The sequence below is a fragment of the Neophocaena asiaeorientalis genome, unplaced genomic scaffold (assembly GCF_003031525.2).
Source record: "Neophocaena asiaeorientalis asiaeorientalis breed wild unplaced genomic scaffold, Neophocaena_asiaeorientalis_V1.1 scaffold644, whole genome shotgun sequence".
Lineage (NCBI taxonomy): Eukaryota > Metazoa > Chordata > Mammalia > Artiodactyla > Phocoenidae > Neophocaena > Neophocaena asiaeorientalis.
This window is the reverse complement of record NW_020174562.1, coordinates 262166-334254: the sequence shown is the minus strand read 5'-3', so window position 1 is coordinate 334254 and position 72089 is coordinate 262166. Positions and strand designations below refer to the sequence as shown.

Sequence of the window (72089 nt, the reverse complement as noted above, 5' to 3'; positions counted from 1 at the left end):
AGATATTTGTGGATATATATATATAAAGCATAAGAAATGTTGCTAAATATCAGGATGATTGGATCTTAGACTATTATTTCCAGTTTGACTTTGCTTATACAAGTTATTTCACATTCTGTGCCTTGAATCCAATGCTCTCACAATAAAGATTAGGACACAATAATTTCTCCTTATCCTTTACCTTATGATATCAATACTACAGTCCTCATTATTTACATCTCAAAACAATATTACACACAAACATATTTAATAAATGCTGAATAACAGAGGAATAAATGATGTGACCATGGGCTAAACTAAAATGATATAATTAAAATAATAAATCCTCAATAATCCTCAAAAAAATACATAGAAATACAGGAAAACAAAACTGAGCAAACTGGTTGCCAGGACATACACTCTGAAAGAAGTTTCCTATCTTCAAGCAGATGTAAAAATGATTCCTGTTGAAAGCATTGAAATGTAAGAAGAAAGAGGATTAAAACAAAGCATAAGTATGTGAGTAAATATTGATCAAACAAAACAATAGTTATGGTCTTAGGTGGCTTAAATTATGTGGAGAATTAAACATATGACAAAAATGGCACAGAACATTGAAATACAACTTTAAAAGAGAAAAATGGTGAGCCAAAGACAATGTATATGCAGTTTACATAATCTGACAAAAGGCTTTATGTAGGACACATACAGAACTCTTATAAATCAGTAAGAAAATGACCGTCAACCTGATTTTAAAATATGGGCAAAAAAGTATACAGGCACTTTAAATGAGGTAATTCAAATGGTCAGTAAGCATAGGAAATGTTCTCAACCTCATTGATCATCAGAGCAATGCAAATTAAAACCACACTAAGATAGTTGAGTTTATACCTCAGCTAAAAGAGCTCAAGTTTAAAGGACTAAAAATAAGTATTGGTAAAGATATAGGGCAACTGCAACTGCTGAAAACAGGATGAAGAGAAAATCACAACCAAAGCTAGAGAAAGCAGCTAGAGGCAAATAATGGTATAAATAAATGTAGGAATAATAAAGAAAAATAGATAATGAAACATGCGCTGAAAGAAAAAGTATATCCAGAATCCTATAACCTAAAAAAATGTTTTAGAATGAAATGTAGAATAAAACCTGAGTTTGTAGGAAGGAATAAAAGAACCTGAAATGTTATGCAGGTAGCTAAACATAAAATATTTTTCTTAATTTTGTTAAAATAAGAAATTTAAATCAAGAATTAATATTTATTGTAGGTTTTGTAATTTATGTAGTTGTGATATATGACAATAGCACAAAAGATGAAGGAAGATAAATCGTATTCAAAGTTCTTAGATGTTACATATAGTAATGTTAAAGCAGACAGTTAGCTAGATATGAGCAGAGAAAGTGGGGCATGGGCCAAATGGCAGGAAACCACACATCTTGTAAACAACCGGGCGTCCTTGAGCAAAGAAAAGCAGGAACTTCCAGGCTGACAGGAAACCACACATTCTGGGGTGATAAGTGTCCTGGAGGCAGACAAAGAAAATGGGACAAGGCAGGAATCTCCCATGTTTGAATGTAACCTTTTGCTCATTATGCTCTCATTACAATAAAATTAGCCTTGCAAATAAGAAGTTCCCATCATGCACTGATGCCATGACACTTCCAGTCAAGACTAAATAAGGACATAAATCTCTCCCCTTGGGAAGGTGGAGCTGGGATGAAAATTAGGGAATATGACCCCCAAACCCCTCCCTTCATAATGAATATTGCACTCCTTCATTTCTACACCCCACTAACCAGCTTGACAAAGAAACTCAGGGCAGCTACTCACCTGAGACTGCCCGCTCTCCCCTTGAGAGTGGACTATTGCTTAATAAATCCTCACTTTACTTTCTTTCCCCTGAATTCTTTTTGCAATGAGACAAGAACCTGCTCTCCAGTTATCAGTAATGCAATATTAAGCATGTATACTGTAATAACTATTGAAACCACAAAATATAATACAAAGGGTTATAGCTAAAAAACAAATAGAGAAATTAAAACATATAATAAAAGATACATAATTAAGTCCAAAAGACAGTAAAGAAGAAACAGAAAAAATAAGAAAAAGATGAGACAAATAACTTGTGAGATGAGACATAAATCTAAACATAATAATTGCATTAAACATAAATGGACAAAATCTCACAACATGCACAAAAATTACTTAAAGATGATCATACACTTAAAGCCAAAAATTTAAGGTGTAAGGAAGAAAATTGAAGGGTATCACTGTGATCTAGACAAAAGTTTTTATATGTGACATAGACAGCATTAGCCTTGAAATTAAAAAAATTAAAAATCAAACATCTTCAAAATTAAAACCTTCTGTTCAATAAAACACATCATTAAGAAAATAAATAGGCAAGCCCAAGATTGGGAGAAAATATTTAGAACACACATATATGGGAAAAGATTTAAGCAAAACATGTACTAAAAATTCCTACAACTCAATAATAAAAAGACAAACCAGTAAATTAGAAAAAGAAAACATATGTTTAAATTTTGTTTTTAAAAACACAAGAAGTGGCAGTGTAAAAATATGAGGTAATAAACACTGTGCCTATACTCTGAAAATGAACAATTCAAAAGGTGCCATACACTTTATACTTAAGTATGTTTTATTTGTTTTTAATGAATTTATACTAATGTGCCCATTAAATTATTGGCTAATCCAGAATGATGGGACAAATACTCTGGTGTCATTTTTTTTCAAACAAATATGAAGGAAGGAGAAAAGAAAGATGAGAAGGAAATCACAACGTATCAGTTAGCCAGGCTCAAAAACAGCTACAGTATATATTATAGTGTTCAAGCAGACTGAAAGTAGGAAATCAATAAACAACTTGATTGAAATGGAATGAATGACCACAATATAATGGCATAAATATGAATCTATTAGCTAACAGGTGAATTCCTGAGCTGGGTTTTCACAATCTTCTGTGACACTGAACAGGCCCCTCATACTTAGTCAACCTTAGTGACACACACAAATTCTCTGCTTCAGTCAAATCATTATCCTCCCTGCCTCTGCCACACACCATATCAGTTCCTACCACTGTACCCGTACTTACGTTGGCCTCCTACTAAAAAACTCTTTAACTTTTCCCCTAAGCCACATCTATCCTTTGATATTCACTTCCTCCTTGGAATTATCCTAAGCTATTATTTTATCAGGAAGATGATGATTTTTATTTCTACAGTAGGATGACACTGGAGAAAGTTCAGACCAAAGGGAAGGCTAGAGAATTCTAGAAATACCTTTTGTAGGCACTCAGCCATATCTTCAGCATATAGATTTATTTATTGAGGTTTTCAAATTACCAAACAGTATAGATATATTTTTCATCGAACCATGTGTTTATACCACATTTAGTCATTTTGTAGTGTCTTTATCAGTTTTCACTCCTGTCTCCCAACAATTAAATATGTAAGTAACATATAATCTCCTTAGAGCAGAAAGCATTTTGTATTCATTATACACTTAGCTTTGAGCTAGACACATTATCCTGATTGTATCTTGCCCTTCTATCCACTCTCATACTTAATTCATCATCTCTTGCCTGGACAATATCAGCAGCTTCCTAACTAATCTCTCTGCTTCCTGGCTTTCTACAGTAATCCACCCTTCATATACCTAGGGAATGGCATTTTTCTTTTCATTTTATTTTTCTTTTCATTTTATTTTTCTTTTCATTTTATTTTTCTTTTTAAAGACACATGTACCCTCTTTATTTTTTAATCTATCTTCTTAATATATTTATTTTTTATTTATTTACTTTTGGCTGCATTGGGTCTTCGTTACTACGCACGAGCTTTCACTATTTGCTGCGAGCAGGGGCTATTCTTCGTTGCGGTGTGCGGGCTTCTTATTGTGGTGGCTTCTCTTGTTGCGGAGCACGGGCTCTAGGTGCATGGACTTCACTATTTGTGGCACACAGGCTCAGTAGTTTTGACACGTGGGCTCAGTAGTTGTGGCGCATGGGCTCAGTTGCTCCGTGGCATGTGGGATTTTCCCAGACCAGGGATTGAACCTCGTGTCCCCTGCATTGGCAGGTGGATTCTTAACCACTGCACCACCAGGGAAGTCCCAGGAATGACATTTCTTAAACACACAAATTGCCTACTTAAAACCCTGCTGTGCTTTCTCATCTTCTGAAAGATAAAGTCCCGAGTCCTTTACACAGCCTATAAAGCCCTCTATTATATACCCATTCTCCCTGTTTCACTCGCTCTTCTCTCACTCTAAAATGTGAGCTATGTTCTTCTGCACCTCTCAAAGTTCCCACCTGTGTTTTTTCAAGCTTCCTTAGACTCTTCTTTCTCCTCCTAACACACACATATACACTCCTACCTGAAATCATTCCCTGATCTTCCTAGTAAGTATCTACTTTCTCTCAAATGCCTCCTCAAATATTTCCTCCTCTCCGAGGATTCCCCAGACCCTCCCAGTTCTATCTCCCTATGACATTAGCTTCTTATGTATCTACATTGCAAGAAAAAGAGCAGGAAAAGTCAGGGTATTTATGTGTGTGTTTCCAGGATCTGGTTCATGGTAGATGATGTATATAAGTTTGTTGACTCGACAAATGGAATTGCCCTCAATAAAAGGTTTTTGTGTGTTACAGACCAGACATATTTTCATTACAGGTATCTGTAACTCTAACATAAGCATAAAGAAAACTTTATGAGGTTATCTAGCCATGGAGAGCAAAGGGATCTGGTTGAGCTTGAAAAACAAATAAGACCAAATTATGTATTTCAATGTATAAATATATGCACCAAATTTGTAAAAGTGTCCTATAAATAAGTATAGAACACCCCAGAAATGTAATAACGGTACACAGCAGTCCTCACTCTTCAAGAGTTTCTCAATTCATCCAATCATTTCAAAGTTATTAAAATTTCAGTGTTAAGACTTAGCATCTCTACATCTCAGAAGGCAACACAGCCCTCTGTAATACATCAATCTGTGCCATCTTCTCTAACAAGGGAAAATCTTCCTACTTCACTTCACTACATGAACACAGGAATTATGTATCGAATTATACCCAAATAGTTAACCAACTAAATTCAGTGAGAGATTACATATATAATTTAGAAGAAGTCAATCATCTTTTTCTTCTAAGAAAGTACACAGTGGCCCTAAAATTTTCATACTTTTGAAAAAAAATCCTCTCACATAAATATAGGTAATGAAAAGAGTTCTTAGTTTTTGGTTAGCACTAACCAACACTTTTTGAGATAATGATGAGATATCTTTTTGGTCTACTTTGAGGAAAGTGCTGCTTAATCCTGTAGATAACCACAAAATATAAGATCATGTTAGAAAACGAAGCATGAGAATGAATCTAAACAGAGTTGCCAATCCTTTTAGGAGTTGCCCTTTGGAATACTTGTTGGAATTTGGAGGATACAATCAAGTACTTTGCACAAGTAGGAAATGCTGTGCTTACCCTTATTTTTCTCCCTAATCCCCCTGGATTCACTGCAAGCAGGATTTCATTGTAATTGACTAAGTAAGACACCCACATAAAATGCTTCTGAAAGCTGTCATAACCCTCACTAGGCAATATGGTCAGAAAACTATTTTCATAAACTCTTGACATAACAATAGTCTTTATTGAAAATCACTACAAAGGTAAGAGGGAAAAAGAGGCTTTCAATAAATGTATATTCATTTAGAATAGATTCACCATAAAAGGAAGATTTAATAACAAGACTAATATACTAAGACAGCTGGGATCCTTGGAGAACAAAATCTGCTGAGTTGTGAGCAAATTTCAACATTGCTATAATACAGTAGAAATGCCTTCAAGTAAAAACTTACAAAAATGTAATTTGAAAAAAACAACCTAATCAGCAATCTAACCTATCTTATTAAAAATGGCTCTTGCAATTATCCCTGAGATTTCTTACCAAAAAGGAAGTCCATGGGGATCTCATGCTTTCCAGAGTTAACAGTATCAGCAATTTTTCCAAGTAGAAAGTATTTTCCAGAGTGGAATCTTGAGAGCCCTTGTATATCTTGAGAATCTGAATCATTCTTAGGAAACCAGAATATCTGATGAACAATATCTCTGTGTATCCTATCTCTGAATAATAATAATTGGCAAAAAATTCTCCTGATTCTACTGGATGTTTACCATATTAATATCTATATCAATCATTTAAATTTTTCCAGTCAAATTATTCCTTTAATTATCCTAGGCAGATTGTTAATGAATTTATTTTTTTCTATTCAGTAATGTAATGGATGATTAAACATTCAATAACCCAACTTTCCAAATTATTTATGCTGGAGAAAAGATGGTAAACTGACTAACATAGTATATTTTACTTCAACTTATTCTATCCACATCAAGATTAAGCACAACAAAGCATTATATATGCTTTGTTCACTTACTAGTTCATTCAGCTCACATTTACTGAGTGTGGCTTGTGTCAGGTACGGTGCTAGGTGTTATAGAATGATTAATGCAAAACAGACTCCTTGCATACCAGAAATCCAGTGTATTTATGTCCATTATCCATGGGAGTTCTTATCAGTATAAAACTTCTAAACAAATAACCTCAAGGTCTCTTGATGAGCATAGAATCACAGCAAAGAATTCGACTGTCTTGAATGATATTTCATTCTGTCTACCGAGAAGCCTGATAAAATATTTCTGCCTCACAACAGAATAGATTTCCCTTGTGAATTAAATAACTGTGTCTGCCAGATTCATTTTCTCTTTCCTTTGGAATGTGTTCACTAATACAATTTCTTTTTATCTACTTTTCTATTATCTATTAGTGTTTACCACATCTTTATTTCTGAAAATAAGATTATAACATAATTGAATGAGTTCCATTTTTCCCTAGTCTGTGGATACATTCAGATCCTTTTGATTGGACATGATATCACTCAAGTCTCCAGTGACAGCACTTACCAAGACATCTTCTCTTAAGTTAAAGTATTTCTGACACCCCTAAGTTGTCCATTTTATGAGGGTTTGTGGTTGCTTTTTACTACTATTATTCTAAGTGTATAACCTTATCTCCAAATCCTGAGGCTAGATTTATGATTTCTACATACTGATTGAGGTTTCTGAAGTTCTATCATGCATCTTGGCTTTTATCAGAAAAGCTAATTCTGATAAAATGAAATATAATATGAAATACTGGTATATATTACATGCATAAACTTCAAAACATTATGTTAAGTGAAAGAAGCTGTTTCATATTTATATGAAATATCCAGAATAAATCTATATAGACAGAAAGCAGTTTAGTGGTGAGTTGCCAGGGGCTTGGGGAGGAGGGACTGGGGAGTAACTGCTTAATAGGTACAAGGTTTTATTTTGAAGTGATGAACATATTTTGAATTAGAGGTGATAGTTGTACAACATTGTTAATGTAGTAAATGCCACAGAAATTTTCACTTTAAAAGGGTTTATTTTTATTATATGAATTTCACTTCAATAAAAAGTGTTTAAAAAATAAAAGCATGCTAGAGATTAAAGCAGAATAAATGATACACTGCATAAAAGTAGGATATCAATGAAACAAATAATACACAGACACACAAATCAGACTGTGTTACGCAGTTTTAACGTGAAAAAAATATGGTCATGATATGCTGCTGTGATACAATTGGCAAATCTACTCAGATGTTCTTTCTAGTAGAAGAGAAGTCTTTGCCATGAAGAAAGAGTGGAGATAGAGAACTGGATTTGTTTTGAGACATGTTGGTTTGAGTGGTTATTGCTATTTTTAGGCAAAGGAGCAAAGCACGTAATTGGAAATTCAAATTTGAAGTTTTTTTTTTTGAAATTTACAATAGTGACAAAAATTAGCAATATATATTTAAGGGTCCAAGAGCATATAGGTGACAGGTAAGTATATTTAAGTGAACAAGTACCCAGAAAGAAAGTATACAGACAATGAAAGCAGTACCCTAATGAATACACACTTTTGAAAGGGAAGTGTAGCAAATAGTGAAAGAAATATCAGCAAAATTAACTGAGAATATGAGGTCAGGGAACAGAACTACTTATAAAATTAAATCAGTAATCATTATATTCCTATTTGTCCCAAGCTCCAGAGATACAGCAAGGAACAGTTATGTGTGCTCAGTGAGAGCAAGTACTTTATCATCTGGTTCAATGTCTTACTCCAAGATTGTAAGCAAATATCTAGCAGATAGTAGCCTCTCTGGTGTGATATGTTGTTGTAATTAAAGTATATGAGGCAAACACACCTCACACAGAAGAGTATTTTAATAGTCTTTTTTAGATATTTGTGAGTGGTCTTCTTTAATACTACATTAAAACTCATCAAGTGGTAGTTTTCTACAGGTTCACTACAGTGTGGAATCTGAAACTATATCAATGAACTTTTAATACTCTTTTAATAATAAATTCATTCAGTCTATCTATACTTTAAATGGACTATTTTATCTATGTATGATGTTGTAACATTATGTTTGGTCATTTGAAAAACATTGGTTAATCATACAATATAAAAATATATATTCTCTAATATTATTATTAATTTACCAGAAAATATTTAAGTATTGGGAAGTCATCATTCTACAGTGGATGATATAAGTTGTCTAAACTCCTAATTTTCACTTGAAAGCTCACGTTTTCATTGGCAACAAATGTCAGTTGTTTCCCTGAAATAAAAGGTCCCCTGTATTTATTTTTGTGAAAATGTCTGCCAAAAACCCAAGTTGAAATAACCTCACTTTATAAGTTGTTCTTTCAAGTAAAAATGGTGCTTTGTTTAAAAAGTGGCTAGTTCAATTTATAACCCACACACACTCACAGAAGTTATTTTCCCCAAGAAAGATATCATACTTTGTATACATCAGAAGTGTTCTGTGTATATTTGCCATTGTCATCATTCAGGATATTTATAAAAACGTATATAATCAAGAGTTGAGATTTAGTATAATCAAAATGTTTCACTGCTTCATCAAGGACATTCTTAAATTAAACTAGCATTTTGTTTTCTCCAAGTGCAGGGCAGTGAAGAATAGAATGACTAGTATAACAGTTTTATACCTCTGCCATGATTTGTACTAAGGTACCATCAGTTCACCAACCATTGATTTTCCATCATCACTGCAAATATCAACACAGTGAAAAAGCAACATATATCTTAATATTATAAAAATAATTTTGACCTCAGTGACCCCTAGTTGTCCACCGACCACACTTTAAGGACTACCATGAAAGAGAAGGAGACAAAAAGTTAAGTATTGATAGATTTTTTCCCCCCTCAATTAAAGATCTTTCATCTGCTGAAAATAAATGGAGTGGGGGTGGGGTATCTAGGATAGTGGTAGATTTCCTGAAATAACTAAATAAGGGAGAGAGTTGAATAAGGTTAAAAAATTCAAATTGGTATACTACAGCACTAGTTGAAGTTGGAAATTATAAACTGATGAATTAGCATTTGAGGGTTTTATAATTAAAAAAAAATTCAGGCATGTGGATTACCAAAGGTAGGTTAAGGTAAGGAAGGGAAAATTGAAAATGTTATTTAAAAATCACAAATGGGGCTTCTCTGGTGGCGCAGTGGTTGAGAGTCTGCCTGCCGATGCAGGGGACACAGGTTCGTGCCCCGGTCCGGGAAGATCCCACATGCCACAGAGCGGCTGGGCCCGTGAGCCATGGCCGCTGAGCCTGCGTGTCCGGAGCCTGTGCTCCGCAACAGGAAACGTCACAACAGTGAGAGGCCCAGGTACCGCAAAAAAAAAAAACCAAAAAATAAACACAAATGCAACCATCTTATAATTTGATTTTGATGATATTCTTGGTGGTTACAGTTACTGATATAATGAGAAAATTATAAATTTCATGTTCTAAGAGTAAAGAAAGGATAAAATCATATTTTGTATCATTATTCTACATTTCACCATTACATTCAGTTTAAATCAGAAAACTGCCACATTCATTTGATGGGCTGTTGAATAGTACATGAATATTCAATCATTAGAAAGTTCCTACCTGAGGTGTGAAAAGTTTAATTTTCAAGGTTATTAGAATAGAAGGTGCAATCTCAGCAGTACAAATGTACTTTTTTTTTCTGTAAACCTTACTTTTCAAACTACATACCAGAGATGAATATTTTCTGATGTTTTGATGTACATAAAATAACCTCTAAGATTAATATAAAATATTAGCCAATTCCTGACAATTATAATCTAAATATCACTAATAAACATTAGCATTGGCAAAAGAAAAGTGAGAATCAGTATTCAGTGAGCTTTCCAATAAAGGAATTACTTTCTTCACACTTAAATACTAGGAACATTTCTTAGAGTTTGAGGCCAAAGTTGCATACAAAAATTGTATGAACATTATTTTCTTAGTATTTGAGCCAGTTATGTTCTACAAATATTTTATGTAAATTTTCTTAATTGAAGGGACATTTATTCAAAATTCTCAATGAGTTATAGCTAGTCATATTGTAATCCATATTAATAAATGCATTTTTACTTCCTGTGTTAAGGCAGGAAGATACCAACTATAAAAATGTTTACTCCACTTAAACTAAGAGTTTTAAACATATAATCAATATTCCATTATATGACATCAAACTCTACATAACATTGTTATATTTTAAAACTATATGACAATTTTACCTATTTTATTCTCTTCCCACATTTTGGCTATGATCTTTCGCCCCCCCTGATTAAGCAAACCCATATACAAACAATAGACTTTGTATGGATATGTTCTTATGAAACACCTTGGAAGTGTCTAGAGACCTTACTGAAACTGTAAATTCTTGCAGGGTTTATTTTTTGTAATATTTTGGTTAGCATATGTGTGTGTATATATGCACAATATAAACAAATAATGTATATACTATAATGACATAAGGATAAATATATGCCTATTTTCTAATTTTATATCTTACTTTTTCCTCTTATGTAATTGTATTGGCTGGTATCTCCATATTTGTCATAAATAATACCAGTAATAATGGACATCTTTATGTTATTAATGATTTGAATACCATTTTTCCTAGCCTTTTCTTCATTGTGCATTATAAAGAATTTAGGATTAAGATAAATATATACTTTTAAATGTTTAACCTAATTCATATATTTACAAATTTTTTATTAAGAATGTATATTTAATTTTATTGACTGTCTTTTGATCACTTTGGAGTTGCACATGTGATTTTTTTTTTTGATTTCTTAACATGATGAATTATATTATTAGCTTCACAGATATTGAACCATTTTAACATTTAGTGAACATGTCCCATTTAGGTAATTTTAATATGCTGTTTGATTTGGTTACCTAATGTTGTATTTAACATATATTTGCACATCCTGTTCATAAGTGAGGTTGGTCTATAATTTTCATCTTTTGTGCCCTTCTCTTTAGGTTTTGTTATCAGTGTCATGCTCACTTCATAAAATGACATTGGACATTGCCCCTTTTTTTCTTTCTCCTGAAACAGTTTAAGTAGCAGTGGTGTTACTGGTTCTTTAATAATTTTGTAGAATTTACCTTAAAGGATGATGGAATCTGGGCCTACTATTTTGTGGTGGGCAGATTTTTGACAATATTCCCTTTGTCTTCTTTGGTAATTTGTCTATTTAGATTTTCTCTTTCTTTTGGGGTAAATTTGATAGTTTAAACTATTTCTTTTATAAAGCATTTCTTTTGAAAAACAACCACTATTTCAAATTCACTTCATCAAAGTAGCCTTTTATCTTTCTTTAAACATGTTCTCTGTGTTTATACTCCCTTATTTTTTATTTTATTTAATTTTAATTCGAGGTTACATAATATATGTTTGTTTTTTCAAAAAGCCACCTCCTGAATTTATTTATTGATTCTATTATTCTTTTCCTAATTCAATCTCTCTACTTCTCATCCTACAATTTTATTTTATTTTTATTGTTTTAAATCTTTGAATTTATTCTTTAATTGATTTATTTTCATTCTCTCTTATTTATTAGCACAATCCCTTATGGCTATAAGGTTTTCCTCCAAGCATTACTTGAACTATATCATATATGTGCTTATCTATGGTTTTTCATTATTACTTTTTAGATATTTTTATCTGATTTTTATTTACTCATTTCTTTAAGGTTAGTGTTTTTTCCTAACAATTTGAGTTCATAAAATTAGCTTCTTTCCTTAGATAGTAAGAATTTTTGTTGTGGTGGTTATTTTCTAATATTTTCTTTCAGTTCTATTTTTAATACATTGTGATCACAGATTATATCAATATCTATATACATGTACACATATATTTATACTCTTTATACTTTGTAATTATTAGTGTTCATTAACTAATTTAGGTAATCAGCAAACTTTTTTCTAGTGGGCAAGATAGCAAATGTTCTCAAGTTTGTGGTCCATACAGTCTCCCTCTCAACTATTCAGCTTTGTTATTGGCATATAAAACCAGCCATAGACATGAAAGAATAAGCATGCCTGTGTTCCAATAAAACTTTATTTACAAAATCAGGCAGCAGACCAAATTTGGCACATAGGTCATATTGTATGGTCCTGTCCTAAAATATGTCCTAATACACAGTCATATTTTGAATATTCCATGAAAATCTGGAAAGGACCATTGTCTATATTCAGGCACAAAATTCAATAGTTATATAAGTTCAAATGACTTTGAGTTTACTATTCCTTACCTATTATTGTGCATTTTAACAAATGTATGTTAATATCACATTCTATATCCTGCCATTTTTATTTTGTGAATGCTGGCCCACATTACTTTCACATATATTAGATCTTCATATTGGCATACAATTTTTCATTATGAAGGCCTCTTCTTTACCTCATTTAATATCTTTGTCCCTAAAGCAACATAATCTTAAAGTAAGAACCCCTATTTTCTCCCTTTACTGATATTTTAAATTTCATCCTTTCTACATCACTTTGTTCTAGTTATGTCTGTTGTTTACTGTTTTTACCTGGATATTACTTTGTGATCAAATCTGAAAATCTTAAAATAGGTGAGTTTTATCTCATTTACACTTATAGGCAGGGCAGATATATATACTCTTAGTTCCTATATCCTATGTTATTTTCTTCTATTTCTACAGGATTTTATGAGAATTTTGCAACATGTTTGTATTAGTTTTGCTTTTTTTGGTATATATATATGTGTATATATATATATATATATATATATATATATATATATATATATATACACACACACCAAAATACACACACACACACACATCTTCTGAAAATTTGGAAGAGTTATATTTTGTTCTAAGTTTGTTCTTGATTACATTTAAAGCCATAAATTTAACTAATACAATACACTTCTTGTATGTATAATAACTAAATTAGCATGTTTGTATTTTTTCTTCCTTTTCCTCACCACAAACTACAATCCAATTTTAGTTGATCATATCATTTTTCTTAGTGTTTTATTTTATCTTTTACTACTTTTATACCTCCATTGTTTTCTTTATTAGATTCAAATACCATTTTTTTAACCACTAACATTAAAAGGTACTTCACTACTTCTCACCTTCTCTAGAAGTTTTTCTTCCAACTTATGCTACTTAAGTCATTCATTATGAAGGTTTGAAAGATATATATTTGTCTTTGGAATTTTAATCTCCACATTTAATTATATTTCAGTCCTTCAGTTAAGTAAAAATCATGTTCATTGTTATTCTTTTGGACATAGGTTCTCTGTTAATGCTCCTGGCATAATATTTGTACTATAGTTTTTTTTGTTTTTCAAAAAGAGATAAAAGAAACTAACATTCATGAGTTCTTTCATGTTCAGAACATTTTTATTTTATGCCTTTGCCCTTGAACAACTTTCCAGTTGAATATACAATTTTTCCTCAAGACTCTATAAGGGTTGGTTGGAACCCTTTTGTCTTCTAATATTATCATATCCACAAGGGCTGGCTCTTGATATGTTTCAGGAGTGAAACAATAAATCTTTTCCTTTGGTTTCTTTAATGGTTATTCTTTTCATTATGAATTTAAAAAGAAATTATCTTTGAAAGTTGAGATATGAACCCTATGTTCTCAATAGCACCAGTTCTTTCCCTGATTCCCTTCTGTTGATTTGATAAGTGGCAAACTGTAGGGCAAAAAGATCTTCAGGACTTGAAACTACTTTAGAATCATCACAGATTACCTCTGATTATTATCCCTGATTGTTATATTGTATATAAAACTTGCAGGTTGTTATGAGTTAATAAGGGAATGATATAAGGAATCACAAAGGGTTACTTATTTTATGTTGAGCGACCAAAGGATACTTTTCCAAAAAGTGACATTGAGCTGAGCTGAGACTAAAAAGAAGGAAATGAGCTGCCACTTGATCATGTAGGGAAATGTAGTTTAATAAGAAAGAAGAGCATATGCCAAGTCCTGAGACACATTGGAAAAAGAGGTAAGCCTGTCTGGGGCACCACATGGGGCTGCAGAGTGTACAGTATCTTAAGAGCCAAAATATTGTTAATTGAATCAGACAAAGAGAACCATCAAGCTTTGAAATTCTCCCAGAGAACTAAAGATAAGTTCAGCAGCCTTACCCACCAGAAATCAATTTAATGGATCTAGGAATTAGACCGGATCAGCACATCACAACAGGACTAGTGATAGGCAGTGGATATCAGCTGATTCAAGGCTCCCTCTTCCACTTCTGGGAGGTCAAGAATTCCTATCCTCTACCCAGTCACCTTCTTCGGAAGAGAGAGGAAGAAATTTGGAAAGAATGCACATTTACTGAAAAGAGAATGAGACAAACTACTCAAACAAAAATTGCAGAGATAAATTTGCCATTTTAAAATATCTTTACCACAGCCCAAAAAGATGGATTCGTGAAGAAGTTTAGATAAATCATAGACAACAACACCATGTGTTTTTGGTGTGGATAAATGGATAAATGTGTTCACCCCTACACTTTTTATTCTAGCTTTCTAACCAAAATCTAAGCTCCATTGACACGAACTAAGTCTTCCTCATCAACACTATATACCCAGCAGTTAGCATAGGGTCTGGCATGAAGTAGGTGTTCAATAATATGAGAAAAGCAGGAGGGTCAGAGAGAAGAGATGCGATGACAGGACCAGAGGTTTGAGTGATGGTCTTTGAAAATAGAGGAAAGAATCAGGAGGACAAGAATGCAGATTATTCTAGAAGGTGGAAAAACCAAGAGAACATATTTCTCCCTAGAGCCTCTAAGAGAAACACAGCTCTATCGATAAATTGATTTTAACACGTCAGACCTATCTCAGACTTCTGACCTCCAAATCTGTAAAATAACAATTATGTGTTGTTTTAAGCCACTAAGTTTGTTATCACAGACTTGTTACAGTACAATAGGAAACTAACATAGATTCTTAGTGAATGAGTAAATTAATGAATGTCTATTTTGGTGACTTCCAATAATCTAAAATACCTTAAATACTAAAATTTGCTACTGAATAAAGGTTTTTAATCATGCTACACAGTTAATAGTGTACAAACTCCAGAGCGCATTTCTATACTTTACTAGCTTAAATATTGCTAGCACATTGAATTTACATAGCTTATGCTCAGAAAATAATACCAGAAGGTAAAATTATAGCTAGTCATACTCTTTAGTATTTGAGTTTGTACCAAGAGTACACCCGTATTGCTAGTATGGCTTTTATATACTTCAATAAATTGTTTTATAACTTCATAACAGTTGTCAATCTTTTGTATTTATCACACTAAAGCCTCTTTATATTTTTCAGGAAATATTTAACTAGTCATAAGGAAGAATTTCCTTAAGCTCTTGTGCTCGGTTACAAGTGCATAGTCTTGCCAAATGAGAAGATGATATGCATAATTCCAGAATAACAAGACAAATTTAGGAAGTTAATATTCACTTATTGGTTTACAAAAATATTAATTTATGTGGAAAACTGTGCAATAAAGTATTTGCTTGAAAAATCCCTGGGTACATATCAGAAGGTCAGGAGAAATAAAATTTTCAGAGTTAGACATTAATGATAATTAATTTTATCAGTACTGTTGACTAAATAATAAATAACAGATGAAAATAAATATCCAATAAATTCTAATATATGCCAATGATAAAGTATGAGTCCATTTAAAAACATGAACACACTGCTATATCTAAAATGGATAACCAACAAGGACCTACTGTATAGCATAGGGAACTCTGCTCAATATTATATAACAACCTAAATGGGAAAATAATTTGAAAAAGAATAGATACAGGTATATGTATAACCAAACCACTTTGCTGTACACCTGAAACATTGTTAATCAACTATACTCCAATATAAAATAAAAAGTTAAAAATAAAATAAATTTGAAAAAAATAAAAACAACTAATTTTAAAATATCCATTAAAGAATGTTTAGTTATAGGATCATGACTCTCAACATACTGATTTCACCGTAAATAGCTGAAAATGTAACCTCCCCACTTCAGAGAGCTGAAATGACTAACAAAACGACTTCTTTTTTTTTTTTGGTACGCAGGCCTCTCACCGTTGTTGCCTCTCCCGTTGCGGAGCACAGGCTCCGGACGCACAGGCTCAGCGGCCATGGCTCACTGGCCCAGCCGCCTCATGGCATGTTGGATTTTCCCGGACCGAGTCACGAGCCCATGTCCTCTGCATTGGCAGGCAGACTCTCAACCACTCCACCACCAAGGAAGCCCAATTTTGACCTACTTTAAAGTTAGTTAAGCCTGAGAACAATTGAAGATGACATAGGTATCATACAAAATGTTCCTCGTAATTTCAACTGACAATCTAATGGAGAGTCTAGCCCGCTCTTATAGGACTGTGATGAGAAAAATGGACTAGTGTAGAGTTCACAGTCAATTTCTTTACTAATATTTCTCATAGGGCCAATGATTCCATAGTGTTTACATGTCAATTGACCCCAAATGTCAGCCTGCAACAATCTGTTTAGCACCTACCCTTTCTGGATAGGTGGCAGCTTTTATTCTTGAAAACAGTATGAAATAGAGTATGAAAGCAAGAACAGTAGAAAGATGGAAGAGGTAATTGAAAAGGTAGGGAAAATATCAGGTTACTCTCAACTGATTTATTGTTTTTCTGAAATGTCCTTCAGCATGGCAGATTTATAAAAGTAGGATGTTTATTACTTCAATATTAGTATGTATGATATTTTTCTACTAAAATAATATTTTCTAATTTGTCACCTATATATAGGAATATAAGGATGACAAATACTAAAAAAATTATATCTGCAAACATCTGTATAAGTGATTATAAAAGATTATCAAGTCTTCATTATTTAAGTCCACTAAGCAATAACTAACTATCCTGTTTTAGGCAGTCGATGAATGATTGTGTTCATGTGTGTATGTGTGTTCTTTTGAAAATAAACCTATCTATTCATTAATGTATTAATTCATTCATTTAATTTAAACATTTATTGAGAGAAAAGACTCTGACTCTAATTTACATGATATGTCATGGTATAATCATTGAAAACAATTCCCAAGAAAATGATATTTTTAGGCCTACACTTACTAACATTTTACTTTCTGTATCCATGGTGATAGATTTAGAATTATTTTTATCTCCAGGATCAGAAAAGAATAAAAAACATTATTAAATTCTAACTTACTAGATATTTCAAACTGTTCAAATTTTGAGGATATTTACTTGAATGCATATATTTAAGTAGTCTGTTTAAATAAATGCTGAAAAAAGATAGACACTCGTGTACTTTCGTAAAATAAAAATACATTGGAAAGTGACTATATAGCAGTATATTTATTTTACATATAAATGTAAAAGAAAATAATGACTGTATTATTAAAAATGCACTGTAAAAAATAGTTTCATACAAGTGCTAGCACTTTTTTATGCTAGTGACAACATATTAAAAACAACTGCTAACTTTGATCTAACTTTCAATCTTCTTTTATGTTTATCTTCATATGGCCTATTCACTTTATTCTTGCTTGATAAGTATGTTTGATTTGATAGCAGAGTGGACAGCCCAAGAATATTAGGTTTAAAATGAAACTAGACAATAAAATGACAGCTTATTTAGTAAGTATAAAAAACCCTACAAATTAGAAGTTTTGTTTTTCACTGTTAACAGGTAATTAATTTTAAGTTGTCACTTTTTTTTGTCCCTTTATCTCAGTTCAGAAAATATGGTGAAAATATATGCAGCATTCTGTGGATTTGTTAGCAATGAGGTGAAAGGGTTGATTTTTAAAACACAAGACATTTTACTCACTAATTTTCCTTCTTAAAAATCCTTGACCTTTCAAAAATTTGCATAATGCATGTAGATGTTTTTCTGGTGGTTTGTTTCCCTTTGAAATATCTCAAGACCAATTCTCATTTCATCTGAAGATTTTCTCCTATTAATAGGTTCTCAACAACCAGAAATAGAATATGGGGAAGCCTTCCTTGATTTTAGCTTCAGTGTAGCATTTTAATTCTTTTTAAAGTCTTCTATGTCACCTCTTGATGGAATATGTATGTCTGTGTTTGACATTTTTCTATTTTTTCTTAAATTTGCTTAAAATAAAAGTAAAAATTTTCATCCCAGCTATCCTTTTCATCCACACTCTGTTCTCAGGTTTATTGGAAGGGTAACGTAGACATATTCTGGTAACAGCCTTCCTCTACCAAGGAAAAAATGAACACAGATGGATTTCTTTTCTCTTTTGCCACTAAGTTTTATTCATTTTTAGATTCCTGTTTCCTCAAGCAATTTATAGTCTGTAAGCTGAATATACTTTTTTTCCCTACATTTTTCTATTAATTAAACTAACCAGGAACCTATAAGAGCTGCTGCTTTCGGGTAGAACTGGCACTACAGGAAATATCAACTACAAAATAATTTTCCATGATCAGCTCATTTTACAAAAAGCTGACACTTTAATATCTGTGTGTCCATCCTGACCCATAAATATGGCTTGGTTACCTGCAGCTCTTCTGCCACAGCATGACAATTCTCTCCTTTCTTCTTTGATCTCCCCTCCTCAGGACTATGGTAATCACTGATCTTCCAGGTTGTACACATCTCTGGCATTTACATTCTAATGACCTACTTGTCCAGCCCCTTGTGACTGTCCTCACATCTCGAATAGTCCCCAGATCCAAAAGCACTTACAATAAAAGGCAAATAGTGAGAAACTGTGGTAGAGTTTATGGTTCCTATTAGTTGTCAGGAGCATTACAGAATGCTATGGCTTTAAGTTTTTGCTTGAACTTATTAGCTAATTGTAGGTAATCAAAATTATGAATATTCTGGGCTTCCCTGGTGGCGCAGTGGTTGGGGGTCCGCCTGCCTGTGTGGGGGATGCGGGTTCGTGTCCCGGTCTGGGAAGATCCCACATGCTGCGGAGCGGCTGGGCCCGTGAGCCATGGCTGCTGGACCTGCATGTCTGGAGCCTGTGCTCCGCAATGGGAGAGGCCACAACAGTGAGAGGCCCGCGTACCACAATAAAAAAAAAAAAAAAATTATGAATATTCCTAGATATCTGAAGAATGCCACAGGGACAATTAAAAGTTATAATCTGAAATATCAAAACCATCTTAAAATAACTCAAATATAAAAACAGTCATGTGAGATATTTGCAATTAGTTTATTTCACTTTAATGAGTATTAAATAACTATTCTTCCAAGTACTTTTCTTACTGTCATAGTGAATACAAAGGATATGTGAGACATAGTTCCTGGACTAAAAACTTTATATTCTAGCCGGGGACATGTAACTAACATTTAGGAGTGATTAGATTAAAATACGAGGCAGTCCATTTTTAATCCAGTTAAGACAGAGAGGTAGGTTTAATTATTAGGAATTAGAGAAATTTCTTATAATTATGGGATGGAAGAACTGCAGAGACCATAGGAATAATTCAGTCAAGGTCCATCATTTTGCAGAGGCAGAAAAATATGTACATTGGTTAAGTGACCTGCTCAGTGATTCAGCCGAGTGGTACAGTAGGTCTAAATATGCTGTACAGACTCCTACGTGAGGGCTCTTTCTAATACAGCCTGCATCCTTGTTAATTAAAATGATTTTTTAATCTTATATATTAGAATGACAATTCAAGTATTTCCTGCTGATAGTTGTCTTTTGTAAGCATAAAGCCTACATTAGTTCAATATTCTAGAATAAATCACATACAATACTTGTTTTCCTGGGATTTATAAACTGAGAAGTCTGGTGGCAAGTGAAACCCATTTGCCTAGTTGTTCCTAGAATGCTGAGAACTGACTCATGTCTGCTCAGAAACATATCTGCCAGCAATACCCACAGCTTCATCACTCTTCTGCTCTCGAGCTCAAATCCCCTTTGTTTTTGTTTTTTGTGGTACGCGGGCCTCTCACTGTTGTGGCCTCTCCCGTTGCGGAGCACAGGCTCCGGATGCGCAGGCTCAGCGACCATGGCTCATGGGCCTAGCCGCTCCGTGGCATGTGGGATCTTCCCGGACTGGGGCACGAACTCGTGTCCCCTACATTGGCAGGCAGACTCTCAACCACTGCGCCACCAGGGAAGCCCACCCCTTTGGTTTTGATGAAACCAAAACTCTTGCTGTTAAAGTCTGAAGCTACAGAGGGACTGTCAACACTTCATTATTTTGGCCTTGGAAAAGAAAAATATGCTGTTTGCCCTTGTAAAGTAGTTTTTAAAAGCTATGCAAATTAAATAGGAAGCTGAATTAAATATTCTTTTGTACATTCCAAAACCAAAGTTCACACTAAATATCTTGTATATTAAAATATTATATGTTTCTTGAACTAGCAACAAACTACGATGATGTTAAGGCCATGGTGATTAAAAAACATTATTTTCTTTCTTAACAACAGCTGTTCCCACAATAGATTAACTAAATGCTATTCCTATGTAATGTGTGAATTAACATATTTACACTTAACAATACAATGCATTCTAAGATCTAGTGCAAAGAATAAGTAGTTGCATAAAATTTTATATAGAAACAATGTGAATGGATTAAAAATGAGCTTAACTGATTTAGCTGATTGTGATCAGAGCCCTGACTCCAATGCTTTCTCTTTAAAATAACTTAAGTGCCTTTAGTCTTGAAAAATATGAAGCAATATAGCCCTTTTCTCTTTCATTTTGAATCAGAATTTCAAACTACTAGGGATAGGAGCCATCCAGGAATTGTTCAATGTCTGAAAAATTAAGAATAATTTAAGAACAAGAATTTCATGAACCAAGAAAATTATCGCAATCAACACGTAATTGGTTTGCTCTCAAATACCAAAGTTAGTAATCTCCTATTTTGATTTACTGGTTGTGGTAATAGGTGGAACAATGCTCCCTCCTAGCCCCCAAAGATGCATACATCTCGCTCAGGATCAATGAATATATTATGATACAAAGGGGAATTAAGATTACAGATAGAATTAAGGTTACTAATCAGTTGACTTTAAAATAAGGAGATTATCCCAGATTATAATAAAAAGGCAAGGAAATGGATTATTCTTGTATTAGTTTCCTATTGTTGCTGTAACAAACTCCTATAAACTTGGTGGCTTAAAACAACACAAATATATATATATATATATATATATATACACATATATATATAAATGTGTGTGTATATATATATACAGAGAAAGAGACAGATTTTTTTTTTTAAGGAATTTGCCCATGCCATTGATGGGGCTGGCAAGTATGAAATCTTCAGGGCAGGCACATGAGCAGGTGACATAGGGAAGAGCTGTAGCTGGAGTGGAAGGTAGTCCCCTGGCAGAATTCCCTTTCCCTAGGTGGCATCTGTCTTCATCTTAAAGACTTTATCAGTCTTATTCAAATAATTGGATGAGACCCACCCACATCATGGAGGATAATTGCCTATACTAAAAATCTGCTGATTTAAGTGTTAATCTCACCCACAAAATACCTTCCAGTAACATCTAGATTGCTATACAATAAAATATCTAAACCCCATGGCCTAGTCAAGACGTAAAATTAACCATCACAATTATCATACGTTTTAGAGGTCAGAAATCTGAACTAGGTCTCAAAAGGTGCCAAAGGGCTGCATTCCTTCTGAAGGCTCTAGAGGAGAATCTGATTTCTTGCCTTTTCCAGGCTGCCCACCTGTCTTGGCTTGTGGCCCTCTTCCATCGTCAAAGCCAACAATGGCTGGTTGTCTTTCTCATGCTGTGATAATTACACACTAACTCTTCTTCTGCCTCCTGTTTCCACTTTTATGGACTATTGGGCCCACCAAAATTGCCAGAATAAACTAAAATATTTAAATATTTTAGAAAATAATAAATTAAAATAAATAAATATTTCAAGGTCAGCTACTTAGCAACTTGAATTCTATCTTCAAGTTCAGTTACCTTTTGCCACATAATATAACATACACACAAATTCCAGGGATTAGAGTGTGGATATATTTGAGGGCCCATTATTCTGTCTACCATACTCTTTCAGGGTCTCCAGAAAGAAATGCAGCCCCTCAGACACCAAGATTTTATCTTAGTCTTTAGCATAGTCACACTTCCAATACCCAGAACTGTAAGCTCTTTAAGCCACTAAGTGTGTGGTAATCTATTTCAGCAGCCATACAAAACTAACACAGTTGTCTAAACTTCTCCTTCGTTCTTCCTGAGAACAGAGTTTGTATCTAAACATTATATAAACTTCCTTGGGAATTTTCAGTAAGCCAGAGGGATTCAGACATTTCATGCACTGTAAGCATGATGCTTCCGGAGTGTTAAAGCCAAGTATTAGGAAACAGAAAAAAAAAATAGCGTACAATGGAAAAGAAAATTGACAGTAGACTGGGGGTAGATAGTACCCTATGTCAAGCTTCTCAAAATGTGTTCCTTAGAGTACTAGTAGTGTTCTGTGAGATATTGATAGGTTTTCAGGCAAAAAAAAAAAAAAAGTCTCCAAAATAAAATATTTCTTAAAAACTCAGGTTTTATTAACTTTAAAAACTACAAATTAAAAGTCTGTAGTGGGCTTCCCTGGTGGTGCAGTGGTTGGGGGGGTCCGCCTGCCGATGTGGGGGATGCGGGTTCGTGCTCCTGTCCAGGAGGATCCCGCGTGCCGCAGAGCGGCTGGGCCCGTGGGCCATGGCCGTTGGGCCTGCGCGTCCGGAGCCTGTGCTCTGTAACGGGAGAGGCCGCGGCAGTGAGAGGCCCGCGTACCGCCAAAAAAAAAAAAGAAACAAACAAACAAAAGTCTGTGGCAACCCTACATCAAACAAGTCTACTGGTGCTTTTTGTCCAATAGCATTTGCTCACTTTGTGTCTCTGTCACACTTTGGTAACTCTCGCAGTATTTCAGACTTTTTCATTATTATTATATTTGTTATAGTGATCTGTGATCAATGACCTTTGATGTTGCTACTATGACTCACTGAAGGCTCAGATGATGATTAGCAGTTTTTAGCAATGAAGTCTTTTTAATTAAGGTACCTATATTTAAAAAATAATGCTGCTGCACACTGAATAGACTACAGTATAGTGTAAACATAACTTTTATATTCACAGGGAAACCAAAACATTTGTGTGACTTGCTTTACGGCAGTGGTCTAGAACTGAACCCACAATATCTCTAAGCTATACCTGTATATTGAACACTCCCCACAGGCATAGCTTCCTTCAGTTAGTGTTATAAAGAAGTAAAATGGCCCACAAAGTAGGTAGAGACCACTGTATGCCCAGGTACAACTGGAGAACTCTTCGGTTTGGTGTATTCTGTGGTGAGAACCATGAAAATTGGTGTAAAACTACACTTGTTCTCTCAATTCCAATCACCCACTCTTTCCTTTTGATACATCTCTGCAGTGATGTCAGCACTCAAGTTTCTCCCTCCTTCCTAGGCCCACTTACCCAAGGCTCTGCATCTCAGGTGCAGCCACAAAGTAAAGAAAAAAGATCATGGGAGAAAATTTATGAGCAGGATTGAAGCAAGTGAATGGAGAAGGCATATTGATCTTTGTCTACAAACAACATAATCCAACTGTAAATATTATATATACACATGGATTGAAAGAACATGACGAGAGTTGTGTGATTAGAAACCAAGTACATGATTCAGATAATAAGTTCTAACAGAAACTAGGAGAAAGGGAAATGATACGTGTAAAGTGACTTGGGGTTCTGAAAACAATGATGTATGAGCTAAATCTTGTGGATTTTGGTTTTCAGGAGAAAAGAGGAAAAGACATTTCTAGGCGAGGGGACATGAGAAAAATGCCTACATTAGAGAGAGGAATACATTCACTATTTAGTTAATCATGCCTGAAAGCACTGTCTAGAATTAGTCAAGTAGTTTCTTCTATATTTTCAGTGAACACCATTTATCACTTTCTTAAGATATCTCATTACTAATGTGTGTGTTTAGGTGTTGGAGACATGCAAGGTAGCAAGGACCTGAGGGCCAAAATCCAGTAAGAAAATAAAGCTCATAGAGGAAGGCCACATGGTCAGTGCAACTTCCCTCCTCAAGGCACTTGTCAATTTTAAAGTGGCAGCTAAAACACTAAAAGTTGAGCACAAAATAATAGCTGGGTGACTGAGAAGCTGAGAAGAGCTTGTGGTCATACAATGGGTTTAGGGAGACAGAGAATGGACATCTGGAGTCCAAAATGAAGAGAGTCCCAAGTAAATGCCTCAGATTTTAGGTTGTGCATTTGGAGGGCTATCTCAAGAGTAAAAGCAATGCAGAAATAGATCCACCTGTACCAAGTACAGTCATCCCTCTGTATGTGGGGGGCATTGGTTCCAGGAGCTCCCACCCCCCCATACTAAAATTAGCAGATGCTCAAGTACCTTTTATAAAATGGCGTAGTACAATTAATAGTTTGCCCTCCATATCTGTGGTTTTTGCATCCACAGACATGGAGGGCCAACTATATGAAGCCTAGATTCAAATAAGTGTATTTTGTGATTGGATTAAGGTGAACTTGCTCTACTCAAAGGCCTGTCAGAAACAGAAGTAAATCCTTTCTGGAGAAAGATAACATTATTTAGGGCCTCAAACCATCTCTAACTTTTTAAACACAATATCTAACATTTAATCAATATTTGCCAATCGTAAAAGAAGTGACAATCACGTGACTGCAAACCAAGAGAACAAGAGAAACAGTCCAACAAAAGATCAAAATATTGGAGCTATCAGACATGGATTTAAAATATCTGTGATAGAGATATAGAGAACAGACTTGTAGTTGATGGGGGCAGCGATTGGGGGGAAGATTGGGAGTTTGGGATTAGCAGATGCAAACTATTATATATAGGATGGATAAACAACAATGTTCTATTATATAGCACAGGGAACTATATTCAATATGCTGTGATAAACCAAAATGAAAAAGAATATGAAAAAGAATATACATATATGTATAACTGAATCACTTTGCTGTACAGCAGAAATTAACACAACATTGTAAGTAAACTATACTGCAATAAAATTAAAAAACAATGTGATTTATGGTGAACACATGCTTTCCTTCTGAAAGTCTGGAGTTTTTGTCAGGGAGGGCCTATCCCCCAATTAAAACCTTAAAATTGTAATCTCAGACAGGTTTCCCTGGACAGAAACATTGCATACAATGCTGCTGCATTTTCACTGCTGGAGAAAGGAGCATGCTCAGTGTGACCCTTCCTGGGCTGGGAGAGAGAGAGCAGAACATTGGAAACATGTGCCTTAGTTTCTCCAAATTTTGCCTTATGTGCATTTTCCCCTTACTGATTCAGCTATTCATCCTTACTGTGTAACTATATAAATCTTACTCATGAGTACAACTCTGTGTTGAATCTTGTGAGTCCTTTGAACAAAGCACCAAATAGGGATGGTCTCAGTGCTCCCTAAACAAACATCTAGTTGGAAATTCAAGAAACACATCAACTGTAGACGACGTAAATAGAAAGGCAACTATACCTAAGCACAACGTAGTAAAAAAAATGTAGAAAAACAAAGGCAAAGAGAACACTTTAAAGGCAGCCAATGGAAAAAGACACATTACTTTCAAAGGAGCAATATGACACCCTCAGTTGGCTTCTTAGCACACACAAGTGTAGACAGAAAAAATTGGAATAAATTTTTTTTAAGTTCTATAAAAAAGAAAAAAGAAACTACTAAGTTAGAAATGTATATTCAGATAAATACCCTTTAAAAATGTAGGGTAACTCCTTTGTGTTCTGTCTACCTGCAAAATAATACATTACATGTTGTTCCCTGAGTTAAAAGCTGTGCTGAGGCAGGTGCCTATAATGAAGGGCTGTGGCTTTTTGAACTACTGTGATTGATTGCACTTATGCTTACAACAGGAAGCAACACACCATTGCTTTCACTGTAACAACTAGGAAAGATAATTAAAAAAAAAAATTTAAAGAAATGAGAGTCTTATAAATCAAGATAACTGAATAAAATGTAACCCCAGAGAGGGAAGATCCCTTCCTGGGCAAGTGGAAATCACCAGCCAGTTTCTTCCTTGAAAGCATTTGCTAAGCCTGGGCAAGGGTTGACTGTCAGTCTTGATATAGTCAAAGATACTCTACTAGGAGAAGTAGAAGCCTATAAGAAGTGCATGGCGGGTCTCTCTCTCAACACATTTTCCATATTTTAAATATCTGTGAAATGTGAGGCTAAAGGGTTAACCTCTAAACATCAAACATCCAGTAGGCCAAACTTTCAACAAGGCAGAAAGAGAGAATGGCCAGACTCAATCGAAAGCAGGAAAAGTAGCACCTTAGGGCATAAAGGCAATGTACTCTTCTATAGTCTTGCAATTCTTAAGAAAACATGTCCCACATAAGGGAGAGACTACAATAAATATACAGTTGATCTCACCTATGAGACTTATGAAAACAGAAGTGGGCTGAAAGTAACTGGATTTGCAACCCAGGTCCAACAGGCCTTACTAAATAATTAGACTGAAGTACAAACCTTTCACAGTATTTTCATAAAAAAGAAAAATTTCTAGAAACAAATAGAAACAAACAAAGCAAAAAGGCATCAACTTATATCTCTGTATTTTGTATAGTAGCATACTATTAAATATTATGAGACATGAGAAGTTTCATGAAATGTGACAGATAGTCAAGAGAAAAAAACAAACCCAAGGATTATTCACATGTTGGGATTAATGGACAGGGACTTGAAAAAAAAAAACACTATTAAAAATATATTAAACAAAATGGACAAAATGAATAAAAAGAGAATCTCAACAGATAATTATATATATAATAAACATTATAAAATATGCCATAAAAATAAAAAGTATGAAATTAAGAATCCATTAGATGAATTAACAACATACCAAATGAAAACAAGATTAGTATATACTAACTCAGGTTAAAAGAAAGAAAAACATATTTCTTTATAAATATTTAATTTATTTTAAATATGTTTATGTGTACATATTTATTTACTTATTAATAGTTTGAGTTTCAGAAAGAAAGGAGTGGAGAAAATTGAGAAGAAATTTTTTTAAAGTGATAATGGTCAATAATTTTCAAAATCTGATTTTAAAAGACTATAGCCAAAAAACTGAACAAATGCAGGAAGGTAAAAGCAAAAACACATCAGAATAAAAGTGTAAAAATCAAAGACAAGGAGAAAATTGTACGTATAGCTAAAGATAAAAGATCCATTACATACAAATGAACAAGAAGAGAGATGGTCCGTCTCTTTATGAAAAGCTGCAAATTATTGCCAACTTAGAATTCTACACCCAGGAAGAAAAAGAAACAAAGGAAGAATGTTGGAATGAAGAGCAGATGGGAGAAATAAAAAACAAATACCCAGACAGTAGACTTTAACCTAAACACATCAAACTGAAATTAAATATAAATAAACTAAAAATTACAATTAAAAGATAAAGATTATAGACTATGAAATAATAAAACCCAAGATGACAAGAGGTACACTTTAATCAAAAGGCATAAAATGTATGAAAGAAAAGAATGGAAAACCATATCATGCGTATATTAACAAAAATTATTGAAGCTATATTAAATTAGGCAAAGTATGTTTAAGATATATTAATAGAAACAAAAAGAAATATTTCTGATAATAAAAGAGATAAAAGGGTCACTTCATCAGGAAGACAATAGTTCTAAGTCTGTATGCATCAAATAACGGTTTCAAAATATATGAAACTAAATTCGACAGAATCAAAAAAGAAATAGATAAATTCAGAACCACGGTTAAAAATTTTACGACTCCTTTCTCAGAAACTGAAATAAATCAGTAGGCATAAAATCATTAAGCAGACTTAAAATCAATGAGGATATAAAATATCTTAAAATCAATGAGGATATAAAATATTTGATCAACACTATTCACCAAACTGACCTAACATATGTTATATATATGCTTTATATCCAATAATTGCAGAATATATATTTATCTGAAGTATTCATTTACCAAAATGGACCATATACTAGGACACAAAGACATCTCAATAAATCTCAAAGACTTGAAACATTTAGAGAGGCATTACCATTTAGAGAGCTTACCATCTCACAAAAGTAATCTATCATACTATTAATATCGTTCACTGTATTGTACACATATATGCCTTTTAAAATAATTTGTCAGTTGAGAAGAAAGGCATTCTCTCTTTCTGCCTTGTTGAAAACACTGACCACAGTGTTAGGTTCTCTGGAAGTAGACAATTAGACTATAAGTTTGAAGTACAAGATGCTTATTAAGGATAAACGTATGTGAAAAGGCAGGGTGGCGAAGGGAAGGGAAGAAACAGTGTTGGGCAGAGGAAAAAAGTGAGACAAAGCTTTGGCCAACCCAGTGGGGAGTTCTGAGACAAGCATTGCCCATCAGTCATCCCTCTTTGGACAGAAATGTTGAGCCTTTATGATTTTGCCTCCCTCACTCAAAGGATGTGAGCTGCTCTGGGAAGTTCATGGCCTTGGTTAAGGCTCTTCTCTGCACCTGACTCTGATCCTGAAGGAATTAACGGCTGGAGGCTATTTCTGACCTCACCCTCCTCACCTGGGCAGCAGGTTGAAGAGGGATCTGAGTCGAACATTTCCATGTCTATGACACATGTGGAAAAATTGGAGCATATTCAGAAAAGAGTAACTAGGATAGTGGTTATGTCAAATATTAATGAAACTGTGTTATATATGGAATCTGTCATGTCTATCCCAGAGAAGGGAAAGAATTAGGGGGTATTTTCAAATACCTGAAAAGTTGCAATGTAGATGAAGTTTTAAATGTTGTGTATCATAGAAGAAAATTAGGAGAGAAGAGATATGGGGACATATGTATATGTATAACTGATTCATTTTGTTATAAAGCAGAAACTAACTTGCCATTGTAAAGCAATTATACTCCATTAAGGATGTTAAAAAAAAGAAAATTAGGACCAACTGACAAATTATTTTAAAAGGCATATATGTGTACAATACAGTGAACGATATTAATAGTATGATAGATTACTTTTGTGAGATGGTAAGCTCCACTTGAAGGCATCCAGGAAAACCTGGATAACTGCTTCTCTAGAATACTATAGAGATTTAAGCAACAAAGAGAAGTGTTGACTACTGACATCATGGCTTATATCAGGTCTAATAGTCCATGATTTTTAGTAGCCACTGGTCAAGAAACTTTAAAACAAAAATGTAAGTAAATTAGATGTCATGTAAATTGGAGATGACAAGTATAAGAATTACTTTTATTTTGATAAGTGGAAATATTATTAAAGAGATATACACCCCTAAATTATAGTAAAGTTTAATTTCAGGAGAGATCAAAGGAGAGACGGCATTGCTTGGTTAAGATTTTTGAAGTTCTATCAGAGCTGGAGAATCTGGAGCAGGAAGGTCAACCTGACTTCAGATGAAGATACGAACTATGCATGGGATATATTGCAGAACATCAAGGTGGGGAAAACAGGGAATCATGCAAAAGATGCAACGGAATCAAAAGAAAATGTCAATCTATTTTTATCTGACCTCATTCCCTAATGATTTTATAAGTTCTAGGTGGAGTTGTTCTTTGTCATCCTTAATTATGGCTGTGTGTGTACAAAGTACAAGTAACATTTAATCTAGACAATTCATTGAAAAAAAAAACTCAAAGGGTTGTGAACAAACTCGACAGATTAGTCCCATCAAGACAGTAGATTTGGTAGTTTCAGGCTCTGATTTTACTTAAGATGCTGCTATCGTTAATTATTTCATCTGGGTGTGCGGCAAATCTATGTGTTCCAGTCTTCAGAGGGTAGGATGGATCCAAATGTCAACTTCGTGCAAAAAAGCACCTATATAGTTTGTCTGCTCCTCTGAGCTGCTGGTTCCAAAACACTGCATTGCTGTGCTGTATTTTGACATCATGATACAAATGTTATCTGCCTAGGATGGTATGCTTTAATACTGAAAGGCTTGGAAACAACTAGTCCTCACTTCCATGATTATCTCTCTGTCCCACCTTCCAGAGATGAATGGAATAAATATATTTTGCTGCTCTGCTAATATGCAAATTCAAGCTCCCTGCACTGAGAGTTCTGGAGTGCTTATTATTGTAACTGATGGGGAAGTAGAAGCTGGTGGAAATGCTGCTCTTGGCCTTGACATAAGAACAGACGATTAAAATAAAATTGCACCTCTCTGGTGCTGTTAAATATTGGCCAGCTGCCCAAATTCAGCAGCATTCATTCTGGTAGGCTTAGCTTCTTCCCTGACATATTGCACCATTGAGCACAGACTTCCCCTGCCTGTTACTTCAGATGTGCTAGGATTGATATATTTTTCCCGCCTCATTTCCTGTGAGTACCTAAGGCATTAAAGAAAAGATTAACCTGGAGGTATGATGAACACTGGGGACTCATATTAGATGTCACTTCTTGATGCATTACCTTTCAAAGATGGCACACATACAAGCCAGATTGAAATGGAATTTGTGCTACATAAGTAGTTAACCATTTTCTACAGGATTAAAATTTGTGTGAATATGACATCATATCATAAACCAAATACAGTTTGTAGATTTTATATTTATTTAATAACCACAGATATATAATGGTATATAATGGTAGCAAAGAGTTCCATGGATTATTCAGGGGGGAAAAAGATCTATACAAATTCTTGCTTTATGTAGTGGACCAAAAACGGAAAAGTTCTTTTTAAACTAATTTAAGAAAAAGTTCCCTTTTTTCACCCTCCAATGGATTAGTAGCTTGGTTGCATTTTTATTCAATTATATATTGCTACATAGTATATAAATAATTATAATGTAGTGACTGAGACTGCAGACACAGAATTGCCAGAATTGTAATTGAGACTTAGGGCAGATTTCTAACATGTCTTTTATGTCTGTGCATCAGTTTCCTCATCTGGTAAAAAAAAAAAAAAACAAAAAAAAAACAACAACAAAAACTTAGCCACTCTCTCATAGGGTTACTGTGAGAACTAAATGATTTAATACTTAATAAGCATTTGGTACCTGACACATAGTAGATGTGTGGTCAATATCAGCTACTATGATTAAACAGGATAGACAGTGGACATACTGAATGTTCATGAAACCATGGCATGTATGAAACTGCCCATGTTTATCCTAGAGAAGAGAAAAGTTGAAGGAGAGGCAATATTTGTCTTTAAATGTCTGAGAAGTTATTAAGTGGTTAAGACTTTAAACAGAGTAGTCCATGCTCATCTGCAGTTTTGATTTTTACAATTTCAGAAAATATTAAATGCCAAATTCCAGAAACAATTCATACATTTTAAATTTCACTCTGTTCTGAGTAGCCTGGTGAAATCTTGTGCTGTCCCAATCTGTCCCACCCAGGGATGTGAATCATCCCTTTGTCCAGCAAATCCCACCTTTAGTCATTGAGCAGCCGTTTCCATTATCAGATGACTGTCATGGTATTACAGTGTTTGTGTTCAGTAATCCTTATTTTAATAATGGCCCCAAAGTGCTACAGTATTGATACTGGTAATTCAAATACAACAGAGAGAAGTCACAAAGTACATCCTTTAAGTGAAAAGGTAAAAGTTCTTGATTTAATACGAAAAAAATCTTATGCTGAGGCTGCTAAGATCTACAGTTAAAAACAAATACTCTGTCCCTGAAATTGTGAAGGAAAAAAGAAATCTGCACTAGTTTTGCTGTTGTACCTCAAACTGCAACAGTTATGGCCACAGTGCATGATAAGTGCTTAGTTAAAATGGAAAAGGTATTTAATTTGTACAATAAGATATTTTGAGAGAGAGGCCACATTCAAGTAACTTTTATTATAGTATATTGTTATAATTGTTCTATTTTATTATTAGTTTTTGTTAATCTCTCACTGTGCCTAATTTATAAATTAAACTTTATCATAGGTATGTATGTATAGTAAAAACACATATATATATATAGGATTCAGACCTATCTGCAGTTTTATGCACCCACTGGAGGTCTTGGAACATAAGGATAAAAGGACTACTGTATATGCACAAGAGAGAAAAAATAATGCCAACAGGCACAAAGTTTATATATATAAATTATATATATATAATAAAAACAATCAAAACATATGTATATACACACACATACACACATGCACACACACACACAGACACACACACACACCACCTCTCTGATCCCAACTAAAAGTCATGTCCCAAAAGGTCTTGAGGTAATATAAATTTGGACATAAATCATTTGGATTGCAGAACTTAATCTGTACTTTTACACACTATATAGTCTATAAAATGGAATCAGATAATGCACAGATCCTGGCCTCTTAAGTGACTCCAAAAATATATATATTCAAGTATCCTTACGCCAATTCCATCTTTTCTCAATGAAACAATATAGTTTCTTAAAATCTGATGATGAAAGATCAGGAGGGAGAAATAGAAGAAACAAAGAAACAGCCTTTTTCTTTATTATCCCGTTCTTTTTTTTTTTTTTTCTGCGGTACGTGGGCCTCTCACTGCTGTGGCCTCTCCCGCTGCAGAGCACAGGCTCCAGACGTGCAGGCCCAGTGGCCACAGCTCACGGGATCCACCTGGACCGGGGCACGAACCCGAGTCCCCTGCATCGGCAGGCGGACTCCCAACCACTGCACCACCAGGGAAGCCCTATTACCCCCATTCTTTAATGTTACAAGAAAACCATAATCAGGCAACTTAACCAAAATTCCTCAGTTCTAAAATTATATACACTTAATAGGAAAAAGAAGCCTTCTGTATTTTTCAGATCTATTGGTGTCTTACTAGGATGGTCTAACAGAGTTCAAGAAACAGTGATTCAGTTCTGGGTGAACATTAGAATCACCTGGAAGCTTGGGAAAAATGCTGATGTCTAGGTTACACCCCCAGGGAGTCTGATTTTATTAATCTGGGGTAGTGACCTGGAATCAGTGTTTTTAAAAGCTCTCCAGGTAATTCTAATATGCAGCCGAGGTTGAGAACCATTGGTGGAGTCTTAAATGTTCAACAGAGGTATTCTAATATGATTAACTAGAAGGTATTCTAATATGATTAACATTGTAATATGATTAACTAGAAGGAAATAAAACAATGAAAATTATTACACACGTTTATAACCATTTAAAGCCAGGGTACCTTGTAGGAGAAGGATAGTAGGCTGGTGCTCTAATTAAGTTCTCAATAAAGTTAGTGTTGATATTAGGTTTCTGTGTGACTATCAATACAACTACAACACACATAAAAACAAACCCCATATGTATCATTGTAGTGTAGCCACTAAAAAAAAAAAAAAGCACAATCTGGCTCAGAAGTAGGAATATACACATGGCTAAAACAAGGCCTCTGCTTACAAGGAGCTCAAAGTCGAGTTGACATAAGTTAGCAGTATAGTTTGAGCATGGAGCTAACATTTATTGAGTTCTTACTGTGTGCTAGACGCTGTTCTAAGTGCATCGCATGGATTATCTTCTTCCCATTTTACAGTTGAAGAAATGGAAGAATTTAGAGTCTGAGAAAATTATCCAAGATCATATTGCTGCTAATGGTGGGGTCAGGATTTTACCTCCTGCAATACACCTGAAGAGTTGCACTTTTAACTACCATACACTGCTTTTCAAGCTGAAAACCTCTGAGTCTTTTTCACTCAATGATCTACTATGTCTTCATGTGAAAATCATACGTACTTATTACAAGAGAAGTGTTCTTTTGAAAACAGAAATTGTTTGATGTCTTGTTAAAAGCAAGATTTGAGATGTGTTGCTTTGCTTTGTTTAGGGTTTTGAACAATCTCCAACAAAAATCAATTAGTGATATTTGATTGCTATCAAGGAAAAACAATGCTTGATAACTTATAACGTAGATAATTTTATAAAAGTATTTAGATGAAATAACTCATAGAACTGAAAGGAAACCTGAAAGAACAAACTTTAGGAAGTTCAGGTACCAAGGCAGTTCTGGCAATAAAGGGAGCAGGGACATGAAGGGTTTTTTCAGGGCCCCGTGATTAGAATAATTTCCTCTCCTTGTGTCACTTCACTAAATATACAAATTTCAGGAAGAGCCTGATTGGCTGAACTTAGGTCCCATGCCCACCTCTTGGCCATAAGAGGCTTGCCACCTTGGTAATTAATTCCACCAGAACCATTTTAAACAAGAGGAAATAGTTCTCCAAAGAAAATCAAGGTACTGTCACAAAAAACAAATAAACAAGGATAAGGAAAGCAAGCAAAAGCAACAGCTGTCCAATAAATATCTACTGCTATTGAAATGAAGTGATGCAATGATTCTGAAAATCTTATGAGTCTACATGTTGATCAAAAACTGCCCTTAGAAGGGGAAGGTGGGAGGAAGGCAAAGTGTAATTCATTCACAAGATAGCTACAAGAACAATCACTATGCATCACTAAGCTTATTCAACCTCCCCTGAATTCTACCTTCCCACTCCCCTACATATTATGCTTTCAAAACAAGATCAGTCCTTTCCTAGATAATTAAGCCTGGAGCTTATGAACCCCAGAAACTGATTTAATGTGAGGTCAGGAAAAGCTCTTTTCTAATTCAGCTAAGTTAAAATTTGAGATTACTCGTCTGTCTTCCCTCAATTAATTCTCTTCTGAAGACTGGATCTCACCCTCAAAGTAGAAAAAGCATCCGTCCAGGACAGGATGTTTGTGGTTAGGCCCATCACCACTACACTTACTGTAACCTTTTCCTCATCTTATTTCTGTGCTAAAGATGCTTGTGTTGCTCATAAGATAAAGTTCAAATTCCTAGTTATAGCCTATTTTTTCCAGCTGTACATCACTCCAAAACTCAAGGCTTATCTACCGTGTTATACAATTACCTCTGGAGAGTTGGGTGAGTTAAAAGAAAGAAACATAGACATCACGTAAGGAAAATCAACACATAAGGAAGACCGAGATGAAGGGCTGCCTAAAATCAAAATGAAATAGGATAAAATGAAGAGGTAGGTTGAGAACCAGGAGAGCTTGTATTGTAGAATAGGACATGGCAAAATGTCTAGCATGAAACAGCTACTTAATATTCAATAACTAAATAGAAAAATATAATCATGAAACAAGGTTTTTTTTTGTATTTATTCCTTGAATAAAGCTTGAGAATTATTGCTAACCACTCTCTTTAGGAGCAGTTAAAAACATTTATGGAAAATGATAAATATAAACATGAAATCACCTAAGTGACATTTTTAATTATGTTGAAATAGCTTCCAACCTGAGACCTGTTCTTTAAGTTGTGTGCATTTATTCTAGTTAAATCAAGGTAGTGAATACAACATAATTTGATACTTATATACTTAGTTAAGGCCTTACTCATACTTCTTTCCTAGAAAACTGCTTACAAGTAGAAAATTGCCATTTCATTGAAAGCCTTGACAACACAATTCATCACAGATGCAACTGCTGACTTGATCCTGTATTTAATATTGGGATGGATTCTGACTGGAGTGCTTCATAAATGAATCACTGTTTTCACTTGATGGACAAAATAGAATACATTCCTGGACATATATGCAAATGTTCTAAGCATAGAAATTACCACAAATAATAAGTGAAAAAGAAAGTTTTAAATTCAATTAGTACTCTCCAAAGAAACAACAAGGATGAAATTCATTCAAGACAAACCATTAGGGTAATCTTTCCAGATGATATTTTAAAACATGAGAATCATGCGATTATAGGCCTGGCTCATTAGCGCTATTTTGTAGACTGTAGGGTATACTATTCATCAATCTGGTCAGTTAGGAGATCAAGGGGAGAACAGCAGTAAATAAATAATAAACTATTGTTCCATTGAAGTCATTGGAATATTTACAATTGATTCAGTTCCATAATCAAGGTCATTCTACCTAATATAGTCCATTATATTCCATTTAGAGGCCTTCATTATATAAGACCTTATCCAACATATTTTCTATTTAGCAAAATAATTTTAGTAAAGAATAGGAAAGCATAATACTTTCCTAGCCAACATATATACATTATTTTTAAAATGATATTTTCAGTCATCCATAAATTCACAAAGTTTTATTGGAATTAGTTCTCAATATGGGGCACAATTTGTCTTATTTCTAGTATGCTAATTTACCCTATCAAGTGACAGATATATTTTCTCATATGAAACTGAATGAAGGAGCATATGAATTGTGTGTCCAATAACTAGTCATCTAAGAAGCACCTGGATTAATGATGATGCTTTCACCTCTGCTCTCTTCCATTCATAGTCCATACTTCAGTAATCTAGTCCAATGCCAGAGTCTATTGTGCGGTGCTATTAGATGTACTTTCTGATGGTTGAAGGAGTCTCCTTAATCATCTTCTGTTAGAATATCAATTTAGAAATCCAAACAGGCTAAAGCTTCTAAAGTAGTACCATAATGGTAAAATGTTCTAGTTTGCTTCATTATGTGGTATCATTTGCCCTCAAATTGTGTGGCAGGTTATTCTTACAGTTAAGTTTTATCAAACAACTTTTTAGATTATGATTTCATGGCCTAAATAATTTATGGAAGAAACGTTTTAAGTTATTGACTGTTATCCACTGTAGATGTCATGTTTTCATCTCAATTTTGCATGTTCTACTCTTTTAGGGATTGATTAACACCCTGCCATTTCAAGCATGAAACAAAGAAGAATTTTCCCGGGTATAAAATATATACTGTGCCAAGCGTGAAAATTTAAGGGCAAAGAAAACTTTTCCTTACTATGAGCAAAGCTGCCTATAACCTTGCCCAATACTTTTTCTTTCCGGGAATTCCTAGTGTCCATTGACTACTCAGTTCACTCCAGCCTGAATTGTGACACCATTCTACACAAATTATTCTTGTTAAGAATAATTTTATAGTTTACATAAATTTTATATTTATATTTTATTTATATTTAAATAAAATATAATAAATATAATATAAAATATAATAAATATATTTATATATTTAAATTTTATTTTATATTTTATATCACTAAATCCAGTGGTTATAATTCTTTGCTCATCTTAGTGGAATTATCATAGGTATTTGATAGAGGTGTCTGTTCCCTCTTCATGGAACAACTCTTTACTATCATGACATAATATTCCACTGGTTTACTTCCAACTTCTCAGAGCCATTTTCATGTCATCTTTGTCAGAAGCTCTTTCTCTCCCAATCCCTGAAGCTTAGCATCTTTCAGGACCAGATTAAGCACTCTGTTCTTCTCCATCTATATTCTCTCTTAGCTCATATACCCATGTCTGATTACAATTTTATACTGAATACCAGCAAAATTATGTCTAGTGTTAAGCCTCTCCCCTGAGCACCATACCTATACTGACCACCAGGTATCTTCATTTGAACATCTTATTAACAACTCAAATTTAATATACCCCCAACCCCACCACTCTGCTATCCCTCCAGTGTTTCCATCTCAGTGAATGGGACCTCTCACTAACCAGCAGTCCAAACCAGAATCCTGAGTGTCAAAACTGACCTCTCCCCTTCCTTCGCCTGCCAACTGCACTGCCAGTTCTTATTGATGTTAGTTACTAAGTATATTTATATTATAACCATTTTCTCTATCCTAACTAGTTCAAGTTGCTGTCACATCTCCTTTGTATTAGTATAATAGTCTCATGAGTGTTTTTCCTGTATTATCTCTTGCTCCTTTTTTTCCATGTTGAATAATTATATTACTAATGAAAAGCCTCTCAGTTTTTCATATTGGATACAATCATACTTTTATCAAAGATTATATTACATTTATTCCATGCTTAAAATCTTTGAGTTGCTCCCAATTCTGTTTGGATAAAGTTCAAAGTCTTTCTTCGGAAAGCACCACGACTGGTGGCCCAACCAACAGCCATTCTCCTCTCTGACCAGGCTGAAAGCACCCACAGTTTGAACTGTTGTCAAAGATTCAGGGACATCATGACTAGTTTTGAGATTAAATTCCATTTGATCTGCCATTTCATCCCCCCACCATGCAGACTAACTAGTGTAAAGAGTTGTATATATTCAATGCTGCCACTTTCTCATCCCCCATGCATTCCTTGAGTGACTTTAGTTATGGTGGTCACTCTCCACTTTATCAGTGATTGGTGTAGAAAGCTAATAGTCCTGTGACCCACTCTGGCCAACGAGTAAAAGGGAAAATTCCTGGGTACTTACAGGAATCACTTATTTTGAAAAAGAAATGCAAAGAAAATATATTATGTTTACAGCTCTGGATATTGGCATGTGAGGTTGTGATACATGAAAATGATGCAGGCAGGCATCTTGCAAACGTGAGGGAGAACTACTAACATACTGGGAATGCCATTCAAAAAATACAAGTAATTTGATAATATGACTTGCTGAATTAACCAACCTCAAAACTGTCTTACCTTATGACTTATTTTTATATAAGACAAAAAAATTCCCACTTTTGAAGCTAGTTGGGGTAAGATTTTCTGATGTCTTCCCCCAAATCCACAGCATTCTAACTGAATGCTTGATGCTAGGTATGCTCAAAGACCCATGGAGACCTGGCCTTAAATCCTTCTTTAGCATCCTTGGCTGCCGGTCTCCTCACTCCTCTCTACATGACCACCATATTGGCTCTCTTTTAGCCAATACATTGAAATGAAATGTGCTGTGCTCATCTTCACCTCAGAGTTGTTTCACATATAGTCTAGTTTACTGGGATTCTCCTGTTCCTGCTCTATTGCCTGCTCAAGTCTCAGTTGAAACATCACTTCCTCAGTCTTTTGTTATATATGCTATAGCACAACACTTATCCTTACACTACTCATCATACCTCTAAATGTTCAGTGAAACCCATTGCCATTTCATTTTCAACTTTATAAGAAACCAGCTGTGTCTGTCTTATTTCATTTATTTCCCAGCACTGAGCCTAGTTCTTGGCCACAGTACGTGCTAAATACATTTTAAATAAATTAAAACAAAAGTCATATATCAGTAAAAGACTTCCAAAGTTTTATTCCTGAAAGTGTCATATTTAATTCTAGAGCTTACATACTGAGAAAAGCAAGACTTCCAGCCATATCCTGATCCTGTTAAGAAGACTACCTACATAAAGAATGGCAATAGCCAGACAAAATCACTGGCTATGAACAGCATTCCTTACCTGGACCCCAAGACTTAAGCTAAAAATAAAAGTGGAGAGGAGATAGGTAAATGCAACCCCAAGGGGAAAAGGAGGCTCCAACAGAAGCTGTGCCTTCTTGCTAATAGACAGTCTATAACAGATCCATTTGTCTATGTGATTCTCAGAAACATACAAATAATATCAGAACTGGGGTAGAGATGGATTGATTTAGTGTATCCATAATGACCTCTCTACCAACCAAAGATGGAGGAGAAAAAAAATTGAGAACATCTTAAGCAAAATAATTTTCTTTTCTCATACTTTTTTTTTTTTTTTTCAAATAGTATGATCTGCCCAAGGGTATGTAGCACATCCAGTACCAATTCCTATTTGGAAGTTAAAACCCATCCCAGGAGGCTCCCATCCTCCTCCTACTCTGGTTATAAGCCCTATGAGCGCCAGTAACACCCTCTTTTTATTTTTCTGACCTTTCCTTTATGACATATATAGTAATTATGTCTTATGTGTGACCTTACTCTACCACGGCATGGACTAAATCCTACAGAAGTAATGTATTATTTTTAGTAACTAGCAAATTGTGGGACACGTGGTAAGAATTCAGAAAATATTTCTATTAACGTTAACTAGATGGATTGTGTTGAGCACTAAAGGATGTTTGTGGATAAACAGATAAGATGAAGTGGAGAGAGGAATTCTCTCTCCACAGGTGGGCTGAGAATATAATTTAAAATGTAGCTTTCCTCCCTAAGATGGACCCAGATATCTTTTTACAAATCAGACCTTTTATAAACACTATCAAGAGATCCAATTTGAAAGTGGTTTGTAAAAGTCTACATTTATTTATGTTAAAAGTACCACGTTTTCACTAAAAAATATTGTTGTGTATTTTCTGATTATAAAAGTAAAAAAGACCTAAACACAAAAGGTAAAATGATAAAACTTCTGGAAGAAAATATAAGAGATAATCTTTGCAACTTGTAGGTTGGCAAAGATTTCCAGAACACAAAAAGCCTTAAATGATCAACTGGAGTTCATCAAAGGCAAAACATTCAATTTTTCAGCTTACTGTTAAGAAAATAAAAAGATGAGCTATAGGTTAAGAGAAAATGTTTGTAACACACGCAGCTGACAATGTACTTGTAATAGCTTTTAGAACTCAATAATAAAAGGACAAAACACACAACAGTTTTTAAAAGCAAAATCTTTGAATAGACAATTCACGAAAGTATATAAATAAGCATGTGAAAAGATGGTCAGCATTTTTTTTTATCACCAAGGAAATAAAATATAAACTATAAAGAGACATCAGTGGGTAGCCATAAGAATAACCAACATTTAAAAAGCTGATGATATCTAGTTTTGACAAGTACGTGGAACAACTGAAACTCTCATACATTTCCATATGAGACCACAGCCATTTCTGTACAACCATGCTGGAAAACTCTTCAGCAGTTTCTTATAAAGGTAAACATACTTCTACCCTATGATCCAGCAGTGTTGGTGTTGGGTATATACCCAAGAGAAATAAAGCATTTGCCTATAGAACACTTGTACATGAATGTTTATAAAATTATTCATAGGAAAAATCTGAAAATAATGCAAATATCCAACAAGAGGGAAATGAAAAACCAAATTATGGCATATTTGTATAATGTAATAATAATTGTATAACAATGTATAACGTAATCAGCAATGCCAAGGAGCCAACTACTGTGTGAATACAATACAGAATGGTTGATTCTAAAAATCAATATTGATCAAAAGAAGAGAAATATGAAGAGGAGATTATATGATTCCATTTACATCTAAAAGAAGTAAATTAATTGAAAAATAAGATCAGTGTTTGTCTGGGGCCAAGGGTTGTGGGTGGGAGGATTGACTACAAAGATTCTAACATACTTTTTTTCAGAGTGATGGCACACATGCACATATTTCTCAAAATTCATAAAATTGTACACTTAAAATTTTACCTCAAAAAAGTTTATTATATTAGCATATTTTCACTAAAATATTTTAATGTATTTTAGTTATTTGTTATTGTAAAACAAACATTAATGAAGGCATCATTCAGGAACAGTCATCTCTTGATGCTTTGGGAGATCACCAAGGGATCCTCTTGTTCTCTAGAACATGGCCTTGAAAAACACCTGGAAACTTTGGTGAGTGAAAACAATGCAATCCTCACAATCTTTGACCTTTTGAAGAACATTCGACCTCAAGAGAGAATCAATAAAAGAGGCTTCCAGCTGCTTGTATTCCATGGCTTCTTTTGCAAATGTGAAGTTTGAGAACCACATCCTTTCTGCAGCCAGAGAACAGAAGTCTATCCACTGTTCTGGCCAGCTCTGATCTGACAAACTCACCTCTGCTGTTGCACACAAGCTACAGATAAAATAGCATAGACACTGGTGTGGTCTGGGAACTCAGCTGGAAAGAAGGATTTCTCGCCATCTGCCACTTCAGGCTGGAACACACAGTCCAGCACACCAGGGGGGCATAGCCAGAACAAAATAGAGTTTCCATTTTTCTTACCCAATGCAAGATTTTATTAGCTTTGTCTTGGTCACCAAAGAACCTGGTGAAATACTCCTCCCAGTCTCCCTCTGTGAACACTGAGATGGCGACAAAGCATGGATTCAATGACAAATTTTTAAGATCTTCATTACCATAGTCTCTGGTCATTGTCAGTAAGGTAGGGGAACCAAGTCCTTCTTCAACAAATGGAGTATGATTCTAGCCACTTGGGACTGCTGGTACCAGTTTGTACAGGGCGGGCTTTCATATGAGTTGGAGGACATAGTCATTTCTTCAGAGCTGTCAGTGACAAACAGAAGCCTCTCAGGGATGACTCCTGAACTCTTCAATGGAGACCTGAGAGTCAGGCCAGTCCCTGGAAAGCAGGCCAGCAAAGGTGGTGATCACAATCTCTCCCACTTTATGGCAGCTGATATAGAAAACACAGGAGAATATGGGCTGAAAGAACATGCCCTCTGCCCAGTGCAGCATGACCTTCATTGCCAGGGTGGTCCTCACAACCCCTGCCATACCTTCCAAGACTATCATCAGGGGCTGGGCTCCTAACACAAACTTCTATTGGCTTCAGATGGCTCTTTTTTCTTTGGTCTTTTTAAAAGAGACCTAGCAAGAGAACTAGAAGATACTTTACACTGTGAAATGTCCTAGGGTAATGGATGAATTATTAGATTGGGCAGAAGAGTTGGAGAAGTATAATGCTGTCTCAGTCCACTTTGAAATCCTACAGTTTTTCTAGTGCTTACATGAGACTCAAGACGAAAACTTTGCAAGGCAGAGTTTAAATCACCTCCTTGAAGCTGATCTTGACATTTATGGGTATCAGCAACTCCGGGTTTCTTCCTTTTGCCTAAAGCACTGTGAAAAGTTAAGCTGAGGCTCTCTGTCAGGGGTCCAATCCTTGAAACAAAATTGACTTCTGACTTGGAAACTCTGGAGACAAGTGTTGTCAATTTTAGGATACATCAGTGGGAAAATATTCGCTCCATGTTTTGCAATGGGAACATGAGAAAACTGTACCTGGTACTTAATACTGAATGTATGAAGCAAGCTTAATACTTCATCTATGAAGAAACTGTTATGAGCTGAAAAATCCAAGGTGCAAACCCCAAAAACTGACATGCAAATCGATATCTTCCGTGAAGCTTCTGAAGGAGCTTGTCCTTGTGTTTCATGGTAAGCACAAGCTGACCCATCTGGACCTGAGCTCTAACAACCTAGGAATTACTGTATCCATGATAATTTTTAGAACTTTGAGCACTCAGCTTGCAAGGTCAAGTATCTTTGGTTGGAATCTTGTAGCTTCACCTCTTGAGTTTGCCATCAGCTCCTTAGGGAACTCAGCAAGAACTCAAGTCTGAATTTCTCAGCCTGGGGGACAATAATCTCTCTAATGTTGAGCTGAAAAGACTGTGGGGGCCCATCGAGACATCCAACTGTCCCCTGAAGGAGCTGTCACTGGAGAAGTGCAACCTGTCGGTGGCCAGCTGTGAGGACCTGGCCTTGCTTCTCACCAGCACCCAGGAAATGACTCACCTGTACCTGGGAATTAATCAGCTCCAAGATGTTGGTGTAAGGCTGCTGTGTGCTTCCCTGATTTACCCCAAGTGTGTCTTAGAGATTGGTGCTCTGGTTCTCCCAGCTTGGTGCACCCAGTTGTAGGTATTTGTCAGATGCTCTCCTCCAGAACAAGAGCTTGACACACCTGAATCTGTGGAAGAATAACCTGGGAGATGAGGGAGTGAAGTTTCTCTGTGAGGCCTTGAGTCATCCTGATTGCAACCTGCAGTACCTGGACCCATCAGATTGTTGTTTCATGGTGGAGGGCTGTCGAGAGCTTGCTCACTCCCTTAAGCACAATCGTAATGTGAAGATTCTGGATGTTGGGAAACCTGATGTTCAGGATGATGGGGTGAAAGAGCTGGGCAGGCTTCTGAAACGTCCAAATTATGTGTTGGAGACACTTGGGTTGGAGAAATGCAATTTAACACCTGATTGCTGCCAGCATCTCTCTTCTGTTCTCAGAAGCAGTAAAAGCCTGGTTAATCTGAACCTTTTAGGAAATGACCTGGGGCTGAACACAGTCAACACGCTGTAGACATACTTGAAAAAAATTGATGTGCAAACTATGGAAACTCGGGCTCGAAAAAGACTTGTACTCTATAATGAGAGCAGAGTTGGAGAAATTACAGAAGGGCGGGGGGGGGGGGGGCCTTTTTGAGAATCAGGTTTAAGTGGGATTTTAATGACCCTGAAGACAGATGGTGGTGGTAATCCAATGATGAGATGCCACAGCTTTACCATGGAATGTCCGTGGAGTACAACCATCAGGAAGTCCTTACCATATGTTGCTCAGATGTTACTGTTCATGGGGACAAATGAGCCATTACCTCCAGAATGCTTGTTCACAGTTTACCATAGGCAGAATATCAAGTACCCAATCTCCAGAATCCTAATACTATATTTGGCCCAAGATCCTACATTGACTTTACACCTTAAGATTTTTTGTCCTTGGTGTAATGTTTTAAATTCTTGGGGCTATCAAGAAGATTCACTGGGGCAAAGGATATGAAAACAAAACAAAACAAAACAAATTAACTATAAACCTTCAAATATTATAAAAGTATAAAACATGAAAATGGAGATCTCCCATATTATTACCTCTCCCAAAGTAAAACAACTTTTAAATAGTTTGGTAATATCTTACTCTACAACTTTGTGTATGTATATATGTTTGTATGTATGCCTATGTATATATATATATATATTTTTTTATTTTACAAAAATGGGACAAGCAACACATAACCTACTTTTCTACTTGTTTTCTTTTAAATGAATGATGTTTTTTGTTTGTTTGTTTGTTTATTTTTGCGGTACGGGGGCCTCTCACTGCTGTAGCCTCTCCTGTTGCGGAGCACAGGCTCCGGACGCGCAGGCTCAGAGGCCATGGCTCACGGGCCCAGCCGCTCTGCAGCATGTGGGATCCTCCCGGACAAGGGCACGAACCCGTGTCCCCTGCATTGGCAGGTGGACTCTCAACCACTGCGCCACCAGGGAAGCCCATGAATAATGTTTTTTGATGCTCTCTGTTAGTTCATTAACATTCTAATGAATGTAATCCAATTTTCTAATGAATACTGTACTAGCAATATGGTAATTTATCTTATAGCATCACCATATTTTATTTTACCAATGATAATTGGTGGAGAAAATTCAAAATCTACTTCTAGATATTGTAAGTTGACAAAGTAAATGTGTCACTCTTTTAATATAAAGATATCTTTATTGACTGTTTTAGTAAAACAGCACTTTGTGTAATTTAACCAGGGTCAGAATAAATTTGTATCAGTCATGCGTACTCTCACAACTGATGAAAAATGCTAACAATAATAGCAACACATGATAACATGTGATGTTCTTGAGACCATTTAGATTGCATTAAAAAATGCAGCTCGGATGGATCAAGAGACATATCCCAGATCATACAGATTGTGGTTGGCAGAGCCAGCATCAGTACCAGGTCTCCTGATCTTATTGTAGTATTTTCTACACATTTTCCTTTGTCTAATGCTCACTAACCTGGAAGAGGCTTCAACTCATCATCCTGGCATCATTAACATTGTGTCTAAACACCCGAGATTACCAGTCTTATCTGTATTTGAATAATTCAGAAAGAAGATAGAAACACTCTGAGTCATAGAGGTAACATGGTGCTTATCTTTCAGGAATGATTTTTTAGTTTCACAGTTTAACATACTGCAACAGCATGATGCATCTAATGATTTTTTAAAACAGCTTCCTGCTGACAGCATAAACAGAAACAAGTTTATTTTGAGTGAGCAGCTGCTGTTTTTTCATCGAGGAAACGTCGCTTGCTGAAATAATGCAGCAGGCTGGCACTGCCGTGAGTGGATAAACATCTATGGGGTTTGTGGACTGGCAAACACAGGACCATTCTTCCTCTGCAGTATTAACCAATAAACCAAACAGCCCATCTCTAATTTTATGAGAATGAAAAGTTTAGCCAGTCTGCAAAACAGTTATAGAAATGGGCTGCACAGATTGTCTTCTTTTAATGAATGGATCAACTGCAGATGTCAGTTTTGGTTTTTTTTTGTCACTGTATGTGGGATTTGTAAACTTATTTTCTAGACTCTGAATTAATCAATCCTTTTTTAAAATTCTCATTTCCCTTTAAATAGATGTTTATTACAAGGAAAAGTTAAGGCAAAGCTATGGAATTTCATTAAAACAAAACTCCTTTTTGCTCTCCTTAACAATTTATTCAATATATTTACCTTTTCTCAAAGATTTTAGTGGCCTAAATTTGGTCTGAAAGAAAAAGAATGCTTGGGAAAGGACTATTGGTGGGCAAATGATCTCAAGAAAGTTGTGGATTGACAAAAACGTTGAAATGAGGGATTTCTATATTTTGTAGTGCTTTAGAGCCTTTATCAGCTCCACCTTTATTTTAGAGGTTCAGGGAAAGCTGACAAAGTCTCTGGTCTTAGATCTATTATTTATCCTCTTGATTGTACATTTTTGCAGACCTGTAATTACATAACACCATCACTTGGCTGACCTCAAACATTCTGCTCAATTTAAGTATAATAACTAATCACGTGTTCAATTAAAAAGATTTTTTAAATAGAACTACAATATGACCCAGCAATCCCACTACTGGGCATATATCCTGAGAAAACCATAATTCAAAAAGAGTCATGTACCACAATGTTCATTGCAGCTCTATTTACAATAGGCAGGAGATGGAAGCAACCTAAGTGTCCATTGACAGATGAATGGATAAAGAAGATGTGGCATATATACACAATGGAATATTACTCAGCCATAAAAAGAAATGAAATTGAGTTATTTGTAGTGAGGTGGATAGACCTAGAGTCTGTCATACAGGGTGAAGTAAGTCAGAAAGAAAGAAACAAATATGTATGCTAACACATATATATGGAATCTAAAAAAAAAAAAAAGGTCATGAAGAACCTAGGGGCAAGGAGGGAATAAAGATGCAGACCTACTAGAGAATGGACTTGAGGATATGGGGAGGGGGAAGGGTAAGCTGGGACAAAGTGAGAGAGTGGCATGGACATATATATACTACCAAATGTAAAATAGATAGCTAGTGGGAAGCATCCGCATAGCACAGGGAGATCAGCTCGATGCTTTGGGACCACCTAGAGGGGTGGGAAAGGGAGGGCGGGAGGGAGGGAGATGCAAGAGGGAAGAGATATGGGGATATATGTATATGTATAACTGATCCACTTTGTTATACAGCAGAAACTAACACACCATTGTAAAGCAATTATACTCCAATAAAGATGTTAAAAAAAAAGATTTTTTAAAAATTGAACTCACAGAAGACTTGCAAAAATAGAACAGAAAGTTCCTATGTACTCTTCACCCAGCTTCCTCTTATGTCGACATGTTACCTAATCATAGGATGTTCATCAAAACCAAAGAGTAAAGTTTTACATTAGACTTTACAATTTTTAAAAATGCAATTAATATATTCAAGAATGCTGGTAAATGATAAGCATACAGTACAAGCACAAGAACCTAAGAGGAAAGGTCAAGTATAAAGACTTGCTGAGAAGGGAGAGATTACTTCCAACCAAGAGGAATACTAAAGAGTTCAAGGTTGAGTAGAACTTCCACTGGGACCTGGACGGTTTATAGGATCTGGACATGCAGAAGTGGAGCAAGAGGGACACACTTTAAGTTAAAAAAAAATAAATAAATAAAAGGAATGATATAGAAAGAAAAAATTTAAGAGTAAATAAAGCTGTGGAAATCTGCATCCTATGAAAATTTGGAAACAGACAAGAGAAATCTAGGGCTCTTTTCAATGTAATAATTTTGCTGTTATGTCATTAGATGAACTACAAATATTATCTGGAACATACCAAAATTAGTAATTAAAAGAAAATCTTCAAACCTGGATCCCTTAGTAAACTGTTGAATGTGCTGCTAAATTATATAGTGAATTCTTTCTTGGCCTAATCCCAGGTAATTATAATTCTGCTCTCATATACTTTCACCTTTGCATAGTTAGTATCTCAGCATGTGAACAGGTCAGGTCCTTAGGGTGTCAATTAATCAAATTGCAGAAACTTCATTTTCTTTAGTACTTTAAGCACATAGTCTCCTTGAGGATCATGGGAATTTGCTGAAAATGTTAAGTATTAGTAAATGCAATCAATTATTCATGTGCCATGTTATTAATACCATTTAGGATTTATATAGCACAGATGTTTTAAAAATAGGACAAGTCCAAATTGATGTAGGTATGGGCCAGTCACAAAGGCAACAAGCTGTTAGAATAATTCCTAGGCTTGTTGGGTGAGAGAGCAATAGCCTATTGTTGCTCAGAGTAGTTGTTTCTATTGACCCTTCTACAAAAGTTATTCAGTGCCTCCTCTGGATTATTGTTTGTAGAAAGAAGTGCCACAAAAATTCTAATTCTGGAATTTTGATTTTACTCTCAAAAGGAGTGAACATCTCTCCTTATGTGGAACTTCTAGAGTCTTAAAAGCAGCTTTAGCAGAGAGAAGTATATAAAGTTGCTTTGATACTTATTCAAATCCAGCAGCAACCCTGAGTAATTCCATTACTAACCAAGAAATCAGTTCTAAAGGTCATTCTCACCTCTTCTCTGCCTATTCAAATTCTTTCAGTTCTACATGATTCAACATTCAACTATGTGGGCCTTAATTTAACCCCTCCTCAGAATGTTCATTTCTCCTCCATATGTGTGTGGCATTTATGTTCTACATTTCTATTGAACCCTACTACATTGCATTTTATTATTTGTTCCTGAACTACACTTTACCTAGTCTTCTCAACTAGACTGTGATCTCCTTGAGGAAAAAAATCTAATAAACTTATCAACAATCCTTCTTATGGTAAAACATTCCTGAAATACAGGAAGCCCGACCTAAGTATTTTGTTTCTGACCTATCAGGGCCACTCTAGGTATAGATCACTACAGAAAACTATGTATCACCTAATTAACCCATTCATTTTTATTCATCAAGTCATTATTAAGGGCTCATTAAGTGCAAAGCAGTGTAGGGATATACAAAGATGATTCATGAGCAGATTCTGTCTCTACAGGGCTTGCTGCTTAAGAAGAATAATTCATGTATAAATAATTATTATACATGTGTGAAAGCCATATGCAGTTAAGAGAGTCATGGTTAAAAGGCTTCCCACGTGCTAGAGATGCACGTGAAGGGCAGGAGGATTTCAGATTGAGAAGGTGTTAGTTAAGGGGACCATGCCACACAAAAGATGCTGCCGAAATCATTTCAGGGAAGTGCAAAGAATCCACAGGGATGAGAACAGTTAAAACTGGTAGAAGAAGTAAGTGATTTTAATTAATTTTGAAAAAAGAAACGAAGTCTAAAATAATAAAGAATATTAAATGTGACATTTAGGAATTTTGATTTTATTCTGAAAGCAAGATTTTAAAAAAATTTGATAAAAAACATGTTTTCAGAAGATTACTTTTATATCAGAATGTAATACAGAAATGGAAGATAAGGGTCTGGAAAGCTGACATCTTTGTTGATAGTTTGGAGAACAAGCATTGGACGTGGAAAGGATGGGATAGATGAGAGAGATTATAGAGTGGAAGCAATAGAAGATGTAGGCATCATCCTTCAGCAAACACTCCACCTTCTTCAGGGACCCACATTGGAGGTGAAATATATGCTTTGCCTTAATGTAGAAAAGTAGATATTCAGAGTTTCCAGCGAGCAAAGAAAAACGTGAAGAATTCTTTTACCAATATCTTTCAAACAAGTTAAGAAAAAAATATACTAAAGAGGATATTGTCTTTTTTAAAAAAAAAAAGGTACTGATGAACCTAGTGGCAGGGCAGGAATATAGACATAGAAAATGGACTTGAGGACATGGGGCGGGCGAGGGAGAAGCTGGGGTGAAGTGAGAGTAGCATCGACATATATACAATACCAAATGTAAAATAAATAGCTAGTGGGAAGGAGCAACATAGCACAGGGAGATCAGCTCGGTGCTTTGTGACCACCTAGAGGGGGGGGTGGGCTAGGGAGGGTGGGAGGCAGTCTCAAGAGGGAGGGGATATGGGGATACATGTATGCATATGGCTGATTCACTTTGTTGTACAGCAGAAACTAACACACCATTGTAAAGCAATGATATTCCAATAAAGATGTATTAAAAAAAGAGGATATTGCTTTTACAAGGAGGGGAAAAATGAATTTTAAAAGAAATATTTTAGAATAAAAGAGATAAGGAGTTGAATGCATTAAAAGAAACTTAAAGGAATCAAATACTATATCAAAAGAGAACTCCATCTTAGACCAAGAAAAGGTTAAAAGATGGCAACTTGGTTGTCAGCTTTTTATTAAATTACACACTGGATGTATTGAAAAGATATTCATTTGGGTAAGGAAACTATGCAGCTAAATATCCACCAAAGGTAAACACTGTCTATGTACCAAAAGCATGTATAAGCAATTATCTCATGAGCCAGATGAGTAGTATATGCTAAAATTCAGATTATCTCTTATGTTATTTCTGTTTATTTCTTGTCTTTTTGTTTAGCAGCCAACAATATCATAATTTTAAACAATCTCTGTGAGTTCAGTCTTAATACATATGATTCTGGTATCATAGTCCATTATTAAGGACTTTGGAGAGATTAATATTTTGTTCTAGGGTAAAATGAAAAAAGGGGATTATGAATCTAAGAACAAAATGTTCAACTGAAAAGCAGAAAAATGTAGACTGAAAAGAAAAATCAAATTAGGAGCCAATAATACAAATTATCAAAAAATAAACTGTCCATAAATTAAACATACTGTTCACTTAGTAGGCTAGGACACCTATTAACTTGTATAGATCAAGGTAGTGGCATTAATATACACAGCCAAATTTATTTTCTATGTAACATCTCTTTTCCCCAAAGAATATTTTATGATAATTGGGCATGCATCTGCTTCTTAAGCATACATGATGCAATTGGTGCTATAGGTAGGAAACTGAGTGTGGAAGGCTTGTATATCAGCAAAAGGGACATATATATTCAAGCCATTCAGCCCACTAATCACCTTTGAGACCATGCAAATATATATTTTATATTCAGTCCAACATGTTTCATATATCATGTCATTCACAGTCATTTAACTTATTTCTCAGCCATGAGACCATACATATAACACATACATATATATGTATATAACTATATTAGAGACTATATGGGTATACATGTATATAATATATTACATGTTATATAATAAAATATTTTATAAATTATATAAAAGACTATAAGAGATCTGTCTTAAATCTCTTGATCTTAATGTTAGAGATTCCAAGAAATCAAAATCTGCTTATTGTCAATTAACCATAATTGAAAAAGACAAAAGCAGATTTAGCATGTGGCATTAATAAATATGGACAGTGCCCGAATTTTACAGATCAAAAGCATCAGTAATTTTCTTTACCTCTCATTGGTTTGTTTCTCTGCCTCCTATAAAACCAGGGAAAGACTTGGCAGAAGCCACCTACCCTTGAGAAGAAAAATTTATTTCCTTCCAGGGTTCCTTAACACAGAAATAGGCATATCTTTTGTGAATTTCTTTCACAAAAAGATACCTCTATTGTATTGGGGAAAAAATGAATTATTCACCATAATTAATTCATTTTATCCCCAAATCACCTAATAACTTCTTGATTCAACTTGTTCATTAATTACACCCACCATTATAATTCTGATTGGTAGTGAGATGGTTCCTCAATCATTTCTGAAAGAATATTTTACTGGCTTAAGTACTCATGGGCAGAAACAAATATAACTCAGCATGAAATTACGTATTCCTTGTGACTAAATGATAGTGAGGAAAATTATTTCTCTTCCTTACTTTTAATTATTTATGATATCAGGATAAAATTACATAATGGTGTTCAGAATCCATATTTAATGAACATATCTCATCATCCATAAAGCAATGCACTTCTCAAGGCTTCATGTTATGGAATGTAGTAAGTACAGACAAGGATGAAATGAAAGACTAATCTAACACATGCCTTCCCAGAACAACACAGAAGACAAAAATCAGAGTGGGAAAAGCAGCAAGGAAATCACAAGAAAAAGCACAATTTAACTTTTTTTTTTTTTTAAGCCAAGAAAAGTTGACCAAAAAACTTCAAAAAATTATGGGTAACTAAAAGTTGAATCTAAATTGCCTGAAGGTCAGGATGTACGAATTTATGACTGATGAAAGGAGACAGCAAGTGCCTTACACCTGGATATTTGCAGACATCTGGAAAGGCTTACTTGTGGAGCAGTTCTTGAGATCCTTTAGCCACCCAAGACTATTTGCTGAATGCACAATCTTTGTGGAAAACAGATGGAAGAGGTGCTCACTTGTGGATAGTAACATAATTATATTAAATCATAGTGATTTTGCCAGGAGAGGGAAAATGCATAATGCACTTGCTTAAATCTAATTGCTTTTTGCAGAGCCATGAAGATACAAGACTGTGTATGTATGCATGCAGAATCTTCCTCCACATCTGGAGCATCAAGAAAATGCTAACTTCAAATGTACTATTACTATTCTTAGTACTGCTATCAGCCCCACATTGTTCAAAACAATAGGGAAAGAGCATTATGGTAGCAATCCTTATGGCCCCTAACCTTGCTTCCTTGACAATGACAGCAAGGTTAGGGGCCACGACAATCACGGCAGCTTCTACTGGTTGTAGTGAATATACAGATATTTTTCTCCACATGAAGAAACAAGTACAGGGTAGACTTATTTTCCACCTGTGTTTTTTTTTCAGAGATGTGATATTCAGGACACTGGAATTATAGTAAAATTACTACCCCTATAAATACAAAATATTGCTGTTAATTTTCTCTACAGTTTCTACTAAGAAAATTAAAGCCCTCTGACTAATTACATAGATACCGATAACTTATAAAGAAGGAAAGTTGTGCAGGAGCTTGAAGGCAAGCACGCTGAAAGAGGAAGGAAAATGTTTGCTGAAATAGGGGCACTAGATGTAGAATTGCTCAGCAAGAAAAAAGTATGTAAATGGCTTAAATTTTTCAAGAGAATCATTTTCCTTTCTTTTCTCTTCATGCTGAGAACTTTTTTTTTTTTTCAAAGATCATGGTCACTAGAGATTGACTATCCACTAGAAAACACATTTCAGCACAATTATATGTCAAATATTGCTAGACAGAATGTGTGCTAGTCTTTGCGGGTATTGATATCTTTGAAATAAAAATGTGTGCTAACAAACAGTCCACAATGGTGATACAAGTTAATTGCATCATTGTATTGTGATAAGGCAATGCAACTAACACATCTCACTATACAGCGTTCTCAGGATGGGCATTCAATTAACTCAGGTCACAGGGCTCCTTGCTTAGGATGAGGTTTTTAGTCTGCTCCCAAGATAACTTCACACAGTTGCCTATCTCCTGAAGTGCAAGAAAACTTTGGTAAGAAATAAGGTGATTTTGAAAAGGTTAGGAGAAAACTGCTGTATCAACTTGATTTGGAATGTGCTATGCTGATAAATCTCTTCTAGCGTGTCAGGAAATATTGTTTAAAATTTAGCAGAGTGATATGTAAAAGTTCATCATGTTATTTTCTATAAATATTTCATTCTTGATTATAACAAAGCTGAGGACATTAGAGTTGACTATAGTCTCAAAAATATCAGACAGCATGGAAATCGTATTTGATAAAGGTATTTTTAAAACTGAGATTACTCAAATATCACAAGCATGGCAAGAACATAGCATGTAATTTTAGAAAATTTGAAATGTCTTTTAAAAGTGGCAAGGAAATAGGTTTTAGATATATAAAGAAATGTATAATGTCATGGAGGTGTTCTTTAATTCATTTGTTATCCTGAATAACAAAGCAGCACTGAGCAGAAGTGGCAAAATAATCAACATTTGTTAGTACCAGCCCCTCCAGCAGAAACTGGTAACCCCCTTTGCCACTACCTAGCATGTATTTACCATTTTTATAAACACTTGTCATATTGTAACATAATTATTTCTAAGCCTCTTCCACAATAATGTAAATTGCTTAAAAATAGATGATGTGTCCAAATTCACCTTTTCATCCCTGTCATCTATAATACAATTGGTTCTCCAATAAGTATTTGTTGATTAAACAAGGGAAAATTTTATGAACAGAAGTATAATAAATTCCAGTTTTCATTAGGCCACACAAATATTGGTCTTTTGTAGTTATTTCAGAGAGGACCATCCTCAGCTTTATATAAAAAAGAAATAAATAGAATGGTAGCATAATGTTATATGTTACATGAATTAAATGCTCTGGTTCATCATAATGGTCTGTAGCCAATGGGACAAGCCATGAAATGGAAAATAGTTACTGAAGGCGGTACAGATGCCAGGAGAAGCTCCACACTGATAGACCATACACAACATCCAAACATACACCAAGGTAATGCATTGACATTGACGTTCCTCATATGGGAAGCATGATGCCAGATGATGATGTCTTATAAGTCTATGTCAACACAATGCCTGCATTTTTAAGCTCTGTCAACAATCCCCTGACCACTGCATTGAGGTTTAGAGATAGATGATCTCTAATTTAGACAAGGGCTTAGTCCTAAAGAGGCTGAGCTATTGATCAAAAATCAAGACAGTTTGTCTCTGGGAAAAGTATAGTTACCCAGTAGCTGGAGACAACAAGAAAAGGGGACCTGCTAAATAAATCACAAGTCCAATACAGAGCTTTAAATATAGAAGAGGATTGACTTGGAGTCTGGATAACTTAATTTTAAGACTTAGGTTGCTTTCTTTCTTACTCTCAAAATTCAGGATTGGTTCCAGAGACAAAGCTGGTCTGAACCTGCTAATGGGAGCTGAGTACCTCTACCTACCTGTGAAAAACATATGACAAGGTAAGGAATTAGGCAGAGTCTAACACAAAGTTTGCAACTTTGGTTCCCCACCAGCATATCTAATCCTTCATTATAGGCAACCCCATTTATGGCTTCATGAAATGAATTTAAACAGGAGGCAGTTAGACACTTATAGCCTTAAAATGGTTCTGGTTCATTGGCCCATGTTACAATCTGCAGTCTGGGATGACCCCAGATCTATTATTCATTCCTATTTGAACTTCATTTATTTGGGACCACCCTCTAGGTTTCCTAAACCTAAATACTTAACCACTCAAATCTTGGACCCAGTGTATTGTTTCACTTTGCTTTGGAATCATGAACATTTAGCTCATGGATCATGTGTGTTTGGATTCAAGATTCAGTTCTGAGTAATCCTCTTGATTAGATGAAACCCACATCCCTATAGCAGTTGGCAAGATCCCTTTTGCTTTTCACTGTTCCATCCTTGAGGAAACGAGATGAGGTGGCTCCACCTTTTTCCTACTAAGAGATCCTGACTGTGCAACTGCAGGATGAATGGCCAGACTCTGACAAAACTTGACTTTTTAGTTCACACCCTAAACTCTTGGATCACTGTCAAAACAGTACTTATGGCCCTGTGCTATTTGTATTTCTACCCTAAGATATATCTCTTCTCTCAAAATTATAAAGAATATTTATTCCAGGTGTGAAAACAAGGGAAGCAGATCATTGCAACTACATGGCTTCTGTTTCTACTATTTAGAAAGATACAATCTGTGCATCTAGATGATAGAGTTACCAAGTCCCTGGGCATATGATACTTTTGTATGCTGCTTGCAGAAAAGTGACAAACTAACATTCATATAGACCACACAGCCAGAAATGCAGCTGTGTCCTGGAAATCAAGATGTGCACATTCCAGCAAGGGATACTGCAACAATGGGGATGCTGGGGAGGGTCTTCTCCCCTCTACCCTTTGGGAAAATGTGTTTCCCAGGTGATAATATAGAATCAAGAAAAAATGTATGTTAAATATTGAACTTTAAAGGCAACTCCACAAGAACACTTCAAAATCACAACTTTATTTCCAGTCTTTTGAATATTGGCTTGCTGTCATTAAGTATATTCAAATGAAGTTACCAAGATATGCTGCTTATGCTTACAATGAAGATGCCTAAGGTATATTTAACAACTCTCTCAATTTCTTTATAATGAGCGGTACTGTCAAACACATGACTTTAGTTATTATTTCCAGGTCTATTTTTAAATGCCCCTCAAAAATTAATAATAATTGACTGGAAAATCATGTTACACATATTGGATAAGAGAAATGAGAGGGATTTTTGTTCTCATTAAACCGTCTATGTAAATTCTCAGAAGTTAGAACATCCAACGTTGAACTGATATGTAATACTGAAAATGATCAGTAGTCAAAGAGAATTTATTTAACTTTTTATTTTCTGTTTTTTTAAATTTGAAACTGATTTATAAATATTGCATCTTCTTCAAATGTTAAATTAAACAAAATTAATTTAACACTTAAAAGTGTTTAAATAAACTTAAACACTTAAACAAAAGCAGAAAATAAAATCTACCTTTAAAATCAGTTTAAGTAGTGAAGGAATTTTATAAGGAAACTATCACACCATGGGATTTGATCAAGTTACCCACAGTTGCCATGCTTTCTCAATATGAAACCTGCTCCTGGTGTTTTACAAAACTTCTGAAAACTTTGTTGGAATGCCACACTTTGAGATCCTCAATAGGATGGGAATATATAAATAGTATCTCAGTTTACTTAAATATTTAGCTACCCAAAAGGTAGCCACTTGATTGATCCTGCCCTAGAACTTTTATAACAACCCCAAACCCTTTATGGAATGCTAGAGCAATGTCTAATATTGAAACAGACAAATTAATTAATGCACTGGAAACCTTATGCAAAATTTTTCTCATAAAACTTTCCCTCTTGTGCTATGGCGAAAAAGAACCTCCCTCTGCTAGAATCTATTTCATATGGCTGTAAAAATCTTAAGAATTAAAAATCACATACATACACACTTAAACTTTTAAGAATCATTTCAAAATTGTGCCATATGCAATAAGCGAATTTTGTAAATTGAGCTGATAAGAACCATAAAGTTTTTCCAACTGATTCCATTCCAAATAAAAGGGAATGTTATATTAATCACCATAATCATATCTTAGATTAAAAATTCTTGCTAAATTGGGAAAAATAAGATTCTCTCATTAACATTAAATAATTTAAAATGATCATAGTTGATCACTAACCTATCAAGTTTCATATTTTCCGAGCTCAGATCCATGTTTTCAGTAATTTGTCTTCAAAAGCAGATGACATTCATCCTTATGAATCTACATTTACAGAACCCATGAGTTATAGTACATCGCATCTTACTTTCATATTTTCTATATTAATTAAAACCATCTAATGTTTCCTTGTGGGGAGGTGGGGATGGTTTTAGCTAGCATTTATCAGTAACAATTGTAGAACAATTATAAACTGTAAAGTATACATATCAGTTACTATGTCTTTCCTTGGCTGCTTCCAAAATAGCTATTTTTGATAATAAAAATAATTAATTTGATTAAATTTATACTGAGATATTATATATTCTCATATTCACAAATTTACTATTACTCTAATATACTTCAAACTTTATAATTGATCCTAAATATCAAAATAGATTCTCTTTATTTTAAAAGTTTTGCTTAGGCTTTTGGCCCAAACCAATATATTTCTGACCTAAGATTAAGATTGCTTAGGCAGAGTGTATCTTACTCATGATTTCCTATGTAAGAGGCAGAAAGATGAACTTTAATGCCATGGTACTTAAGCCAGTATTTTCTTTCATTTGCTACTTTGTAGGTATGAATTATGAGAAATCTAGCACTAACATTCTTTTACCACATTTTTTTTCCAGGATAAATTTAAAATGAAAATAACTATGGTAATTTAAGGACATCATCACTCTTCTAGCAAGTATTTATACGGCTATTGTTCAACCATAAATCACAACATTTGATACTAGATATGAGACAAATCCAAACCTCCAAGACTAATAGAGACTCCTGGTTATCTGGGAAGAAAGAACAAGAATTCAATCAATATGACTAGATCCATCCATGAGCCTCCTGACAACCCCAGACTTCATGAACCATCTCTTCCAAATAAAAACCAAGCCCTACTTTCCTCATTTATTTCCTCATTTGAAACTCTCATCCCCTTACTCTTTTTGTTTTTTTTTTTTCCGGTATGCGGGCCTCTCACTGTTGTGGCCTCCCCCGTTGCGGAGCACAGCCTCCGGACGTGCAGGCTCAGCGGCCATGGCTCACGGGCCCAGCCGCTCCGCGGCATGTGGGATCTTCCTGGACCGGGGCATGAACCCGCGTCCCCTGCATCGGCAGGCGGACTCTCAGCCGCTGCGCCACCAGGGAAGCCCCATCCCCTTACTCTTGACTGTGAAATGGAAAGGAATTCAGTTGAGGGTTTCAGGACTTTGTTTTCAGTCAGTTCCTCTTTAATGGACTCCTCAACACACCATCAAAGAATGTATGTGGGTTCATATATTGTATGGATTTATGTATTTATTGAGATCTTTTTTAAAAGGAAGCTCAAATTTTTACATGATAAAGATAATCATGTATAACAATCTATTATATCACCTATCATGTGAAAATTGCAGATGGATTTTAACCAAATGTGGGAATTATGTCTGGGGTGATATGCCTTAAAATGTGGGTGATGTATGTATTTAGAATTCACTTTGGGGAGCCTTTAGAACTAAAGAGATCAGCAGTCGTCTCTCAGAGCAACCAGCACTGAGGTCTAAGGGAGAGGACTGCATGCAGGCCTTTCAGGAAAGACACACTACCAAGAGCCAGGGACAGTGGGAAAACAACATAGCTGGGGCATCACATATGAGGACAGGCTCTCAAATGATGGGTCCTGGTTTTTAACGTGCTGTATACCTCATCTGAAAATATTTCTATAGCTTACTCCAGGGGAACAATGGCAAGATTTAGTTACAGAGGAAGAGAAAGATGCCCCTGCCTCTTCTCTGTGTTTTGTAGGACATCTTACAGTACATGGAAGGTTTTCTCACTCTGGCCTCAAACACCCCATATATTTCTGCAACTCTGGTTTGGCCCCTGAGGCTCACTGACTTCCTCAACACAGAGGCCCTAAATTCAGAAGAGGTAAAGAAAAGAACTATAAATCAGGCTTTTCATACAGTTTTTCATGTCCATTGCAAAAATAAAAGTGATATTTTCTGGCATCACTACAGTTTTGACACCTTTATATCAGCAATGTCTTAAAATCCCAAACCTGAAACAAATAATATTAAATATTGATGTCCATGAAGCTGGATTTAAGTAAGCAGCAGAGTAGGAAGTACCTACACACTTCATACTAGCAAATGACTTACATTTGTCTGGCATATAAACAAAGAAGTGAATCACCTCCTTGCCTAAAGCTGCTCATTCTTTGGAGCATGATTATCACAACAGAAGAAAGAACAGTTGCTGTGTTTGCTCATGTTACAAGCAAGAGTGATAGCTAACAGAAAACATTACCAAAACATTTGGTAAATTACATTTACATTGAATAATCTATAAAATCCCATCTGCAGCTTGTCAATAGTGTATAAACCTAGATCAAGCTTTGATCAATAGCAGCAAGTGGTTATCTTGGAAAACAATCTATTTTGCCTTTTCATTTTTGGATTCTGTTGTTAAGGTGATTTACTGATTGAATTTTAGATCTCATGCACAAAGACGGAAGATTATTAGCATTCTTTGAATATAAATGAATACTCTCTTACAGGATTCAATTTCTCTCTCAATTTTAATTTTGAAGGTTTTTGTTTTGTTTTGTTCATATTAATAATCAGAATTTTAATCATTTTTCTGTTCCCATGGAAGTACTACAGAGTTGGAAAAAGAAGCAAATGTAGTTAGATATATAAACTACAAAGTTTCAGGTCAGTGATGACATTAAGATCATAATATACTGGAGACAGATCTCCCATGTAAAATAATCTCATTGTCATTTTAGTCCATAAAAATAGTGACTATGATGAAAAGATGTTCACTGAATATATGGCTTTTCCTTTCCTGGTGATGACTTCTCCCAATCAACTATATAACAAGTCACCTAAACAAATTAAATTGCTTTTAGTTTGTACCCATACGAGGCCACTAACTAAGCTTGCTCAGAGACATGAAAATAAATACCAGACTTGTCAGTTCTTCCCCAGATCAAAAGAGGATATATAATATCAGGAAGAATTCACAGAGAAAACAGGAACAGGCTGCTATCTGGGATAAATCTTTAAAGCAGATTCTATTTTCACCTTCCAGAAAGCAGACATTAAACTGTATCTCACCTTTTTCATCATCTCTCTCCCCTGATAACTGCATGAAGTATAAAATATACTGTACCACTTAAGGTTTGATTCAACAGGACAGTGTATGATTCTTAAGACGGAAATACTATCATTAGCACATAACGGAAGAAGTAGTTCTGTTTTCGTGACTCCATGCTTCTGGGTGTCCATATATTTACCCTAATTCTAAGGGTATTTATTTACTAGCATCAAGTATTTAACACTATCAAAATTATTATTTTGCTTTTCATCAGAAATTCTTTTATTGCAAAATAACCTGTAACTTGCTGTATACAACAACTTTAAATCTCTCTGTTTAAGTAGGGACAGGTATTGGTCAGAGAGATTTAGCTGACACTCCTTTAGGAGAAAGGATGAATTTAAGGGAAATATAACAGTACCCGAAGATAAAAATATTGAAACAAGAAAAGACTTGTAATATGTAACTTACCCAATTGCCTTTGAAAAGTTTGGGGAAGGGGTGGTTAAATCTAGATATTCAATTTATACAAAGTATTTTTTTTTAAATCAGTTTCTTTAACTAGTAGACAAAAAGTAGAATCCAACCACATGGTGTACCAAGTAGCTAAGAAAATACTTCCATTAACATCCAAACTAAAATATAAAATTTAAAATAAACCCAACATTTATGGCACATGGTTTACTTACACAATGACAATTTATCTAGATAATATAGATATATTCATTTTTTTCTAATTTTTAAAAGTTTCATTTTACAATTTTTCTTGTATTTAATCTAAAATCTATACATTTTTAAATAATAAAATGTGGAGATCTGTAAGCACCCTGTTAATTCTTTTTTGGAGTATAATTGCTTTACATTGTTGTGTTAGTTGCTGCTGTATAACAAAGTGAATCAGTTATACATATATCCCCATATCTCTTCCCTCTTGCATCTCCCTCCCACCCTCCCTATCTCACCCCTCTAGGTGGCCACAAAGCACCAAGCTGATCTCCCTGTGCTATGCGGCTGCTTCCCACTAGCTATTTTATATTTGGTAGTGTATATATGTCCATGTCACTCTCTCACTTCATCCCAGCTTACCCTTTCCCCTCCCTGTGTCCTCAAGTCCATTCTCTACATCTGTCTTTATTCCTGTCCTGCCCCTAGTTTTTCAGAACCATTTTTTTTTAGATTCATACATGTGTGAGCATACAGTGTTTTTTTCTTTCTGACTTACTTCACTCTGTATGACCACCCCTATGTCCATCCACCTTACTAAAAATAACTCATTTTCACTTTTTTATGGCTGAGTAATATTCCATTGTATATATGTTCCACATCTTCTTTATCCATTCATCTGTTGGTGGACACTTAGGTTGCTTCCATGTCCTGGCTACTGTAAATAGTGCTGCAATAAACATTGTGGTACATGACTCTTTTTGAATTATGGTTTTCTTAGGGTATATGCCCAGTAGTGGGATTGCTGGGTCATATGGTAATTCTATTTTTATTTTAAGGAACCTCCATACTCTTTTCCATAGTGACTGTATCAATTTACATTCCCACCAACAGTGCCAGAGGGTTCCCTTTTCTCCACATCCTCTCCAGCATTTATTGTTTCTAGATTTTTTGATGATGGCCATTCTGACTAGCGTGAGGTGATACCTCATTGTAGTTTTGATTTGCATTTCCCTAATGATTAGTGATGTTGAACATCCTTTCATGTATTTGTTGAAAAACTGTACATATTCTTTGGAGAAATGTCTATTTAGATCTTCTGCCCAGTTTTTGGATTGTGTTGTTTGTTTTTTTGATATTGAGCTGCATGAGCTGCTTGTATATTTTGGAGATTAATCCTTTGTCAGTTGCTTCATTTGTAAATATTTCCTCTCATTCTGAGGGTTGTCTTTTTGTCTTGTTTATGGTTTCCTCTGCTGTGCAAAAGCTTTTGTTTCATTGGTCCTATTTATTTTTGTTTTTATTTCCATTTCTCTAGGAGGTAGGTCAAAAAGGATCTCGCTGTGATTTATGTCATAGCGTGTTCTTCTTATGTTTTCCTCTAAGAGTTTTATAGTGTCTGGCCTTACATTTAGGTCTTTAATCCATTTTGAGTTTATTTTTGTGTATGGTGTTAGGGATTGTTCTAATTTCATTCTTTTACATGTAGCTGTCCAGTTTTCCCAGCACCACTTATTGAAGAGGCTGTCTTTTCTCCATTGTATATTCTTGTCTCCTTTATCAAAGATAAGGTGACCACACATGTGTAGGTTTATCTCTGGGCTTTCTATCCTGTTCCATTGATCTATATTTCTGTTTTTGTGCCAGTATGTTGTCTTGATTACTGTAGCTTTGTGGTATAATCTGAAGTCAGGGAGCCTGATTCCTCCAGCTCCATTTTTCTTTCTCAAGATTGCTTTGGCTATTTGGGGTCTTTTATCGCACCAAGACCCTGTCAGACATGTGGCTCAGAAGAAAAGGGAGAAACAAAAGAAATAAGGAAAATAGAATAAAGTTATTAAAATAAAAAATGTTAAAAAATTATTAAAATAAAAAAATTTTTAAATAAAATAAAAAAGAGAGCAACCAAACCAATAAACAAATCCACCCTTGATGACAAGCTCTAAACACTGAAATATGATAACCATATAAATCAGAAACTAGTCAGTTGCATACAGAAAACCCCAAGTCTATAGTTCCTCCCAAAGTCCACCTCCTCAATTTTGGGATGAGTCATTGTCTATTCAGGTATTCCACAGATGAAGGGTACATCACGTTGACTGTGGATATTTAATCCACTGCTCCTGAGGCTGCTGGGAGAGATTTCCCTTTCTCTTCTTTGTTCGCACAGCTCCCGAGGTTCAGCTTTAGATTTGGACCCGCCTCTGCGTGTAGGTCGTCTGAGGGCGTCTGTTCTTTACCCAGACAGGATGGTGTTAAAGTAGCAGCTGATTAAGGGGCTCTGGCTCACTCAGGCCAGTGGGAGGGAGGGGTATGGATGCGGGGCGAGCCTGCGGTGGCAGAGGCTGGCGTGACATTGCACCAACCTGAGGCGCGCTGTGTGTTCTCCCAGGGAAGCTGTCCCTGGATCATAGGACCCTGGCAGTGGCAGGCTGCACAGGCTCCCTGGAGGGTAGGTGTGGAGAGTGACCTGTGCTTGCACACAGGCTTATTGGTGGCTGCAGCAGCAGCCTTAGCATTTCATGCCTGTCTCTGGGGTCTGCGCTGATAGCCGTGGCTCGTGCCTGTCTCTGGAGTTTGTTTAGGTGGTGCTCTGAATCCCCTCTCATCGCACACCCCGAAACAACGTTCTCTTGCTTCTCAGGCAGTTTCAGACTTTTTCCCGGACTCCCTCCTGACTAGCTGTGTCACACTAGCCCCCTTCAGGCTTTGTTCACACAGCCAACCCCAGTCCTCACCCTGGGATCTGACCTCCGAAGCCTGAGCCACAGTTCCCAGCCCCGCCCGCCCCCGTAGGTGAGCAGACAAGCCTCTTGGGCTGGTGAGTGCTGGTCGGCACCTATCCTCTGTGCGGGAATCTCTGCGCTTTTTCCTCCGCACCCCTGTTGCTGCATTCTCCTCCATGGCTCCGAAGCTTCTTCCCGGCCACTCCCCATCTCTGCCAGTGAAGAGCCTTCCTAGCTTCCTAGTGTGTGGAAACTTTTCCTTCTTCACAGCTCCATCCCAGAGGTGCAGATCCCATCCCTATTTTTTTGTCTCTGTTTTTTCTTTTTTCTTTTGTCCTACCCAGGTACGTGGGGAGTTCTTGCCTTTTGGGAAGTCTGAGGTCTTCTGCCAGCATTCAGTAAGTGTTCTGTAGGAGTTGTCCCTCATGTAGATGTATTTTTGATGTATTTGTGGGGAGGGAGGTGATCTCCACGTCTTACTCTTCCGCCATCTTGAAGGTCTTCCTGTTCATTCTTTTTGTTTTATTTTCGGTGCTAAGAGATGATATTTCAATTTTGTGATAACTGACAGTGAGAATGTGACAATACAAGAATATCATACTGATTTTCTAAGTGTCCCTTACCCCTAAAATATTGCCTTATCTATTTTTCTGAAGTCAGGGAGCCTGATTCCTCCAGCTCCATTTTTCTTTCTCAAGATTGCTTTGGCTATTTGGGGTCTTTTATCGCACCAAGACCCTGTCAGACATGTGGCTCAGAAGAAAAGGGAGAAACAAAAGAAATAAGGAAAATAGAATAAAGTTATTAAAATAAAAAATGTTAAAAAATTATTAAAATAAAAAAATTTTTAAATAAAATAAAAAAGAGAGCAACCAAACCAATAAACAAATCCACCCTTGATGACAAGCTCTAAACACTGAAATATGATAACCATATAAATCAGAAACTAGTCAGTTGCATACAGAAAACCCCAAGTCTATAGTTCCTCCCAAAGTCCACCTCCTCAATTTTGGGATGAGTCATTGTCTATTCAGGTATTCCACAGATGAAGGGTACATCACGTTGACTGTGGATATTTAATCCACTGCTCCTGAGGCTGCTGGGAGAGATTTCCCTTTCTCTTCTTTGTTCGCACAGCTCCCGAGGTTCAGCTTTAGATTTGGACCCGCCTCTGCGTGTAGGTCGTCTGAGGGCGTCTGTTCTTTACCCAGACAGGATGGTGTTAAAGTAGCAGCTGATTAAGGGGCTCTGGCTCACTCAGGCCAGTGGGAGGGAGGGGTATGGATGCGGGGCGAGCCTGCGGTGGCAGAGGCTGGCGTGACATTGCACCAACCTGAGGCGCGCTGTGTGTTCTCCCAGGGAAGCTGTCCCTGGATCATAGGACCCTGGCAGTGGCAGGCTGCACAGGCTCCCTGGGGGGGGGGTGGGGGGAGGGACCTGGGCTCTTGCACACAGGCTTATTGGTGGCTGCAGCAGCAGCCTTAGCATTTCATGCCTGTCTCTGGGGTCTGCGCTGATAGCCGTGGCTCGTGCCTGTCTCTGGAGTTTGTTTAGGTGGTGCTCTGAATCCCCTCTCATCGCACACCCCGAAACAACGTTCTCTTGCTTCTCAGGCAGTTTCAGACTTTTTCCCGGACTCCCTCCTGACTAGCTGTGTCACACTAGCCCCCTTCAGGCTTTGTTCACACAGCCAACCCCAGTCCTCACCCTGGGATCTGACCTCCGAAGCCTGAGCCACAGTTCCCAGCCCCGCCCGCCCCCGTAGGTGAGCAGACAAGCCTCTTGGGCTGGTGAGTGCTGGTCGGCACCTATCCTCTGTGCGGGAATCTCTGCGCTTTTTCCTCCGCACCCCTGTTGCTGCATTCTCCTCCATGGCTCCGAAGCTTCTTCCCGGCCACTCCCCATCTCTGCCAGTGAAGAGCCTTCCTAGCTTCCTAGTGTGTGGAAACTTTTCCTTCTTCACAGCTCCATCCCAGAGGTGCAGATCCCATCCCTATTTTTTTGTCTCTGTTTTTTCTTTTTTCTTTTGTCCTACCCAGGTACGTGGGGAGTTCTTGCCTTTTGGGAAGTCTGAGGTCTTCTGCCAGCATTCAGTAAGTGTTCTGTAGGAGTTGTCCCACATGTAGATGTATTTTTGATGTATTTGTGGGGAGGGAGGTGATCTCCACGTCTTACTCTTCCGCCATCTTGAAGGTCCTCCTGTTAATTCTTTTTGTTTTATTTTCGGTGCTAAGAGATGATATTTCAATTTTGTGATAACTGACAGTGAGAATGTGACAATACAAGAATATCATACTGATTTTCTAAGTGTCCCTTACCCCTAAAATATTGCCTTATCTATTTTTCTGAGAGTTTGATGAGATCTGGCCTTTTGAGTTGATGTAATTAGATGAACAGGATATGCCTTGGAAAATGAGTGCCTATTCAGATTGGACAGGTCTTCTCCTCTACACAGGTTATTCAGTCCTCAGAAATTCATGTAATTTCTAACAAAAAATTTAAAGTGATTTCACCTTGTAAAATTTTCAATCCAGGAAGACTTCTACATTTTAAAACAAGTGGTAGTTGGACCAATCTGAAGTCCTCATGGTCAGACATATAAATCACTGCTGTTCTATATTATTAGGTAAATTCTACAATTTCTTTTTAAATATATGTCCCAATTTCCTGAACTTTTTCCAGAGATTTTTATCTTCAGTAGTCTCCTCAGTACTTTGGCAATAGTGTGAGCTCCAAAAACATTTGATTTGAATATGTTGTTTTCCATTTGGGAAAATGTCAACTTATCCCTGCTCCAGCCTTTCCTCCATCCTCTTTGCCACACCATGACCATGTTGAAATACATTCCACCAATTGTTCTTTTGTTCTAATACCATACCAAATATATATCATGCTGATACAAATTCGGACACCATGAAACATAGGATAAATCATATTGAAAGAATTTGGGGGAACTGGGATGTTTTTAAATAAGTGATTTAAAATAAAACCTTCTAGATTTTTTTAAGCTACTCTGCACTGGAAAATGTTGCTCTCTGTATTTTCTTTGTTCAGCTTCTTGAGAAAATAGAGTAACCCTGCCTGTCTTCAAACATACCCTCTACAAAAACATCAAGTGGGAAATCACTGAGCCCTGCCATAGCATCTGCTTTTTCTGTGGTTCATTTTATTGGAGCACCTGTTCATGTAGATAAATGATGTCAAACTTGGATGCCAGCCTAAAAGTGACTTCAGCAAGGGAAGCCAAGCAGGAGTTGGGCCTTCATGCAGTAGGCAAGTCCATCCAGCTTCCTCTGTAATCAGGCCCTGAGGGCCCACATTTACGGCAGCTGTTTAGACCTCCTACACGTCTGCTCATCCTGCTTACTGCGGAAGAAATGTGGACCTATCAACCCAAACCTGGAGTGAACATCCATCTATGGCCATCAGTTAAAGTGGGCCCTCTAGTCTATATTCACTGTTTAGCATTTAAAGAGTCCATTTGAATGAACATGTTCTTATGTAAATAATTTGAAGTGTGGTAATTATCACAAGTGTGCACATCCAACAGGCTTTGTCTGATTTTACTTGTTGCCAATTCTGCAAAGAAGGGGATATTTCTGAGTCTGAAAACAGCACAAAGAACGGGTCAAAACTGCACAAGGTATTTCCTGTCAAAATATACAAACTATCTTTTGGAGCATATCTTCATCAGCCCAAAGGTGAAATAAATCTTAATGTTAATCTGGGATATTAATCAACTCTACTGGATATTAATCAATTCTACCAGTTTAGTTCCCAAATAAACACTACTGACTTTATGAAACCTAATACTATAAACACTTTACAGTTGACAAATCACTTTCGTAACTATAGTTAAGTAGGACTCTATTTACTGATGTGGAAAACACTCTAGCATATATGGTTAAGTGGAAAAGGCGAAGGCAAAAACTGATGTACTGTCATTTGCAAGGATACAATAGTAAATATTTATAAATATGTAGAATATTTTGATATTATACAAGAATCTGTGAAAGTAGTTGCTCTTTGGAAGGAAAACTACATAACGGAGCAGAGGAAGGTGGGGGACTTTTTGGCTCTCCACTCTTTGGAACTTGTTGGGTTTTATACTTTGTGTTTTTATTATAAAAGCAAAAGGAAGAATACATTTGACTTGTTAATGCCATGGAATTATAGGAAAAGTTAGTTGTGTTGGTGGTGGTTGTTATTACCAGGGTCTTAGATAAGAACCTGACATGCATTACCTCATTCAATCCTAAGCAATTTGGATTATTAACTCTCCATTTACACGGCGAGGGGGTTAGCAAGTACAGGCTGTGCTCAATCATTGCTGTTCAATAATAAGATGGGAACCAAGGGTTTCCTATTAGCTTCAACACCCATTTCTTCAGCTGTCATAGATATCTCACTCTGTTTGGGGATAATGAGGTGCTTATTACGAGCCAATGAAATTGGTGGTGAGGAAGGATTGTCCACACAGTCTACATAAAAATCTGCAAAACCCACAGTCAAATAAAAGGGTCATTCTGCTAGAAAATGGTGTATAGATAGTTTTTAGTGGGAGGCTTTTATCCCATGGAATCCAAAACAACAGTCGACTTATTTTTTTCTGCTCTGTTGAGCCACAGTCCTACACCGAATGGTGAAGGAAGAGCTGCTAGAGATGATACAGTTTCCCCACAACTCCCTGTAACTGGCCAGTCAGGATGAGAAGAGTCTCTGCTACTCTTGCATTTATGCCTACCCATTCCCCCGTCCTACACAACCTTGCTTCTCTTCCTTGCTTCCCTTAATCCTTCCTTTCTGATTATCAAGATCCTTTTTTTATGAATTACATTACTAATTCTCGAGACCATGTATCTAATTCTGTCCAACTAGGAAAATTATCAAGTATAAGAAAGCATAAAGAATAAACTGACATTTTTGTGTTTCCAGATATTATCTTCCTACATGTAGATGAAGAAACAGAGTTAAGTAATTCAACCAAGGTAATAATTACTAGTTTGAAAGAGAGATTCAAAACACAGATCTAATTCCAGCTCTCATGCGTTAAAACACAGTTTTACATTATTTCATCCAATTCTCAAAACAAACCCATACAATAGTAGTTTCCTATTGCTGCTATAACAAATTACAACAGCTTAAGACATTACAGTTTAAAACAACAAAAAATCATTACCTTTCCTTTCTGGAGGTCAGAAGTCTCAAAGTGCTCCTTTTGGAGATTCTGAGGAGAATCTGTTTCCTTGCTGTCCACACTTTTTGGCTTGTGACTTCTTCTCCCAACCTAAAAGCCAGAAATGGCAACTCAAACCTTTCTCGAAGTGCCTCACTTTGCTACTAACCCTTCTGCCTCCTTCTTCCACATTTAAGTATGCTTATTATTACATTGGGCCCACCTGGATCATTCAAGCTAATCTCCTTACTTAAGTACACCTGATCAGCAGCTTTACTCCCAATTGAAACTTTAATTCACCCTGGCCATGGCACATAACATTTCACAGGTGGTAGAGGTTAGAAAGTAAACATCTTTGAGGGTCAATTATTTTGCCTACCAAAAATAGGGATGATTATCCTCGTTAACATATAAGGAAAGGGAGGTTTAAAGAAGCTGAATCATTTACTTAACTAATACACTGAAATATTGGGAGCCTGTCTACTCTTTTTGCCCAATATCTTCTGTAACCTTCAGGATTTTGGCAGGAAAGAGATGGCATATTCAAATTGGGTAATTTAAGGATAGTTTAATAAAAGGATTATTTTAAAAGTGTGGTTTATGTAACTTAGAATAATGTTTTCCAGGTTCATCCATGTTGTCACAAATGACAGAATTTCTTTCCTTTTAAGGCTGAATTTTTTATATATACACATCTCACATTTTCTTAATCCATTATTTGTGGATGGGCACTTGGGTTGTTTTCATATCTAGACTATTGTAAATTATGCTGCAATGAACATGGGAGTGCAGATATTTTGTCAATATTCTGATTTCAATTCTTTTGGGTATAGATCCAGAAGCGAGGTTGCTGGATCATATGGAAGTTCTGGTTTTTGTGGGGGGTTTTTTTTTGCGGTACGCAGGCCTCTCACTCCTGCGGCCTCTCCCGTTGCGGAGCACAGGCTCCGGACGCGCAGGCTCAGCGGCCATGGCTCACAGGCCCAGCCGCTCCGCGGCATGCGGGATCCTCCCCGACCGGGGCACGAACCCGCGTCCCCTGCATAGGCAGGCAGACTCTCAACCACTGCGCCACCAGGGAAGCCCGGAAGTTCTGTTTTTAATGTTTTGATGAACCTTCACACTGTTTTCCATAGCAATAGCACCAGTTTATATTCCCACAACAGTGTACAAGGGTTCCAACTTCTGCACAACCTCACCAATTCTTGCTATTTTTTTCTTTTTAATAATAGTCATCCTAATGGGTGTGAGGAGATATTTCATTGTGATTTTGATTTTGATTTCCCTGATAATTAAGGCTGTTGAGTATCTTTTCATATACCTGTTGACCATTTGTATATCTTTTTTAGAGAAATATCTGCTCAAGTCCTTTGCCCGTTTTTTAATTGAATTATTTTTTTTGCTATTGAATTGTGGTAGTTCCTTATAAATCAGATATATAGTTTGCAAAGATTTTCACCCATTCCAAAAGTTGCCTTTTAATTCTGTCGTTTCCTTTTCTGTGCAGAAGCATTTTAGTTTGATGTAGTCCCGCTTGTCTATTTTTTGCTTCTGTGGCCTGTGCTTTTGGTATGGTATTGAAGAAATTATTGCCAAGACCTATGTCATAAAGTTTCTCCTCTATGTTTTTCCCTAGGAGTTTTATAGTTTTAGGTCTTACATTTAAGTCTTTAATCTACTTTGATTTTATTTTTGTGTAGGATATAAGGTAGGGGTACAATTTGATATTTTTGCATGTGGATGCCCAATTTCCCCACTATCATTTATTGAAAAAATTATGCTTTTCCCACTGTGTCTGTATAGACAGGCTGGCAGGAGTTGAGACTTTTTGTTATGAAAAACAGCCAGCCAGTGTTGACCCTGCAGAGAGGGAGCTAGGGACTAAGAACCCTGACTTCCCTCCCCTTCTTTCCACTGAGCTCCTCCCAAGTCTCCACATTTAAGAATCTGGCCACAAGACAGCAGCCACACAGGACATTTAATGAATCCAAACAGTCAACCTCTGTGGATAACAGAGTAGAGAGGGCAGAAAGAGGATCTGTAGGCACAACAGAAGAAACCTGGGGATTTCCTCCCATTGATGTATTGATTTATTAATTTATTGATTTCCATTAATAGTCATTGCTGCTTTCAAGATATGCTAACAAGCATATTTTCAACATTTAAATTTTATGAGCAATTTATATGGAGGTAGTTAGAATCTGATCTTTTCCACTACATCACCCCTTCTACAAAACTGTACTCATTTACCTGCTCTTGTTTAATTGGCTTTAAATTTCTGGATACATGTACTCACTGGGAATGATTTATGGTTGAGCTTCTACTGGCTGCATTTTGAATAGATCTTTTCAGGTGTAGGCAGTCCAAAACTTCATGGGGTTGAATTATTAGAAAGGTGTCACTGGTTAAAATTACTCAAGCTGAATCTGATTTGACCATATAATAATGATATAATAATTAAGGTGTTGAACATAAAAAATACCATTAGTCATTTAATCTGCTATAAATTATTTATGAGAATGGTATATATAAATTGATTAGCATAACCTAGAATCAGCCTTATAAAAATATGTTGAATATAATGACATCGTCAAGATGGCAATGTAGGTAGTTCTTGACTTCAGTCCACCTCACAAGAAGACCAATTGGCAACTATCCATAGATAAGAAACCATTGTGAAAAATCTCAGATCCTGAGGGTAAGGCTGAAGCACCCCGAAAATCACAGAAATCAAGAAGAAGAGTATTAGGAGAGGAAGAGGTACAGTTTCACTTTGATTGCATTGGCCCCTCCATAAACTGGGCACAGTGCTGTGCCCAGAGGAACCCCCCACCGGGCCTCAGTTTCTCCAGTGGGAAAAGAGAATCCAAGACGGACATCCAGCTTCCCCCATATTATGGGACACAGCTTGGGAGGCATACTCAGGTCTCACCTCACACTCAGGCACAGTTAGGTCAGGGATCCCTGGGGGGAGCTTCAGGAGTGGACCATTGGGAATCACATAGAGATGGAGAAGGGGGTGGGGCTTACAGCAACCAGTGCTCAGAGTATGGAGGACCATGTTGCTGCCTGTAGCAAGGCCCAATGCTCTAGCAGAGATCTCAGCCAGCTGCTCTGCCCATCTGTAGAGCAAGTTGTTATCCCATTCTGACCAGGGATCTTGG

At 35.9% G+C, this 72089-nt stretch overlaps 1 pseudogene; it reads left to right on the top strand.

Annotated features, from left to right (window-relative positions):
- The first annotated feature begins 42243 nt into the window (after window positions 1–42243).
- Window positions 42244–44146, top strand: LOC112408282 (NACHT, LRR and PYD domains-containing protein 13-like; annotated as a pseudogene).
- The last annotated feature ends 27943 nt before the right edge of the window (window positions 44147–72089 follow it).